At 44.4% G+C, this 71564-nt stretch overlaps 1 protein-coding gene and 1 long non-coding RNA gene across 2 annotated transcripts; one reads left to right on the forward strand and one right to left on the reverse strand.

The window, feature by feature from the left end:
* Positions 1-1498: 1498 nt before the first annotated feature.
* On the reverse strand, positions 1499-2746 carry LOC142032560 (P2Y purinoceptor 3-like). The gene has a single exon (XM_075031303.1). The coding sequence runs from the start codon at positions 2519-2521 to the stop codon at positions 1499-1501; it is 1023 nt and encodes a 340-aa protein (XP_074887404.1). The 5' UTR covers positions 2522-2746.
* Positions 2747-17952: 15206 nt separating this feature from the next.
* On the forward strand, positions 17953-32653 carry LOC142032561 (uncharacterized). Its single transcript, XR_012650890.1, has 3 exons — positions 17953-18407; positions 25362-29404; positions 32296-32653. It is a non-coding gene; the product is annotated as an uncharacterized LOC142032561 (long non-coding RNA).
* The last annotated feature ends 38911 nt before the right edge of the window (positions 32654-71564 follow it).

Genomic DNA, 71564 nt, shown 5'->3' on the forward strand with positions numbered 1-71564 from the left:
TTTTTTCCTAATTTTGGGTTCTTTTTTGCCAAGTTCCTTAAAGTTGAGTATTACGAAAAGGTTATGAACAAACAGGACCCAGTTTCTTGGCTTTTCCTAAGCTTGCTTTCTGCTACCATGTCTCTGCTGCTTCTTGGGCATATACTGTGAGTGCTTTTCTGCTGTTTTTTGATTCTGATGGTTGTGTGGTTGTGGTCAGGCAGTGTCCCAGCTCGATCATTTGTTGTCAGCCTCTGAGACAATTCCTCTTACTCTTGTAATGTTTTCTAGGTCTCTTATGGCTGGCAGCTCCTGTTGTCTTACCTTGCTTCCTCTCTGAAAAATTGCTGCTCCCAGCTGGCTTGAACGAAGGGGTGCGACTCAAATATTGTGGGCAGCAACGGGTCTACAGTTGCCTGTAGCTCAAATACGGGTTTGGAAGCAATTAGCAATTTCTAAGAACAGCAACTCAAATTATATTTCTGTTACGGTACTTGCTGAGGTCCTTATCAGGTTCTTGCACGTTAAGTTTTGTACAGATAGTCAAAGCTCGCTCCTATCTCGTTGTGCCCATGGCATTTAAACAACATGTAATGGGGTTTGACATTGTGGGAGGGAAGAAATCAGAAGTTCCCCATTCGTCCGAGCACCGGCTTGGCTGTTTTATTGAGCTGCCTTTGCAGAGAGAACAGGTTTCCGAGCCAGACCGTTAGTGCAGTGACAGCAAATGTGCCGTAGATGTGACCATAGGAACAGCGCATTCACATTTCTAATTGCCTTATGTTAGGTAAACCCCCGCTTCTTGGCTAGTGAACCCCCCAAAACCTTTGGCTCCTGCTGGCGTTATGATCTGCAGGACACCTAAGCATCATCTGAGGATGCTGTGGAGAATAATTCTGTTACCTTTTCTGAAATGCACTATATGTAAGGTAAAAGCCTCTCTTCATAGTGCATTTATTCACACAATAAATTCACGCTATTCGCACAATAGTCTTGGCAAGTAACAGAAGGGGTTGCTACCCTTTAGCGAAGGTGCTGATGTGATGGACCCTGTCAAGGAAATAGTAGCGAGGCGGTAATCATCCTTGAAGTAGCTTTTTGAAATAATGCTCATAGCATTTTAAAAATTTGTTACCTAACTAATGGCTGGAGATGACTGCTTACCTCTGCTCTGGTGTCTTCCTCAGTTATTCACTATCATTTTTCTTTACAGCCCTCTTTACAACTAGAAGCAGTAGATGTGCCTTTTGGAAAGGGTGTTTTTCAGCTTTATTTAGTCACAGCTGGCCCAGGTAACGATGACAACTTGCCTCTTGGTCCTTTATAAAAATACCTCCTGTGTCCTTCACCCAAATTTGACCTCACTACAGTTTGCCCTCACTCTGGGGGAATCATAATTATACTTTTTTTAAATTTTTATTGTGCAGGTGAGTTTTATGGCTCTTCTCCAAGCCTCACACCCAGCGAAGTGGAACAAATCCAATGGATGCTACGCGAGGGCAGCAAGGGATGTGCTTCCTCAGCAAGGGGCAAGTCTTGTTGGGGCGTCTGTCCCCTCTGCGTTCGTGGCAGACCTGGCAAGAGGACCTGCCGTGGGCAGTCTCAGCTCCAAAGCCAGCCTGGCTCTGTTAGATTGACCAGAAAGAAAGTAGAGGAGGGGGTTGATGCAGCTGTTGAGGCTCACCAGTGGCCTCCAGATCTTGTAAAGCAAACTCCAGCGCTGTAGGAGTTGGCAGTCGGCTACCCGGTACACGCGGACGAAGAGGTAGATGCTGCGGGTGATGTGGAACGGCAGTAGACAGACCGCAAAAAGCCCGCAGACGAGGAGAATGGTTTGGATCGACTTGGCTCGGGCAGTGCTGCCGGCGGGGTTGGCGTCTCCGGCGTGTCGCGCGAGGCTTCTGATGGTCAGGCAATAGCAGGCTAAAATGACGAGGAAAGGAAAGAGGAAACCAGACGCGGTTAGAGCCATGCCGTAGGGGAAATAGCTGCTGAGGTTCTCGGGGCTCGTCATGTCGTAGCAGACGGTGTGGTTGTTGATAACGCCGGTGCGAGCGTAGATCAAGGTGGGCAGGAGCTGCAGGAACACCAGCGCCCAGGACGTCGCTGTGCCGGCAGCGGCCAGGCGCCGGGTCCGGTAGGGTAGGGAGCGGATGGGATGGCAAATGCCTAGAAAACGATGGATGCTGATGCAAGTCAGCAGCAGGATGCTGCCGTACAGGTTGGCGTAAAACAGGAAACGTACCAGTTTGCAGAGCAGCTCTCCGAAAGGCCACGTGTCCTGCAGGAGGTAGTTGACGATGAGCAAGGGCAAAGAGAAGAGGTAGAGGAGGTCGGCCACGGCCAGGTTCACCAGGTAGATGGTGGTGCAGGTCCAGTTGGCGCGGCAGCAGCTGAGCCGCAGCATGGCTCCGTTGAGGAGCAGCCCCAGCACAAAGACGGAGCTGTAAGTAAGGGGTAACAAGATGTATTTGTAGCTTTCCACGAGAGGGCACAGAGCCTTCCCGGAGGTGCTGTTCTCCGTTCCCTTCGGCCCCTCCATCACTGGGTGCAGCTTTAGGCACCACGCACCGCTCTTCTGTTGCTTTAAAGCTCTCCCCACCAGGAATAGAAACACAAACACCCGACAGTCATTTGTTACTCTCGGCCCTTGGCTCTCGCCACCTCAAAGAAACGCGTAAAATCCTAATTAAAGCACGCGCAATCCTCTGAAGAGGCGAAACCGCGATGGAAATGGTGCGTCACTGTTACCGCTTGAATTCCACCAAAGCAGCGACGGCTGCAAACGCTTGCTGGTATGCCCTTGGGCGCCGTCACCGTATTGCAAGGGCACTTAAATGAAGTTTATTGCAAATGTGGGCTCTGCCACGGGCTGAAATTCCTCTGAGCTTCAGTTACTTCAGGGGGGCAGTTGAGGGAAGGGCTGAAGCGAGCACATGTTTTGCAAGAGGCAGTGCCTGGAACTGCGGCTAGTTTGGCATTGCCCGCAGGTTGGTTGGGAAGAGGTGAATTTACAGCTTGTCCATAGCAGCAACAAGAGAAACAAACTTGATGGATAGCCGCAGGCGGCCTCGCTCGCTGGGGTGGAGGCAGAGCCAGGCTGGGGAGGGGTTTGCTCAAAATTTGTGTTCGCTGCAATCCGAGAAAATATGGATGTCATTTCTCTTTTCCCAAAGGAGTGGAGAAGAGATGTTTTTCTGCTTTCTGGTGTCCTCTTGGGTCCATTTAGAAAATATTAATATAAATTGTATAGACTAAATATTTTTTTTAAGTTTGTACCCAATATATTTTCCGAATCTTGCAGAAAAGCAAGGGAACCAGGAGGGGTTCATTAGCAGGCATCCTGTTCTAAAGCGGGCAAGGATCAAACTAAACTGAGAAATGACTGAATGCCTTTTTGTTCTTCATTTAGGGGAAAGCTTGGTAACTTCTGCGTGTGGTCACCTCAGCCAGAACTGTTGAAGAGTTTTCTCCTGGCAGGAATGATGACGTGCATGTTCTGGTGAGTCTCCCTGATTTTTATCTACCTGGGATGCTCGTTTCGCACTCTTGCACCAGGCCCTATTTGGGTTTGTCTCCTGTTGTAAATCCACAACGTGACCCCCTCAGAGCATCTCTGTCTGAGCTGCAGGCTCCTGGTCCTTACGTTGCTCCCAAGACCTTCCCTTGCCATGGTCCTGCGGTGGATTGGGCGGTGGAGGGTCCTGGCTCTTCTCTGCCCGGCTTCTGCCTGGTCGTCGTCCTTACTGCAAAACCCCGCCAGGCACGTGCTGGCCCCTGAGTATGGAAAAGGGTTTTAACCCACACTAGGTAGCGATGCAAATAACTTACTTAACTTAAATATCTTAAAATCAGTACCTTACTGCTTGGCTTTTGAATTATTGTACCAATTTCTTCATAATCTGCTTTATGCAGCTTGAGCAGCAAACCTTCACTCCAGTGTGTCTTTAATATTTTGATCCTTTGAAAAACTGTTTTGTGTGATAAGTATGTGATGTTGGCGGTATTACCTGGGAATGAGTGCCCGGGGTGTCTGGGGGAAGGTGGGGGACATGGGTCTGGGCTGGTGGAGGAGGTCAGGAGGGAAGAGGTGAGAAGTAAGGTTAATCCCAAGAAATGCTCCCTGTTTTCTGGGTTATCTGTCACTAGAGGTCAGCACTGCAACGTTAATAGACAAGAAATGTTTTCTGTATTAGGATGAGAAGTCTTATTTCAAGGCTGCAACTGCTGTCATTCATTTCTGTCACTTATTTACTTGACTTTGGAGGTTGGTTTCCAAAGACAAATATTAATACCAACAGTCTTCAGCAGGAAGAGGTCGCTTTTATTACTTCTCATGCAATTAACCGAAGCCGTTGCCGTCCCACCTGGTAGGAACGTAGCGATGGCTGCGGCTGCTGTCTCGGCTTTTTGGTGGACGTGCAGCAAACCGCGGCCCCTGGGTCACGGGACGGGTCCCACCGCAGCCCCCTCCCCAAACCGGAGCTGTCGACTGGCAGCGTTGGCATCCTCAGCAAAAATCTTTTTTGACCCCCAATCGGATGTGTTTTTGTGAAGCCTGAAGTTGCATAAAATGATGGAGGTTTAAATGCTAGCTGGAGTGATCCCTGTTGTCATCCATTATGTATACGAAGCGAAGGTATTTAAAACAACCCTCAGAAAAAAATCCAACCCTCTGGATTGGATGGAGAAGGAAGGATGGCTCAAAAATTCCTTGAATTTTGCAGTCTGAGACCTAAATTGTGTCCTCCATAGAGAAGTATTATGTGTGCTCAGTGGTCCCTTATATAGCTGTGTGCGTGTTCAGGCACAGGGTGTGCTGCTGGCCCCTTTCACAATCAGGCCTTGGTGTTCCCATCACAAAACCCTCTTGTTTTCTGTAACTTCGCTTCTGTCAAGAGCTCATTCTGTTAGTACCATTTTGGAGGGTTGCAGCAGGACAGAGAAGCTTCTGCTGCATGGAGTCTTGGTCCAACCAGGTAGTTACGTCCCCCCAAACCCCTCAGTTCTCTTAAATTGAATTTGTTTTCAAGCTGGGTGAATTCTTGGTCTTCTCCATTTCCTTGGGAGTGATTCAGTCCATGTCGCGCAGGCTGCTGGCCTGGGAATAGTTTGTGTTGGAGACCGGCCCGTTCTTCAGTGCGTTACTGAGCGGTTTTGTCTGATCTGGGTAGAAAGGTGCCACTGGAGAGGTTTTGGCTGGGTCCTGTAGCTGGACCTGACCTTTGGAGGAAAACCTACGTATCTGTGGGTTTAGGGCTGAAACCTCTTTGTTCTGCAAGCAAAAGGTGGGGCCTTCCATCAAACAGAAGGGAGGAAATAGTTCCTGTTCTGTTTCCTCTGAACAAGCAATTTCTGCTTTTTCTGGTATTTTTATATAGCATCTGCGGATCTGTGAACATCAGGCTGTTCCTCAAATTATTAAAATCTGTGTTACTATAGTATCTTAATTGACTTGTTTACAAAGCTCTGTCTGTAGATATAAAACAGCTGTTAATGTCAGTAATTCAGAAATAGTGGAGTTGGTGTCCTGAATTTCTCTTGTCAGCTGCAATGATGATTGAACATAACCGGCCACTTCAAATTAAGGTAAGTGAAGTAACTGCCTTATAGCAGCTGGGATGAAATGGCTCACTTATGGCTGTTGCAAATGGACGAAAAAATCTCAGATGTCACTTATGGGAAATTGGTTAACCTACTTAATACTAAAGACTTTAGGACTTTTTTAAAAATTCTACTTTATTCACAGAGCCAGTGAATGTCTACAGGTGATAATTACATTTTTTTAAAAATATAATTTTATAGTTTTAGATACGTATATTTTGGTGTTTATTTTATAGCATAGCAGGGAACAAATCAGCTTAGATCTGTTGGTCAAGATGAGGTCTGTTGGGGAAGTGTCTCTTAAAATGCCTTCCCGGTGTTTCCCCACTGGCATCTTCCACGCTGGATGGTTTTGCATGGGTGTTGGGCAGTCTCTTACAGTCAGTATTTCTGGGTAAATCAACCTGCTAACCCGCGTTTAAAACCATCTTGTTTGGCTTTGCCATTGCTTTAATGTGAGCAGGCTGACTTGGGGTGACCCTCGTTTACTGTCCTGCATTTCAGACCTACCTTGAATATGAGGTTAAGTGTAAAACTTCACTTGTGACGCTTAGGCTATCAGAAACTATATTGCTAATAAGAAGAGCTCCCAAAAGCAGATTTTTCCAGTCTTTGTGTATAAAATTCACTTAAAATAGTTTTTAGTGAGACTAGAGGTGATATCCCAGTGTATGAAATCTGTCAGAAATGATTGATACACATATGAGGAGCTGAGTGAAAATTGAAGGGAAGACGTGGCATTGCCAGGCTTCATTTAAATACAAGAGCTATGCATTTAGATTGATTTATTTTTATGCCAATAGATTCTGACATAAATATAGTGATATATAATGTATTGACTATAATGTCAACATTATTTTAAAGCTGACTCGAGGAAAAATATCTCATTGTTAGTGCTGAAATATAATGCTTTGTTCTGCTGAAGGGGAAAGCCTACGATCAAATAACCTCTTTCTTAAGACCTCTTTTTGTAATGGCTTTTAAAATGAGTGAGTAACAGCAGAGGTGACCTGTCTCAGGGCGCTCTGTGTCCTGAAATTGTTTTGGGACTTTCAGGGCAATAGCAGACTGAGCAGGAGAAGCACGTCCTATGGTGCTGAGGCTGTGGCTGTGCCTTTGCACGCTGTTTTGAAGTATCCTAAACTTGCATCCACACTGCACAGTAGGCTGGCCCTTAGGCTGGCCCTTAGGCTGGCCCTTAGGCTGGCCCTTAGTTTTTAATGATAATCACAGTTTTATAGCATGCACTCTGCCTGTTGTACTATATTAAACTAATGGGTTACAAGTCTGTTGGCAATGTGCTATTGCCCTGAGCCCATGCTAAGATGTCAAATGACCTTATCTGAATTTTGCTTTGAGGTCTTTTAATTTTTTTTTTGACTTGTTTTGGAGCTAACCTTGCTAGAGGTGGAGGAACTACTAGATGTTTGACAGTGAAAGGGTAGCTATTCATTGACTGAACAGTCCAGTGCAAATGGGATTCACTCTTTTTCTTTACTGCCTCTTCTCTTTACCTTCTGTTCTGAATTTTCCAGGTCAAATCTCTGGATGTTCAGTGAAACAGCAGGACCAGGTTAACTGGTGTAGGCTGTAGCCTTTGGAAGTCAGTGGAAACTGCAGGCCCAGGAGGAATCTTCCAGCCTGCTTCTGACTTGGATCCACTTCTTCTGAATCCTTCTGTATTTGCTTTATTCGCTTTGTTTAAAGAAAAACCCAACCAATACAAAACAAACCAAAACAAACCCACAAGCAAAACCCCCCCCCCCAAAACCCAAGAAAACCAAAACAAACCCCAACCCTGAAAAGTTTCTTTTCCATTAAAAACATTTTGCAGCATTCAGCTGATGGATGCTTTTGCGTTCACTCTGTGTAGGTTTGAGAGCTTGGCTGTGCGAATAGTGGCGATGCTGGCCCAAGGGTGGCTGCTGCACGCTGGGCTTGTGGTGTGGTCCTGCTGTAGCCCATGAACCGTAATGGCAGAGATTGGGTTGACTGAAGGCTTTTCTTCTATTGAGTATATTGTACCTGCAGGGTACCTAAATACATATATTTTGGTGTTTATTTTATAGCGTAGGTGCCTTAGGTGCCCGGTGGGTGCAGATGTGCCGAGCACTTGCAGCTCAAGGAGGGGTCGGTAGAAGCTCCACCTGATTATCACCTCTGCAATCACCGCTGGGTAACTTCATCCCAGCCCCCACGACTCACGTCTTGGTTTTAGGTCGGTCACTTCCATAATGCGGTACCTACACGTTTAGGTGCATCAGGTACTGTGACATTTCTATTCACATACGAATGATTTTAAAAGTGTCAGATGGAGAGTGCTATACATAGGTGCAAGTTTTTCCTTTTGCATGAAATTATTTTTTTTCTTTCTTATTTTCTCCTTCAGTTTTTACTTCTGCTTTGTACAGGCTGCTGATATAAAGGGTTTATTCATGAGGTTAACCTAATTACTGTCTTCAGAAACAAAGCCTGTTTCTACAGTGAATATCCTTTTGATATCCATCATCTGAATATTGCCTAATAAAGTTAGCAAATGGCCTCCAAATGAACCAAAATGATTCAGTATCTCATCTAGCAAAGAATGTATTATGGTTTTACCGATACTGACAGAAATGTTTAAAATTCTCAATGCATTGCTCTGCTGGTGGATTAATATGCATTTTTCTGTCTTGAGATGAAAAACACCGTCTGGATTTAATGCAACACTTACAAAATTGCTGATGTGAGTCTCTGTTAAAGCTATTTTATATACACACTGGAGAGTTTACCGGAGACAACTGGAAAGTTCACTTTGAGTAGCTCCCATACTTGTAATCAGTAACTAAAATGTATTCATGGAGTTGCAAGACTAAAAGGCATGAATTTAAGTGCCTTCATGTATTTTCCTTGCTTGGAACAAAGGTGATACATTTTTCATGTAAGCAAAGCTCCTTGGAGTTGAATATGCTCTGGGGAGGTAATTAAGAAAGATCAATATGTACTGATTGATTGAGTTTTGACCTGAGCATATGCTCGCTGTCCGTGTATGGTGATGGGCAGGCTTTAGAGTGTGCGGCTGGTGGCTGGGTCCCTGGGCTGGCTTAGCTGCTGCTAAGATCTCAACGTTGGGAGGACGTGGGGAATGGTTAGTGTTTGGTCAGACTTTTCTGGCTTTCTTGTGAGTGTTGGTTTAAGAACCTGACATAAAAGGCGGTTTCAGCCCTTTCTGGTACTTGTCTCAAGACAAATATTGCTTGGTCTCCACTTTCATTTGTCTTTTTTGGGGGTGGGGGGAGAAACAGAAGTGGTAAGTGAAGACAAAAATGACTATTTTCCCCCCTAAAGATCATCATTCTATTAAGTGAATTCCTGGACAACAAAATTTAGATTTATCTTCCCTTCTCTGAAGCAGAAACCCAGCTAATCCTGTTAAAAAGAGTGTAACCAGCAGATTTCAATGTTCTTGCTGCTGCCTACCTGCTTAATTCTTGCAGGTATTCGTGAAGAAGACTGAAGCAGTCTTTATGTTCTTAATTTTCCGTCTTTACTTGGACTGCAACTTTTATAAATAATTGAACTTAATGGTAATATATCTTTATTGGAAAGTATTAATTTACAGGGGAACATTTCAGAAAGCATGCTGATGAACTGCCTTGTTCCACTGAGTGCAAAAAATCCAGCATTAAGCGATGATGATGTTCAATGCGTCCAAAGGAAAAATCATTATTTCAGTTACTTCTTAAATAGCTCTCTGGATTGGAAAGAGTATCTGAATTAATGGTAGTTTGGCATCATTATATATTAATGGGCTCCATCTGATTTATTTTTTCTGGCAGTTATCCACTTGCACGATGTATTACGCCTGACCGTTCCATTTCCCCTGCTATTGAGTGGTAGATGGTGGATTAGTACTTCGAGCCTACGAGAGAGGCTGCATGGGAACATAATGGGATCTCGCATCATTTTTAATGGTGAGTTATGGACTGTCACGCAGAATATCTGGACACACTTAATAACTTTCTGATGACAACTGTAACAGACATAACGGTACGTGTTGTCACTGAGCTGCTAGAGAGGCAGGCTCCTGCTCGCCAGATGCTGTTACGCTGTACTGAGTTGCCTTTGTAGATATTTTTGTAATTACAAACTTTTTCCTAGCTCCAGTAGTGCTTAAATAAAAAATTGATCCCATGGAATTATATTGCTGAATATTAAAGTCGGTATTTATTTGCAAAAGTCACTTTGGGGTGCCTAATTTGTCCGCAAGAGCAAGGTTTTCTGCTCAGGCTGCAAAATGGTGCAATAAAAATCAGTGATTGATGTTTATTATCAGATTAAATGGTTTAGCTGTGGGGATCAAAGTTATAAATTACAGCCCTCCCCAAGCTGTGATTGGCCACCAGAGATCTTTCTAAGTGCCAGCGTTTTTTAATGAGATCGTATATTTTCAAGCCTCTAACAGTATCAACTTTTGTAGGTTATTGAAACTGTGCTTAAAATAACAGCTTACCGGGTGTCAGAAATATTGGATATGTTTTGTATTTGCTTGGTCAAACATCCCAGAGGGAAAAAGCATGCGTTAAAAGCAGAGATTTTGATTCCCAAGCGAAGTCTGAGGACTTAAGGAGCGTGAGGGATGCCATCCTCTGGCTCTACACTGATGTAATTTTTGTTGCTTCTGTATTTTGGTCATTTCACTATAAACATGGGGCCCCAACATGCAGCAAAGGCAAATGCTCTTGGGCTCTCCCTCGGGCTGCCTCCCTGGCACGCTGCAAAGAGGAACCATAACCTGGTTAGTCATGAAAATTAAATGTTTCCATTCCCCGGTGTCACGGAGCAACTACAACGTTAGCGTAGTATTGGTTGGATCAAAGTTTAATGGTCAGCTTTTCCCCAGTGGGAGACTGGCCCTGGTGACACCAGCATTTCCCCCCACTGCTCATCAAAGCAGAGGAAATGGAGATTTCTGTAAATGGCAGAAAAATGCAAATACCCTCATATTATTTGCTTATAGCTGACAGGGCATGCCCTAAATATCAAATGTGTAATATTCAAATAATAGACATTTGATGAAAGGAATACTGAAATAATTTTGTTAGATTGCTCTTAAGCTCTGTGTCTGTAAACTAGCTAAAATTTAGTCTGCCATTAGAGAAGACTAAATTATATTTTGTTACTTGCTATGGGAGATTTGTAATTGGGGTAAAATCTTAACTGTGAAAGCATTAATCTCAAGTACAGTATTGTAGCATCAAATGCACGACATTGTCTTCCTGTCCCCAGGACATTCTTTGTTAGAAAACCATTTGTTTTACTCAAAGGAGGTCTTTTTTCTTTTTACATTAAAAAGTTGGGTCTTTTTTTTCCTTGTGGCTGTGTTTACTCTCCGGAGATTCTGATTAAGCAGCTCAGTTCAAAAGAGTTTGCACTGTACAGTCATTTTTTTTTGGGGGGGGGGGGAGGAATCATTAGGCGTGCTGTGGGTATTGCAGCCGCTCAGCTGGGGGGGAGTTTCAAAGCAGGCTCTCTTCTTCCATTCCTCCTGCATCAGCACAGCGGATGCTCTTCCCTGGGCGCCAGGATAAACGAGGGCCTTTTTCAAAGGTGAGAAAATGCTACTTCAAGTGATGTACAAGTATCGCTTGATTTGCAGCTGGTCGTGCAGGTGTGATTTCCCTCATTTCCCTGACGTGGGAAGGATTTGCCCAAAGCCCACCTCAGGCGCGGGGGAACCCCGTTTCTGCACCCTGCTTGGTGTACGCTCGCTTTAGCATCACTGCAAGGACATCGCAGAATGAAGTAACGCTCGCTTTAATTACGACAGGTTCATACGTGGCGTGCTTTGGTCCGGTGTCGAGTCAAATTGGCCTGGTTTGTATTTTTCATTATTTTTTTTAAAGGCTGAAATGAGCAAAAGCAATCTGTGACTACTACAGCAGAGGCAAAGCCCGACGCGTAGCAGAGATCCGCGCTCAGCGCTGGCGCGGGGCTGTGGAGGAAGCTGGCCCTCCCTTGGTGCAAGTGGCAGCCCTTGCTGCTGTAATTGCACCTTTACCTTGCAAGCCCTGGTGGAAAATAATTAAATTTCATAAAAGCCTGTCTCGTTTTGAGCCCCTGAGGGTATCAATTAAATGTAATGATGGTAGCTGCAGCTTTTAAGCAAATATGTAGGGGGTTTTTTTAAAGAAATGAGGTGAAGTCTTTTGCACAGCGTGGAGCTGAAGACTTTATTTTCGTGTTCCCACCCCCTCGCTGTAAGTACCACTCCTGTAACGTCTCAGGAGGAGCTGTTCATGCCTGAGAAACACAGGCAGGAGGATATTGAGGGGGTTTTTTTGGTGGCCAAAGGCAGGTCCTGGAGGTACCAAGCAGTGCCTGTTGTTTTACATTGCTTAGCCGGGATATGCCGTACGCGGTCACCTTACGCTGCCCGAGCCAGCTATTGCAAATTCATCATCAAGCATCTTTAGGAGTAAGCCACCATAGATTTTTTTTTCCTAGTGTCTTGCCACAAATGAATGCACCCCCCACCCCGTGCTCAGACGTGATGCAAGGATCTCTATACCTTGGGATATATCCGCTTTAAAAATAAATTAGCGTGGACTACACGCCCGATCTGGAGGTTGGCCCCTTCGGAGAAGGGGATGCTTGTCACTGGGCTGCGGCTCCGTTGGCAGCAGCACGAGCTGCTTTATGGGAGCATTCGAGAAGCAGCATACACCTTCTGCAAGGTTGCATCAGAGGGAAATAAACCACCGAAATTATCCTAATAAATTATAATAATTGTGCCTGGCAGCATGCGGTAATTTAAAATAGATTAATCTAACAAGCCTTAAATATGAATAAATAATAAACATCTTCATGCATTGGGAATCTTATTCTGCTTAATTCTGAATGAATATTAATTACTCCTCATAAACTCAATGCAAAAATCGATCCATGTGGAGAAGGCATGAGGTATTAAGTATACCAAATTGGACAGAGCCCAGATGAATGTTCTCATCGTCAATTAAAGTCCGATTACACTGCTGCTCCACTCCGTCACCGGCTGCCTGGTGATGCAAAGCAGGCTTTACAACGGGATCTGTCCTGTCGCGGCTTATATTTGATTTTGTACCCCTCGTTTCCTGGCAGGGTCGGGTGGCTGGCTGACCGCTGAGCGGGATGGGTCAGGAATTATCTAGTGTCCCCGTGAGAAAGAAGGAGACCTCAGGTGATGCTTGGCCACGGTGGCTGGTGCCGGCAGCCGGCGTTGCAAATCCGTGGAGCTGAGAATCGGGATTCTCATCTCCTGACTTCTGCAGGGATAATACCGCAGAAAAACTTTCTCGCCTGCCAAAATGACCCCTCGGGCCACGGTGACCCACTGGGTCGGGCGAGCCGTGGTCGCAGGCGGCGGTGGGATGCTCTGGTGCCTGTTGCGCCGCACCTCGCGTGTGCAGAGAGCGGGGATTTCAACCGGAGCGAAGCCTGAAGACCCTCTCGGTGTTGAGTGGGAACATATGGAAGATGGATGAGAGGGAACATCTGCACCATCTGCTGTAGGGGAGCTCGATCCTTCATCCTCGCACCTCGCCGCCTTGCCGTTGTGTTTGGATGATATCCTTCGTTCCCTCCCGTTATTGCCGTTCTCCTAAGGCAAAGTGTTTCCTCGGTAAAATGCTTTGCTTAGCAGTGGACTGCGTTGGGAGCTCCGAAATGGAAATTTCCTCTGCCGCCTTTATCTGTGCGTGGCTTGGGCAAATATATTTTGCCCATACACTTTGCCTGTGCGAGCGGGCATCGGGATCTTGTTTTTTGGCGAACGTATGCTGCGTGCCAGAGTGTAAAATGAGCTGGAAAGGATAATCGGGGGGTTTGGAGATGCAACGTCACGCTGGGGCTGAGGTGGGGAGCTGGCGGGGAATGCTGGCTGCGGCACGGGGCTTGGTACGGCAGGAGTGATGCTGCTGCGGGGAATTACTGGGTAAAACTGGGTTTGTGTGCGGGAGGGGAGAGCCCAAGGCAGGCACGTCGCGGCCAGCGTGCTCCTGGGGATGCAGGGGACGGTGTTTTGCATCTTGGTTTAAATCGTAAAGCCTGGCAGAGTTAAATGAAGGTCACCAGCTGTAAAAAGTGACGGGGGCGTTTTAAGATGTATTGTAAAATAAGCTGTAGCCTAGAAAAAGCTTACAATGGTATCTGCTGTGGGCTTTGGCCTCCATTTTAAAGCTGCCTTGATCTTTTAACATGGAAGCGTATTTGCTGCTGTTGTACCACGCCTGAGATCTGCAGATACTGTACTTAAAAGTGTTTGGAGGCTGCTGGTATCCTCGGGGTTTAAAGATAAGGGGGAAGGGGAAAGGAGAAAAATATCCTTGTGTCCTCCTGAAGCAGTCCAGGGGCTTTTTTCAGGTGTAGGTTGAGCAGCCGCTCGTGGACCGAAGCGTGCAAGTAAAGGGCATCCAGGAGGGAACGCAGATAGGGAACGGATGGCGTTCGCCTCCCTGGGGTCTATTCCTCTGTGGGTTTTTTCTGGGACCTGGGAGTCCAGAATACCGCTGGTTCGGTCCAATACCCAAAATTGCATGGCTGTCCGATGCTGCGGGGAGAGGGAGCGACACCGCGTAGGTGTGTGGTGGTGTTCAGGATAAAAACGTATTGGCTGGGAATTGCACAGAAATCTTTATGCTTTTCCTCTGCCCGTGTTGTCACTCTTCGGTAAGTAGAAAGGTCTTCGCCATGTACTGCACATAAGAAGTGTTATGAGCTAATTAAAAAAGCCGATCAGCCCCCAAATCTAAATAGTTCCCATTTCCCCAGAAACCAGCAATTAGCAGATGTCTGTCTTGCTTTCACCTACAGCTTAAATACCAAAGAAATATCTTCCCTACTTGCAGCAAAATTCAAGAAGGGTTAGCAATCAGCTTTCCATGCTGCCTTGAATGTTAGAAATGGATGGACAAATACAGCAATATTTTCTCTAGATTATGAACCAGATCTGCGCATGCATCTTTTCTGAATACTTAATAAAAGTTTTCAGAAACTCTTTACATGAGAAAAGAATTTTTAAATGGAGATGTGAGACCTGAACTTCAGCATGAAGTGAGAACCACCATGGTATCAGCAGGCCGGGAATTAGACTTGAAATAAGATTAGAATAACAGATATTTTGAAGAACTTGAAAATATAGTGATTGCTTTAATGTTTGCATGAATTTGATGGCTTTTTGTATTTCTACTTATGGACATTTTCTGAATTTCCTGGCAGGTCTTACCGAGATGACAGATTCTTTGGGTTAGTGCCTGTTGTGAGGGCTGTGAAGAGCCTAGGAAAATATCCTTTTGGTACCCAAATGGGCTTGCTAAGTAAAAGCACTGCATTAAAAGACGACAAAAGGAGCAGATGATCTATGGGCCAGTTTTCCTTCTGCTTAGAGCATGCAATGGCTTTGTTTACCATTCATCAGCCTAAGGACAAATTCTAGCAGTGACAGGTACACATTTTTGCCAAACCTGACTTTTTTCCATTTCATTTAATACATTTCCCCAACCGGCAGATATTGCATTTGCAGGGAAGGAGGAAAAAAAATCAGTTGCCACATCTGCGGAGTCCAGGCACGGACAAAGGTTCATTGAGCTTTGGACTGAGACCAGCAGATGCTGCCTCTGCAGATCTTCTCCCCAGGGGAAGGTTTCCCAGCCCCTGCCCTGGGAAGCGGATAGATAGGGATTCGGGAGAGGAGCGGGCGATGGCTTACAGAGCATCCTGAAAGGCACTCGCCTGGGATAGTTAATCGATATCTAATATCGCCATGGCATTTCCTTGGCGAACCCAAGTACGCTTTAACATCCAGAACACCTGTGGGCAGTGGAATTGCCAGCTGGTTGCTGCTTTCCAGCTGGTTCATTTCTGTTGCTCTGGTTGCAATGTTTTGTGCGTCTTTTTTGAAGCACCCGTGACACAGGAGGCAACGATGGTGCCAGCCCTCGCACCCTTGCAGAAACTCTGCAGCAACCGTGTGCTCCCAAAAGCCGCCGTTGATGATAGCCGGCGATGAAAAAACAAGGAAGAAGTGGGGAGAGTACGCAAAAAGGGGGTTGTAAGACTGGAAGCTTATAGGTTTACAAGCGTCTTTAGAGGATGCTTTGTTGTAGCTTAAAGCATTAATTAAACGTTGGTTTTTTTTTTAAGATGGGGAGTGCTGGAGCGAGGACTGAGTTGCAGCAGCTCGTGTGGACATCACAGCATCTGCACTGCTTGGGGACGTGAAGCAAACCAGCCGAAGCATGTACAAAACACAGTGGATTTTAAACATAATCATAGCGTAGCTTGTTTTCATCCAGGGTTTTCTGGAAACACCTTAAATCTGACAGGTCCAATTAAAAAAAAAAAAAAAAAATTTCTTGTCCTCCATGCTAACATGGAGACCACTGGCCCTTTTTTATGGTGCAGGGACATGGCTTGATGTCACAGGGACAGAAAGCACTAGTGTTTTTTTTTGTTGTTGTTGTTGGTTTTGTTTGTTTGGTTTGGTTTGGGTTTTTTTCCACCCAGTGCCTGGTGGTGTGAGTGACGGCTGCCCGCTGCCTCGGCCCCTGCGTGAGTCGAACCGCCGCGGCTGAGCCGCGCTTGCTGCAGTGCGATGGGCTGAGCTCCTGGGCTTTTTCCTGGGAGAAAGCTGTCGAGCACAGTCTGCGGCGGGTGAACCTGGCATTTACAGGGCATCGGCCTGAAAGCTGCGTGTAACCTGTGCTGTGGTGCCAGGAAGAATTTAAGTAGCAGCAATATGGTCTAGCTGGGGACTTTTAAAAGCATTTTTGTATAGATCCATTACCAAGGACTTCAAAGAGATTGCGCTTCAGTCTTTGCTGCAAAGGGAACAAAGTGTTATGAGTTTGACCTGTCTGGAGAAGCTGTTCCTTTGCCTTGCTGCTGGGCAAGATTTAAATCCTGCTGCCGTCTTGCATTGATCCCGAATAATTGCTTTAATAGCAGTCCCAGTGTAAACAGTGAGTAGGTTTCTGTCACTCACATAATGAAATTACATATATTTTTGCTGTGAAAGAATTTATCCCGCAGCTCGGTGTTGTTTCCTCAGGATGAGGAAGCTTCTTGCTCTGAGCCTGGGCAGTACGAACCCGCATCCCCCAGGAAAAATGAATTAGGGGGAAAGATGGGGAGAGGGCAGAGGTTTGGGGAAATAAATTCTTTAAGGTATCAGAGCAGTTACTTCCGTTAGACAAGAAAATAACAGGTTATTGCTTGTATTGTAGACTGTAATTCCAACAAAATGTCTCATGGTTTCTCTTTGTCTAGGCTCCTTTAGTAACACCCAGCGTGATTTCCCCTTTTACCGAGTAGCTGTTCTCCAGCTTAGGGTGATGCTCTTTAGCTGATCCTATGTAAATTGTATGGGTTTTGCTTAGAAAAAGTCAGCAGCATCTTTCTCTTCCCTGCCCATCCCAGTCTATTTTGTGACCAAATACAGACCACTTCTTGCTCCTCCCGTGGCAATCTTCTGTTTATTTACATTGGTTTACATTTCTCAATTTCCAGCAGTGGGTGAGAAGCTAACGGAATTTGTGAGGTGGGAAAAGAACAGTTTATGAACCAAATGTCCGAGTTCAAGAATAACCAGCACATCATCCCAGCTCTGCAATGTGAGCCTTTGCTCTACCAGAGCCTTGGGACCTTAGTTTCATTTTTCTTTCTTTATATTTTTAAATACACACAAAGCACTTGAACTGCCTGGCACACAGCCGGGCTTCAGCCCTGGCTTTGTGCAAGTGTGTCGCTCCCGGTGAGAAACAAATTTGTGACACCTGCAAGTTTGTCCGAGAGTTTTGTGGAGATATTTACCATTTGGCAGGAAGCAAGTGAAGAAGATTCTAGCACAAAAGTAAGGCTCATAAACAGCCCAAAAGGGAAACCATTACAAAACCACAGCAGTCACAGTGTCTCCGCATGTAAGGAATGCCTTTTACTTGAAAGAGTGATTTGCAATATAGCATTAACTGGCAAAATGTGTACACTTGGGTCATAAATTCTCAGTAATGTGGAGCTCTAAACAGTTAGCAAAATTCACCACATCTTTATAAAGTGTGGAAAGTATACTTAAAGTATATATATGTATTTTCTACAGCGCAGTCATTTCGTATGGTTCGATCTACTTGCATACAGGCAATTTGCATGTGATTTAGTGCAATATTTATGCCAGGCATTTCATGTTGGTCTAAGTAGATGAAGTAGTGCTGGCAATCCTTTTCATTATTAATACCGCTAGAAGTAATGATTTTGTATACCAAGTTGCAGGTTTTCAGCGTGCAGATCCTTAGTTAATGTAATGTATTTGACCTTCATGCTTAGCAGGGTGAGCTCTGATAGTCTATCTGTTGTGTAATTGCCTTTTGATTATTATTCACCAACCCCAGTATTGTTTAATGGGCAGATTAGTATCTTGCTTGTGAGCTTTGGTTCATAACCATGGCTCTACTAAACATTGTGCTATTTTGTCCTTAGTGAAATCACCATAGTAACATTGCAGGGAAAATAGTGTGCCTTATATTTTTATCCTATGCTGAAATATCAGGGCTGGCTAATTTTTTTTTCTTTTTTTTCCACTTTTGCCTGTCTCTCATCTTTAACACTTGTGGAGGCCAGAGGAAGTTGTACCTTTGGCTTCAAGATGATTGCAGTTTCTCCCATGGATGTGGATACAGCTGGTCTGTGCAAGACCCCGTGATGCTCGTGGACCACGGGAGCCTGTCGTGCAGCCGCTCCCTATACCACGCCGCTCTTGATCCCTGGGGCTGTCTGCTACAAGCAAGATGAAAGATAGTCCTCGCTTCAAACAACTGGTAATCAAATGGCACAAACCCAAACCCTGTTTTGTACACAGGCAATTGAGAAACTTAAGAGTAAAGTTATTTCAGGGCATAGCGTAGAGCACTGGGGTTGTGTTGCACCGTCCTGGGGGTTTGCTTCCTGCAGAAGGTCTCTGGTCTTCGGGTCCTGTGTCTTTCTCGTTAATTAATCTCCGTGTTCGAGAAGCGCTTGTCTGTTTAGATGGGTGTCGTTGAAGGTAAACTTACCTTCCCCCATTCTTTCAAGAAGACAGAGGGATTTAGTTCCCCAGCAGATCTGTGCATTTTGGGGGGAATATGACCATGATTTTGTTGGCAACGGTTGGGTTTCCCTGCTCATTAAAGCACACTCCGCCGTGTTGTGTGAAATGAGAGAAAGCTTTTGTTCAATAATACATTGATAAGTTAAACTCTGTGATTCTGAAGATAATAATTGGGTTGCCAGTATGTGTTTAAACAAGGGATAAATTATATGTGGTTTTTGGCATGCAATTTCACCCCTACTGGTCCAGAAACTCATTACAAAGGTAGGAGTGATTGCTAGCTAAGATTTCCAGCTTCCATTCTCTTTTCAATAAGACTTTATACTATTGCATTATAATCTTTGGCTGATATCAGCATGTATCATGCCCTAACTGCCACGGGTGATAAAACGTTTGACGGTTTTCCGCATCCCCGTTAAATAAAACCCAGTAATGGTAAATCATCCGGAGCAGCGTCCCTTGGCGGAGTACAGAGCACATTGTTTTTCAGCCTGAACCTCTCCGAGATGCGAGAGGTGATAATGTGTGTTTCCCAGCCCCGTGCAGCATTGCCCCCTTCATCAGAAACAGCGGGGATCGTTTTGGAAGCTCTTATGGTTGCTGTTACGGCTCCTAACCGAGGGGGATCCTCCTGCAGTGATTTTTCCAGGGAAGTCCCGCTGTGTGGGCAACCAGCCCAGTGTGACCAAGCTGCGGTGGGAGGCTCCTCCGCAAACCTTAACTCCTTCCCTACCCCCTCTGCAAATAGAAATCATCTGCTCTACTTGAGTTATTTTGCTTTGATATGGAGAAGAATACATCAAATGTGTTCCTTGGACTATGGCTGAATAGTGGGTCAAAAACGTAATGGTATTTTTGTTTCTGATCTGAAAAAAAAGAATTACTCTCTGGGGTGTATGCTGAGAGGTCTCATACATACGGCTTCCACAAACAGAGCAGAGCTTTGGCAGGGGTTAGAAATCCCTTTTTGGCGTGATGATTTGTGACCGTGTTGCTGTGTTATTGGGTTGTCAACTTGAAAGAAGAAATACCCCTCTGCTTTCATTTATTATGCTTGGAAAAAGGGCCCCCGTTGCTCTCCTTGCTCTTGTCTTGATTCATCATGGTGTGTAACCCCGAAGCACATGGGGAAGGCTGGCTGCACACTGGGTTCTCTGCTCCCCTCCTAAATACTTCCGTAAGTTGTGGTTATGCTTACAGCAAAATGGAAGGCGAAACCCGGCCTCTTCCAGCTGCTGGCGTGCCATTTTTGAGATATTTATGGGAGAAAATGGAACCTGTATCTTTGAGGAAGAAGGCTAGGATATTGGCTGGGGTATTCCTTGTAGAAATTCAGAGAGGGGAAAAAACCCGGGCCACTCTGGGCTACCTTTGGCTTGAATTTTTCCTGTCCTGTGCAGAAAAACGCTACTGGAAGACATGGGCCCAAAATCATTAACAAAACCATCTGCAGACCGTACGTTGGCACAGATGGGCGTCTTGCTTCAGTTCTTGATTAATCGAAGACAAAAATATGTGTTTCCTTGCTCATTATGAAGAGAAACTGTTCTGTGGAGAGCAGTAAAGCTTGTTTTGCTGCTTGAAAGAAGACTTCTCCTCCTGGGGCAGCTTGCTTGGTGGCGTGACCAAGGTCAAGACCGCAAGCGTGGGACGGGGATGGGGCAGGGCTGGATGCCACAACCTGGGGAAACAGGGGAGACGCAGGTCCTGTCAGAGCAAATATCTGTGCGAGGAGTTTGTAGTTTGGGTTGAAATAGTTTGATACATAGATAAATAATAGAAAAGCACTCAATTCATAATTGCTTAACATCAGGATGTTTATGCATCTTTGCTGTTCCAAAAATACTATCACGTATTACTCCTTCTTATTGCCTTTCTTTCACTTACTATTCTTATTATTGCCTTTAGGTGTTTTGGGTTTTGGGAAATGCATTTGTAATAGGCTGCTTCAGCAAACAGGTGTCAATTTACAAAAGCTCCATTATATGCCTATATATAGTATAGTAAAATATATATAGTAAAGTATACATACTTTTCACTAGTTCCTCTTTTAAGTCCTTTGGATTGCTTGCACAACTCGACATTAGTGAAATCTATCCAGGCAGCGCGCTGAAAGAGATTCCCTTAGCATAATGTATTCAAAATGGGGTTTAAACATCCTGCAGAAAAAAATGTACCGTGTGCGATTTCATTCCCAGGTCACGTTAAGTGCAATTACATTTATGTGGCTCTGAATCAGTTCCTTTAAATATCTGGGCTATATATTTAACTTCCCAATGAAATGGCTTATGCTGTAAATACTGAGGCCATCCAGGGTGATTAAATATTAAAAATGACATTTAAAGAAAGCCCCAGTTGCTGTGTGAGCTGAGCCTTCCCGGCTTTTGGCAAAGTGCAAGCTGACAGCCAAGCTTTGTGTCTGGCCACTGATGCTTGTTTCTGTGGAAAAAGTGGGAAATGCCTTAGGAAATCCCACCCGGGCGTTATGGGTGGGTGTCAGAGCCCTCCGGGTCCCCAGGCAACAGGTCCTGAGCTTTAATGTCTTCTTGTTTCTCCCTTGCTCAGCCAGTACCTGGCCAAAAACTTCCAGCATCACAGAGAAGGAATAAAAAAAAAATCCCAGGTCTTGAGGACAGTCCTGGTGATGGGAATGGCTTTGGGGAGCTCCAAGAGGGGGAGAATGACCCTATTTTTATGGTCAACTTGCAAGGGTTTTCTCCTGCCCGTGAGCCTTGACATGGGCATGCCATCAGGCAGTAGATGTCCTGTGTGAGTTTCCAAACAGCAAACCAGAGCCAAACCGCCCCAAACCCTTTCCCCTGACACGTGTCCCAGCTCCTCGGAGGCGAAGGTGTCTGGCTGTCCCAAACCTCCTCTATCAAAAGGTTATCGCATCGCGGAGGGCACCGGTGGAGGCACTGCTCTAGCGTGAGAGTTGCTGTAACAAGTCAGGCAGTGGGATCGCTATGTTATAAAGCACTTGGTAAATTCGGTCTTATTTCGCATAGCATCTCTCCGACAACTGGCATGAAAGTCCTGAAGAAAATATATATAGAACAATTACAAGGGTCGGTTCAAACGCTGCAGAAAATGAAGCAGATTTAAGGAGAATCCTTAAAACAGCCTACTTGCTTCAGGTATCACAAGGTAATTCATTCCCCTACAAGGAGCATAGTAATAAAGACTAAAGCTCTCCTGCCCAGGGTTTGACTTCTAGAGGTCAGGACTTTCCCGAGGAGAGAAGTTGCAGAGTAATAACTCAGGGAGAAGGCACCTTACCCGAATACAAAGTCTTTCTGTACGTAATAAAAATCCAGTACGTGTGCAGCCCTTGGCTCCGTTGTAATCAGAATTAAATAGCCTGACAGATACTGTTGATTTTTCAAAATTACATTTGTACCGTACTATTAAACTCCACCGGCGACCTAAATGTGAAGAGGAGGATGAGGAGGGAGCGTGGGTCTGTGCGCAGGGTGGTACCCGGACGAGGGGGTCTCGTGCAGGGGCAGCTGCAGGTGGTGGCGAGGGAGAGGTTTATGGTCCAGCTCAGCTTCATCTCTGACGCGGCCGTACGGTTACATCCCAAATCCAGCCTGGGCTTCCTTGGAGATCCGTGCCTGGCAGAGATGTGGGCAGAGGCACCAACCAGGAAAGCACTTTTCTGCACCGTCTGGTGACACCATAACTTTCTTAATTACCCTCTCTGACAAGGCTTGCTGTTTGTCAGTCTTGAAATAAAGTAGGATTAAAAGTCAGAAATTTACAGGATCTGCGTGCCTGTGGGAAGGCTGTAATTTCAGGCCAGTGATTTAAAGGGATATAAATCAGGAGGGAAAAATAAATAGAGTAGCTGTCAACTTTAAGATTGCAGGTGACGTGCGTTTTACTTGGTTGGGGTTTTTTTTTTTGAAGAGCGTATAGCCATCGTTTGCTTTAAGTGGAAATGATACAAATGGGTTGCACACTGATCTCTGTCCGAGTGGGAATGAGCTCCTGACCACATCTCATTCGTTATCCTGCAAAACCCAAAGGGTGTCTGGGAGGCTCGTCAGTCTGAAGATAAGTTGCTGCCTCTGCCGTCTCTCATGACTCCGAGGTACTTGTAGTTCACTTTGTTCAGCAAGATAAACCTGTTGTAAGTGAAGCGAAGGAGGCAGTGCATAAAAAGACCCAGGGTATCTTTGCACACTGGTCCTGTAACTGTTGTGTTCACCAAAGCAGAGTGTGTGGAGAGGACAGAGAAATCTGTGACTTCCAACCCCCCCCAACTCCATCTAAAAAACCCCCAAACATACAAAAGACAGCCTTCACGCTATCACAGAAGCCATGTACCAAATCTGAAAATACCCAACACAGCTAAAATGCTGAAATAAATTTTACAAACCATGGGAGAGAATAAAAATGTTGATTTCCTTCCAAGTAGGTGGTGAAATTCAATACAACTGTGCTGATATTGGTGACTTCAGTGACATACGGTGAATGCATGCTAATTTTAACTTTCCATCTGGAAACATCACTAGTTAAATGGTGAAGTGTCCTCCTCATACTTTATTTCAATAGGAAGGTACTTGAGGCTTTTGGAAACTTCGGATTTGAAAAGGCATTTGCAGACTGACTGAAAAACCATTTACTAAACCGGTATTAATGTGCACATTAGACTTATGGGTTTACCTCTGGAGCTGGAGGTCTGCAAAGCCAGGTGTGGAGGAACGCTCCTCTGCATGTCTGCTGCACCACTTGGATTATTTGTGACAACCTGGTATGTCCCCAGAGGTCAAGAAACACGAGTGCGTGTCCCCTTCGATGGATTCCCATCAAGGACGGTCATGAAGGACTTTTGTCAAGTCAACAAATGTTTTTTTCAAAACCCCTGACATGTTTTCTCTCAGCAGGTGAGTTGCTGCTGAACTTTATCCACCAATGGTCTTGGGAGAGACTTTTGTAATAAAAGTCAGCATCTCAGATTAGTGAGAGGTTTTGTTTAGGTTCCTGTTGGGTGCTGGATTGCTTTCCAGCTGAGAGCAGATATTCAGTTTTGGCCTGGATCTTGCACTAGAATATAGGGCTGCCTACAGCTCCTGGTGTTTTCTTTCATTTATTTTTTTTCCCCCAGTATTTTTGTAAATTCATTTAGCCACTCATGAATACTGTGAACAAAATTTTTCATATGTTTTTATGCCAAATGATCTTTAGATCTGCAAGAGAACTGTGGGCTTTTTATGTTATTGCCGAGGTTGCACTGAACCCTACTCAATTTGCATCTCCACTAACGCTTCCAGGAGCCGGAGATAATATTTCAAAAGCCTGCTCCGAAGTTAACCCTTTCCTTTGGTTGCTCTAGCAGATCAGCCAGGTCTGCATACAACCCCAAGCTGGGAACCATGGTAATGCAAGATAAATAAAAGATGATTAACCACTTCCCTGCTTCCCAGGGTGAAGGGCAAGTTGGGACACCACAGCTATCTAATTGGTCCCAGGGTATATAGGAAATTTGTAATATAGTAGGTACTTGAACCCACGTACAAGGCAAGCGTCCTGTAATTGTCTCTTTGGCAGGCTGAGGATAAATTTATTGCTCAGCCATCAATGGGATAACGGACTTGCTTGTTCCCTGCCCTCCTCAGAGAGCAGGAGTCAATGTGTGTGTTACTATGACCACAAAAGCAGTGGAAATAGTCATTCTTCTTGCCTCCCTCCATTGCACCTATGATGGTTTGAAGGTGGAAGCAGTCTACTGCACGTCCTCCAAACTGGTAATAACGTGCAGTAGAGCTGATGGACTGACGGGGTGTGGGAAGCCCTGGTGCATAACCTGCTTTTAACGAGAAAGCATCAGCAGAAGAATCATTAATTTGCCGGTATCGAGAGGCTCTGCCGTGTCTGTTGGCAGCAGCAATGTGGTGCATGTGGTTCCCCCAGTGCAAGGACTGGAAGTTGATGTAGGCTCGTCATATCTGTGCTTTTAGGAAGACTGCAATGGAAAAGGGAACAGATGTTGTGACTAACTGTATTTTTTTGTTCATTTAAGCTTCTCATCTCAAATGTCAAAGTATTAAAGTCTCAGTCCAGGAAGTTACAGTAAGAGAATTGAGCTTGTAAGCAAAATTTTTGCCTTGGCTGCTGCTACGTGTATTTCTCCGCAACTGATTTTTCTTTCTTACGGAACTTAAATTCTACTTCTGAACTCTGCTAGAAGAATATCCAAATATAACACATCCTTGAACTAACAGGCACCGTCATGTCCCCCCAAAGCACCTAAGTAGATTACAATGTACTGCAAGCTTGCAGCAGGGGGGTCGGGGTCAGATGAGGGCCTTACTTTTGAGTTTTCCTGAGCAACTAATGAGCTGAGTGCCCTTGTGTGTAAATCTCCACCCCCCCCCCCCCCCCCCCAAAGATCCCCTCTGCACCACATCCACACAGCTCATCAAACAGATTCTGAGCCTGTTTACTGAGCTGCTGGGTCCTTTCTGCAGCTGGCTGGAGACATCGGTTTGCAGTTTGTCCCAGAGACGCAGGAGGGATGGTCCCAACCCGCTTCTCTTGCACCCACTGCTCCATTTTCCCCATCACTGTTAGAGAGGGGACAGCCGACTGCCACTTTTTTGGGATAACTTTCTTCTATTTGCACATGTTGATTTGAAAACTTGGTAAAAAGTTATGCTAACAAGTTTGAACTTTCTAGGATTGCAGTACAAGGAAAACCTGTTGTTTACGAATACGTAGGGAAGGAACGTGAACCATTCAAGGTGAATTCCACAAGAAGCCCCGGAAACCTTGGAGCTTGGGAACATGGTGGAGCCCGTGAGTCCTCCCCTCCCGATTTGAAAGCACCTGCAAGCTGTTTTTTATTTATTTGCCCTTTCTTTCTGAGGTACATGTGGTTTTCTGCTCTCTTTGGCCCCGCGCTCCCCTCTGAAGCAGCCCATAAGTGCCACACGTGAGCCAGCCTCGTGCCCGGCTCTGCTGGCTGCAAAGGGCGCTGACGTGTCTCATTGCAAACTACTGGTGTGGGCTAATTAGCCACAACCTAATAAAGCGAGATTTTGACACGCCGGGAAGCAAGCATCGTTTTTGTGCGGTGAGAAATGTTTATAATAGAAAACCCATTCTTTTGCTCGGTCTGCACGCTTGGTAGAAGTAAATCTGATTGTCAGTTTTAACAGGGTCTTACTTAATGGCAGACTTTCTTCTGCTATTCACTCCCCTTCCACTCCTTGGTACCATTAAAGAAGAGGCTAAATAACATCCACCTCTCCCCAAATCTGTGGATATCGCCTCTGCCCCAATGCCACCCACCCTGTCAGCCTGCCTGGCTCCTGCCTGTCTCTTGCCTGTAGGCAAGGGCTGTTGATTAACTTGCTGCCGTTAACTAAGGACATGCAGGATGGAAACTGCTAGCTTTATTTTAATAAATGCATTTGAGTAAGTGCTTTTGGTAACACTAAGATTTTTTTTTTATTATTTTTCTTATAAGGGTCTGTGATACTGCAGAATCTCCTGGGGTTGTTAACACAGTTAAAAAACAAAACTGAGCTCGGTAATAGTATTTAAAATAATCCAAACACTGCTATTTTACATGGGAAGTTGCCTCTGGCTTTGTTCCGGTATAAATCTACCTGGCTATTAAATCTGCCATGACTGATGCGGTCCTTATTTTTCAAGGATGCATTAAGGGAACTGTGATTGAAAGATGACATAAAAATTATGTGGTGTTACTGCTGAGATATCTCTGATTATAGCTGCCTTTTACATCTTCTGTAAATTCCTATGTTTGCTGTGTTATTTCCCTGCAAGGGTTTGTAAGTATTAAATTAATTTGGCGGCATGAGGTTCTAAGAAACAGAAGATATTCCTGTGCCAAGACAAACTGTAAACACAACCTTATCTGAACTTCATCTCTTCCTCAGAAGCCTTGTTCCTGCGGTGGGTGAGTAGCTCAAGGATAGGACCTAATTGAGGATGCAGTTGTGGGACTGTTGACTGATTGCAAGAGCAGGTGCTACAGCAGGAATGGATTTGCTTTAGTTAAAGTTAATTTTTCCTTCCGTGGTTTCCCTGAAAATCTAGGGTTTATCCATAGGGTGTTGCAGAATATATGCCTATGTGCGTGTATATGCATGCGTGCCGTGTTTGTTGGCTCCTTCTATGGGGTCTGTCTTTCCTCTGATGGTTAGGACATGAAACAGCACCGGGAGGATTTTAGTTTCTTTAAGATGCAAATGGTGATGGTCACTCAGGTGTTTACAAATGGCTTTCTGACTAACTCCAGGACTGTTTCAGAAGGGCGACGTCGAGGAAGAAGTGAAGGTCAGAACTGTGTAATTGATAAATAAAGTGAACACAGCATCTGGTTTGCTTTCTGCTGCAGCATGAGACTTCACCTCTACCTTGCTAAATAGCTCTTAAGAGAGATTATCATTAAAATCTGGCAGTGACTCAACTGGAGTACATCTGTGCGGTGTGAAATCAAATCTTTATTTGAGTGCGGAACACTTCGATCACCTGACTGCTTGGTTCCTGAGTTCAAAAAAAGGAGAAAAAAAAAAAAGGAGATCTATAGAAACAATATTAAATAAGCCCCATTTTCAGTGTAAAGCTGAAATGATGGTCCCTGCAGCAATTCCTCCTTTGGTGAATGACCAGAAAAAAGCAGCGGCTGCGTCCCCAGCGCTGTGTCCTGCCACGGCTCCTGTTTGCCCTCTCACTCCTGGGAACCAGCTCAGGAAGGGCAGAGTTGTTGTAATCCAGTTTTTCCCATTGCTAGTGCATGTAGAAATACACCCCTGCCCTAGAAAGCCCTTCCCAGGGCTGGATGCCCGCAGCCACGAGAGCGGGGCTCTGGCTGGAGCGGGATGACCGAACCCCAACGATTAACAAATGGATACAGCAAACAGGATACTTTTAATGAGATATAGGACATAGAAACAATGGATTATTAACTAGTCTGTGTTTGAATAACGTGCATTTTATTGCCTTTGTGTGTTTTACTTAGCAGAAATTCTTCTTACAATTAGGAAATTAACTGATGTATTGACTGTGACTATGAATTCTTGCATTGCTGGATCCAGCATCCGTACTTAAAACAATTCAATGAATTATTATTTTGAATGAAAAATTATTGTCTGATGAAGAAGATAAGTGATTTTTTTTTTTGCTCATCATAATGCCAGAATTTGGATATTTTTACTGGATATGCATTCCTTTTAAAATGTCAAAGCTGCCAGCTTCTGAATTGTGTGCGTACAGGAATAGGAATGTCCTTGGTGTCAAAGGCTTCGTAGAGCGATGCTTGGTATAGTTGTACCTCGTAGAGTTAGACACCAAAATCACACTTTGGGGTTATTCTGGCCTATCAGAGCTAATCGGCAAGTGCAAATGGAAAACAGCGACTGCTGGCAAAGAGCTATCCATTATAATCCGTGCGGTGATCTCTTCTTGGGGTCTATCCCGTGTCATTGCCTTTCTCCTATTCTTCACATTCAGTGATAAAATGGAGGAAAAGAAGGAAAAGCAGTAAAAGGTTGAACAGAAAACAGTGGAATACAACTTTTCTGTATACACATTCACTAAATATTTAAATGAAAAAAATCCTCTTTTTAGATACTGCAGATTTTATTTCTGTAATATTTTTTCCAGTCATCTCAATTCAAGTATATTAAATACAGTCCAAGTAGTTACAGTTCTTCTGCATAATAACAGTCTGAAGAAGCTAACATGCATGCAACTATTTTTTCCAGCAGAAATAAACCTGAATTTTGTGGATACTGAAAGTTATGAACTTGATGCGTGCAATGAGGCAGAATGCTATCTTTTTTTAGGTACTTACTCATTTAGTAGTTGAAAACAAGAAATGACGGATGAACAGTACTGTTTTTGAATAAATTATTCCATTTCCCTCACTAATTCTTGACCTACTGCAAAATTTCTTGTTACAAAGATTAGGTCATTAATTATATTAAAAAAAAAAAAAAAATCCCATTACATGTCCTGTCTTTAAAGAAGCAACTTGTGGAAACGTAGAAGCTTGGAAGTAATGGTTTTAATTTTCAGCACAGCTTTAATGCTTCACAAAAGGCTTGCTTTTTGTCACCTTAAGGCAGACTGTGCCCTTTGCTTTAGCGGAGTGCCGCCAACTGTGGCCTCTAGTTAAAGTTAGGAGTTGCTGCTGTTAAACAGCTTTTTTAATGTGGTCCCTGCTTTGCACAGATGTGTTACTGATATCTTCTTTATCCTGTTGGTTAGGAAAGATGCAGGCGCCTGGGTTGGCGAGAGGTATGACCGCGGTTTCTGCGGGTTGTGCCAGGGGTGCTGGGCTCCTGGGACGTCACTCGAAAAGCCGGTGGTTCATCCAAAGCATCGGCGTCAGCAAGACCGTGCACATGGGAAAGGCTCGTGGGTGCGCAAGGGCTGATCCGGTACGTGGTGGAAGCGCGCCGGCTGTGCTCTTCGCACCAAGCAATGCCCCTCCGTGTGCTCAGCCCCGTCTCCGAACCCAACGCTCGTTGAGGTGAGAAGCAGACCACGGTTCGCCTGCCATCAATAGTGAAAAAAGACACGTTTGAAGAGGCGTCTCGGTGCAGCGAAGCCATAAATGTCACACGGGCTGCGGCGCTGGTTGACGTGATGCTCTTCTGAAGAACTGTGCGTGTATTTTGGAGTCGGTTTCAGGAGTTCTGTCGCTCTGCAAACACAGTCTCTGGCATTTTCTCCTTCGCTAGTAAGGACGTAAGTTTCCTTTTGAGGCTCCCTAGGACTCCGAAAGCTTTAACGTGCATTAAAAATGCACGCTTTTTAGATTCCTGCTTCATCACCTTGTCAGCTGCTATTGAGCTGCCCTGGGGAAGGGGAGGGATGGTTTTGCCGCGTGTCAAGCAGTCGGCTAAAAATGCCTCGGCTCTACGGGGGGTGCTCTGAATGAAGGCTTTGCAGTGCAGCGCTAATCGCTTCGGGGGAAAGATTGAATACTCTTCAGCTGGGAGGGAAAATTATAAATACAGATATCAGAGCAAACACATTTTTGATGACAGAGGCTTTAAGACCCCTGAGAGGCGGGAGATCCAAGTCATGATAGGTGCACCTCATCTCTAAAATTAATTGAAGGGCAAATGAGAGGGAAGGCTAATGTCTGTGGAGTCCTTGGCGTGACATATTGTTGCTGAATTCCTAGGAAACTTGTAACACTGTCTTAATAGCGAGCTTCCAAAAAAGCCGAAAGGATTATATTCGGGGAGAAAGAAGAGATAAGAATGATTAGGTGGCTGTGAAGCCCGGTGGAGGGGTAATTGCTCACTATAGTTGATGAGGAAGATCAAAAGAACTTGACATGAATGCTTGACTTAAAACAGTGGGAGGAATTATGAAGAGACTTCAGAAAAAGTAATTAATAAAGGAAAAAATTCTGTCTGTTTTGTAGCTGGAAGAAGTCGCTTAGACATTTAGCTGCTCCAAAGACCTTCTGCTCTTTATCCTATAGAAAGGTCATTCATCATCCCTCCAGTTATACGTGAGAATTTGGTGTAGCACGCTCTGGCTGCTTGCTCTTTGGCAGAGGAGCAAGCCACGCTTCATGGTGCATCAGCTTACGGAAGACCATATCAAACTACCTGTAAACTACTAAATTATTGTTTATACCCTAATACTTAATGGACCAAAATTGTAGAATTGGGTAGTTTTGAAGGTTGAAAAACAGTGGTATAAAAAGGATGGGGGAGAGAAAGTTCAGGAAGAGACGTACAGGGGAATAAAACCTCTCATTGACATTTTCAAGCTGTGGAACTGCCCCATGAGAATAGCACTTGCTAAATTAAAGGCTAGAGGCTGACATGCTTGCTTATGCTGAGTAAGCACTTTGATCCTGTTAATTTTAGTGTACTGATGCATGCTCATGGTATTTTACTCCTTGAGGTACTTAAAATCCCTGGTTTCAGTGAATCATTTGAGGAGTAATCCTGCTTAACATGAGGAGAGGTATCAGAAAACAGTAAGGCTGTTTATGTAAATTCAGGTGGTCTCAAAGTATTGGGTTTCTGTCCTTTATCAGCGACTTCAGCATTACTTACAACTCTGAAGAGGTTTAAGCATTCATTTTCACTTGGGCAAAATTTATCATTGACTCCCTTATAAGAAAAATGGATGTTGGTTCAGAAGCTCGCAAGGTAACGGTTTCACGCTAGCTGTCCAAACGTTGTAAAAGCCCTGCGACTGGTACGGAGTGTGTGACAGGCAGGAAGATTTAAGGATTTTCCTTATGACCAGAGGGACGCAGACCTGATCCGAAATAAAGGCTGCGTGTAAAGGACTTTTAGAAAGCACACAAGGCAATTGAAAAACAAAGACGAGTGATGATTTGTGTGACGTCCCTTGTGCAGGTATGATTTAGTTGCATCCAGAGGTGCACTGAGGTGGGAAATGATGCCGTCCTTCCCTTTCAAGTCTGGAGCCAAACTAGCAGGAGGGTCCCGCGAGCTCCCTTCCAGCACATCACAGAGCAAGTGTGCTGCTCCACAGGGACGGGAAGGTTTTGCCAGAAAGGAAAAAACATGCCATCACCAAGGATAATGAAAACGTTGATTCAGTTGTCATACAGGTTAGCCCAGGCACCTTCCTTCAGCATGCCTGCAGCTGTTGAAGTCTTAATTTATGTTACAAGTCCCAAATAGCTAAGATCGGCGCATGGGCAGGAATGCAAAGATGTTCTCATTAGCAGCATTGTTTAACAACCTCATTTATAAGATACCTTGAGATGGTCCAGTGGGATAGCCCATGTGCATGTACCTGAGGACAGGCAGCCCCAGCTGCCCCCCAAAACTCAGCAAGACTGTTCCACAACGCTCCCCTGCCCCAAACAAACACAGTCCCTCCCAATAACTGTGTTTTATTTGGATGTTGCCAAGGAATTGGCCAAAAAAATCCAAGTGTTGTTGAGAGACTCTGATAATTGTGGGTGGCTAAATATGTTAAAAGTGCATTTAGCTACTGCCCTGTGTCAGAGCTATTCCTTTTCCTTTACTGGGTGCTGCATTGTAACTCGGGAGGACTCTGATCATGTCATGACTTGTGTGTGAAGAGTTCCTAGTCTCAGGGGGACTCTCCACAAGGAAATATTTCTTATTAAGGGGGAGATTGAAAGTCTTTTTTGGATATTACACATTGAACATTCAATGTGTAATGCACATTACACTCGCCAATCCAAAGACTATTTGTAATTTTTCAAAAAGAAAATTGTAGTCTCTTTGCTGCTTCTCTGCTTGGGTATTTCCTAATTTTATTCATTTTCTGGATTGTCAGTTCAGCGTTTGAGAGTTTTACAACCTCTAAAAGTCTCCTGCAGAGCAGGGGTGCAGCATTTAATCACTGTAGCACTCCCCTTTCCCCAAAAAGTGTTCAGATCCTGCCACCAAAGCATTACTTGGGAGCTTCCCTGGGTGCCATCAGCTTTTCCCCCAAATGAAGCCAATTACGAAGATCTTCCAGTGCTCGTCGTCTTTTTCTGGGAAGGTCTTGTTTGAAGGTAGATCTCTTTAGGCATTTCTCCTCTGCGATGCAGAACTTGCTGCCTTTGAACTCTTTGTGTTCGCCGTGCCTTCCTGACCGATGGCACATCTGCACCCCCGCAGGTTTGGACCACCGTGGACTGCACTGGTATTTCTGTGTGCTGAGGAGCAGATGTGGCACCAGAGCAGCACCCAGCCTTCTCCCATCGTCTCCTCCCAGCTCTGAACAGAGGGTTTCCTAAACAGTTCTCTAACAGCAACGAGTGAGAAAGTCAGTGAGATGTGCCCTGCATCCCATATATGTGTATGCATGTCTATACACACAAGAATCAAGATAAAGACCTTGTACGTATGCATATGTGTGTATATGCCTATATATGTCTCTATATACACAAATATAAAACAGAAGTCATCCTAGAAAATGACTTGTGTTCCCTCTTGGCAGAGATTCTGTTCCCTCTTTTTCTCTGTTCAATCTTTTTTTCCGCAGCAGCCACCACGCTGTAAGTGCTTTCAAAGATGAGCGTTGCGCTTCGGGCTGGATGGGAGGGTAATGAGGGACTTGTGTAGGACTCCTTCTGGAGGTGAAAATCAAAGGAATATGCAGCTTTTTATTTCTCCAGGAAAGAATTTATGCACATTGTTCGGAAGACAAAGGCAGATCAGTAGATTGGCTACGATGGTGGTATTTGAGATCATAGCTTGACTTTGGGTGCTTATTTTCTTTTTTTTTTTTTTTTTTTAATGTTATAACAGAAGCACTCTTGTCTGCAGTGCTGATGCAGAGAGGGGGTCATGGCTACATCTGCATCCGCTCCCTTCTCCTGCAGATAAAGCACAAGATAACTAATAAAAAGCTGTATCACCCACTTTTCGGAGCGCCAGCACACACCTTCTCAAAGAGTCTGTAAAGCTTAATAATTTATTGCATGTTTTTACACATCTCACCTGCATTTCCTCTGCTGCGGCAGAATGGACAAGCTGGTGCTCAACCCCCGAGCGATGGGGGGGCTTTGGGCACCCAACAGCGGCCACTTCCCAAACTGCCGTCCCAAGACTTGGAGGGGAGACGGCGCTTTGGGCGAAGAGCTGCCGTAGCTGTCCTGGCACACCTCAACGTGCGCAGGGCACTGTGCGACCCTGCCTTCCCCCGTCCCTTTGGATTTAATTCCCGCACAGCAGCAAGACCCAGGGCTGCATTTAAAATGGAGAAAAATTTTGTCACGTGCATATGTATTTTTAACGGGGCTACGAGTTCATTTTGGGGGGTCAAAATGGGTTTCCTACCCAATGTTTCAGCGCTGTGCTTGACTCAGGCTGGCCTGGGAGCCCCAACTGGCACTTGCAGTTACAGCATCCTCAGCTGACAGCAGGAGACCATTTGCATGTTTTGCTCTCATTCCTTGTATCTTCGTGTCTGGAAAGCAGATCATTTTCTGGGAAATGGTAAGTGGCACTAAGAACGGAATAAGGAGGCTGGGGGCAGGTCGTCTCTGTTCGCAGGAAAAAGTTAATAAATGATGTGACAGGATGGAGTAGTATGAACATAAGTCTCTTTTGATCTTCACTGCTGGCTTACAAATCATATGAATTTAAACAAATTTGATTACACCTCAATCTATCAGCGATACATGCTGTCGTTACAGGTCTTTTGCACTTCTGTTTATAAAGCCCTATTTAACATACAACAGTCAAACTGTCATCAGTCAGCCAGAGATTTATTGTTCAAACCACAGTTCATCACGTATCTTATTTTTTCCTAGACACTTCTAGGTTCGTATATGAATCTTTATCGTTCACTAATGAGAGTTGTGGGGATTTGCAAAAGTGAGATCTAGTTCACCTTGGTATTGATGAAATGTCAGTAGCAATAAATACAGCACTTGCTTTGCAGTGGAGGAGAGGTCATTTCCTTAATGAGTTAAGATATAAAGGTAATAAAGAAGCTATCACAATTTTCTTTGATACATGAATTAACTTGTTATTTAATATTGCTTCTGTACGTTGTCATCCGTGGTAATTTCTGTTCGGAAGCATCCACAAGCATTTTAATGCACCCCGATCCCCAACTACCTCTTTCTACAGAATGAAGTGTCTATTTTTAAAATAGTCTTTCATTTAAATTGTATCAATATCTGGTATAACTACAGATTGTCCCTTATTTGGTATATAATCTTCAGTCTGTTGTCTGTGGTGCTTGAATCATGTAGTAAATTTTGAAAACAATTAAGTACTGCTATAGCTGTTAGACGATGTTGGTCTTCTGTGCTTGACTTTGGAGAGACTTTGTCGCGTTGTCTGTGGCTCTCATCCAAACCCTTACAACAGATGATTTCATCTATAATTTTGTGAGGGACTGTTCAACAACACAGGCACAGCAGGCTAGTCTGATGGTGAAATGATAAAACAGTCCTCAGAATGAAAATAATAATAATAAAAAAATACTCCAGGACTCTATAAAGAAGAAGTGGTTGTACAGAGAAAGGGCAGATACTTCACTGTAAATATTGGAGCTGGTAGAAAGCCGAGAATATAGTGGATAATATGCCAATTGTTGATTTTAACCAGGGCTTTAACTACTTGGCGCGCCGTGCTGGTTGCTGCTCGGTGCCCGTGGGGGGTGGAGGTTGAAGGAGATGCTGAGGAGCGCGGCTGGGAGCAGGTCCACGGCACGCCAGGGGCAGGGGGCCAAGCCAGACAGCCCCGGAGGTTCCCATCTGCTCAGAAATTAACTTTCGGGGTAGTCACAGGGGAGCGTGAAGTCACAAGTTAGCGTTTTAGAATGAGCTCGTAGTTTGGAAGCCGAGCTGGCTGCACAGTCCGTGCCGTGCCGCAGTAATGTGCGATGTCTGCAGCAGAGCCACGCTCGTGTTTTGGACTACTGCCGTTAAGTGCTGATAGACATCTATTACCATTTAAAATAGCAACAGGATGAATTAAGAGTTTATCTGGGGGTTCGTTATTATACGCTACCATGGATGGAGAAGTACCTTGGTGCAGTGCCGCAGCAGGACTGCACAACAGCTTTTGTCCCAGGACGTTTCACGGGACGTTATGAGGCACAACCCAGCGGTCCTGGTTTTGGCTGGAGTAAAGTCAATTTTCTTCCTAGTAGCTGGTATAGTGCTGTGGTTTGGATTTAGGATGAGCATAATGTTGATAACACACTGATGTTTTAGTTGCTGCTAAGCAGTGTTCAGACTAAGTCAAGGGCTTTTCAGCTTCTTGCACTGCCCTGCCAGCGGAGGCTGGGGGTGCACAAGAGACTGGGAGGGGACACAGCCGGGACAGCTGACCCAGACGAGTATTCCATCCCATAGTACGTCATGCCCAGTATATAAATGGGGGGGAGCTGGCCGGAGCACACCATGGCTCAGGCATTAGCTGGGCATCAGTCAGCGGGTGGTAAGCAATTGTATTGTGCATCACTTGTTTTGTATATTCTATTATTATTATTAATCTATTTATTATTATTATTTTTTTCCTTCCTTTTCTGTCCTATTAAACTGTCTTTATCTCAACGCACTAGTTTTACTGTTGTTTTTTTTTTTTTTTCCTCTGGTTCTCTTCCCCCATCCCACTGCAGGGGGGAGTGAGCGAGCGGCTGTGTGGTGCTTAAGTGTTGGCTAGAGTTAAACCACGACACCAACACATGTCCTCCCCAGGGTGTGACTTACTGAAATTCATTTGACAAAGGGAGAAAAGGAGCAATTTCAGTTAAGGTGGACAGGAAAGACAAGTAGAGAGACTGGATCTGAACTCCCAGTAATTTGCAGGTGTGTATTAATTTCTACGTTTAGTGCTGCGGCGTATCTTAATTCATTTTCCCCATCGCGCCAAGGAGCAAGTGTTGAGCGCGATTCTCTGCCTGCCCAATGCCGGGCAGCGAAGGCACCGTGTCTCAGCCTAGGGGGTACGAGGGCAGCAGCATTAAGCCTTTCCCGGGAATTTTCTTGCTGGGAGACCCTTGGCACGGCCACCGGTCGTACTGCGTGCAGGGCCAGCGTCCAGCCGACCTCTGTCGAGGTGGTACGTCTTCATAAAACGCGGTGGGTTTCAGCAGCGCGGCATCGGACCGCGCAGGAGCGCGTGCGTTTTGCAGCCCGACGCTCTGCTTGGTGGAAGCTGCTTAGCGGCAGGTTGCAACTTGGGATTTGAATTTTAATTCAAGAACTCGAAAGAGGCTCGGGGGGATGTCCTAATGTGAGATTATTACATGTTGTTGAACATCGAGCGAGACTTGAGTTAGAAAAGATGTTACAACAGCTCAAAAAATGGTTTATCAGTATTTTTCTAAATTAGAGAAGAAATCGCAAATTTTCCCCAGGTGACATTTAATTTACATACGAAATAATAAATTCAAAGTTTACTCATCTATTATTCCATAAACCAAGGTGCAACGCGTTGCTCAGGTTTGGCTATGCTCTAATTGTATTAACGAACTTGTTGCCAGTGTAATGTAAACACATCCATGGGCGGCCAGAAACCTTCCTGCCCCACATGGAGCTGCAGCCCTGGGGCAGGAGACTTTGCTTGGAAGGGGAATTCAAAGTGAGACATTTGTGGCTGAAAGATTGAACCCCTATATAGAGGTGCTATGTTATCTATAGGTTTATATGTAAATCAAAATACCCTATTTTCACCCAGCTGAAATGATGATTTTTTTTTTTTTTTTTTTTTTAGTCCTTCGTGTAGTAGCAGATTGCCTCTAGGAAAAACTATCAGTGTTGTGATGTGGAAGCAGTCTCTCGCATTAATCCAGACTGATCTATATGGATTAATGTATTGATTTTAGTCCTAGATAACGGGAGAGTTTCTTGCAGAGGTGATGAGTATGAAGAGACATACAGAAGCTGGTGATGCAGAGGTCTTATGTTCAGTTTGTTAAAACTCATTATGGTCTTTCTTGCATAATCTGCTATTACGCAATTTCATTAAAAAGAAAAGTTGAGTATATTTAAGGGTGGTTCCTATAATTACCGAATTTCTTTGAAAACTCAATTAAGAAGCCATCTGGCCTAGGAATTTTATTGACCTGTCACTGGCTAATTATGTTGAAAATTTAATCTTTTATGATTATCATTACTAACTGCCCAGTGCTTTGAAAAAACCTTTTTGTCTCCAAGTGTTGCCGTCTTTAAATTTCAGAAAGTAATGAGGGGAATGTTTTTATAGCACTAGAGGAAATGTTCTCTTAAGAGTGAAATCCAATATATTATAAATACAATTGAAATGCACAGCAGTCAGGAAATGTGAAAGCTTGTTTTTAGAGCCCTAATTCAGAAAACACATGGAAGGGCTTGTATATGCATGTCCTTTCCCATAAAAATATCTTGAGATCACAGGATTTGGGTTTGGGACTTTCTGTGCTCAGGCAGACGGGGATGTCCCGTGTCCTTCCGTGTGCTTGACCTCTTGGTGTCCCTTCTTCACACAGAGCGGGTCCAAGGTTGTGCAGGTGTCTGCAGGCTGGAAATGAAGGCAAACCTGCAGACCGGTATTTTGGGGAAGAATACTGTTGGACTGTGGTTGTCATCTTGGTTTTGTTTCATGCCTGCACGCTGCTGGTGCTTCTCCATAGCTGCCAGCCCCCGGCCCGCTGAGCGGCACCGGCTACATAAGCATTGGCAGGTCAGCTTGAAGAAGCCTTGCTTGGGAATAATGAATCTACATGCGAAGTATGAATGGAAATTCACGGTATTCTGAATTTTAGGTGGTGGCTAGGAGATGCCCAGCCTCCCTGTTCTGCCGGAGCCGCAGCTGGGGATGCTGGGGGGACGTGCCACCACCCTTCTCCCACTCCCTCATCTGGGTTATGTCTGTGTGAGCTTCCAACACCCCTTTGGGTTGTAGCCCAAACGTGTATGAAATCCTGCCCAAGGGGGGGGAAACCCCACTCGTGTCCCAGAGCTGGAGAACCCAGGTGTGAACGTCCCTGCCCACCCCACGCATGCCACCTAGGCAGCATTGCTGGGCCAGTACAGAGGATTTTGGCTTCAGGCAGGCTGAGTCACGAGGAGATGGCGTTTCCTTGCTGGGACACCCTCCGGAAAGCTCCATTCTCCCTTTGGCTCCTTTGGCTCTGATGATTTTCCATCCTGCCCTTGCATCCTGCAAAGAGTTCCTCCGTCATCTTGCTTTTAATTATGGATAGTATGCCAATGGTCTTGAGTGTAAACCAATTAAAATAAATTACATTCCAGTGGGCATTAGGGCATATCACTTTCGTTTCCCTGAAGCATCTCACAACACTTGCCAGCGGGCGACAGCTCCTTCCTCCCCGAGGATTTTCTCTGCCTGTCTTGCACAGAGGGCTTCCCATGGCATCGTTTTAAATGGGATATTTCCACTATTGGTTATTTCTTAGCACACGCCTTCTGCCTGCTGCCATCGTTTTGGAGGCATATCGATATGAGGCAGCTGATAACCATCACTGCAGACCCCGGGACGAGCTGGGCGAAGGGGAGGGTTTTACATCAGGTCCTCCACAAACAGGTGGATTGCAGCAAATTATTATGTACTGTAAGGATTCGAGGAAAAAACTTTTCCATCCCGCTTACCCTTATCAGGACAGACGCTTCTTCTGTATAAGCAATAATCTGTCAAAGGAATGTACTGTGCTAATCTAGTGTCATTTGGTAAACCCGTGTTGCTTTATGTCCTATTTTCCGGCCTTTCTTGCTTTTTAAAATCTCTTTTGAAGTCTCACGTATGTTTGAGATCAGACTAACAGGTCCCAGTTTCTTTCCCTTCATGGCTTAGATATAAATGATGCATTTGGAATTCTTTAATGAAATGTGTAAAACCTCAGTTTACCAGATAACAGTATGAAGTGCTGAGTTCTGGGCTTGTTTTAGGATATACTGGATTAAAAAAATGTTTACCTAGTAATGACTTATTATCCACTGGAGTCCTTTAATATGAATTGCTATTACCAAAGAAGTACTATTTTATCTGGGTTTACAGTTAGCCTTCCTCCATTGGCTCCTTAGTGCAGCTAATTTAGCAAAATTGCATTTAAATGAGTCCCTGATGAGAGACCCAGAGTTCACGTTTTTCTTTTAATAGACATGTTAGTCTTCCTGCATGCTAAAATTCCATAAATGGCTCTTTACTCTTCACATGTGAGACAGCTATTATATATCAGCCGGTGCATTATATTCCCAGCCTCACCTTGGGGAATTACCGAGTAGTCATGGCGCTTCTTTGAGCTGAAAGACAGGCTTTTTAAATTAGATAATTTATATTTATATAGTGGTTGGTGCCCTTTATCAGAGAAGTCATGGAAAAAAGCTGCCTTCAACAAAGTTAATTTCAAAAAATAAATTCATTCAATACAAATAAGATTACGTTTTTCTTCAGGCTGAAGCCTTTGAAAGTTAAATTGTTTTAATTTTGGGCTTGCTGTTGGCAGCCTGCTACATAGTCCTGTGAAATCCCCCAGTTGATGTGTGAAATGCTTTAGCTGGTGAAAATATTGGGACGATGCAGCGATTCTCTCCTCCTCAACCTCAGTTTGACTTCTGCAAAAGTACCTTTCTGGCTAGAGATGAAAAAACACGTGAGCGTAGTGCGCGAACGTGTCCTTTCTCTTTGGGCAGGGTAGCTGTAGGTAGAAAAGCCAGCTAGAATAAAAGGAATGAAGCCACAAAATCCTCTGTAGGGTTTTGCACCATTTTGTGTGGAAGAGGAGCATCAGCTCTGCAGGCGTGCTGGGCTGCGGCAGCTCCGCTGCTCGTTTAGTACCAAAAGTTGTAAGTCCAATGGAATTATTCCTCTTATTCCTGCCTGGCCGGTGGGAATCTGCAGCTGCTTTTTGGTGCTGGGAGGAAAAAACCCTGCTTTTCTCTACCCATGGCAGTTTCAGCTGGATTCTGTGCTTTGCAGGGTGCAATATTTTCTGTGAGTTTAGTGCAATGGTCACAGCGTGAACCCAAAGTCGGTCCCTGAAGCAGACCCACGTGTGCTGCAAGAACCAGCCTTTACTGCAATATTCTGAACTCTCTGCTCTTAGGATGAGCGAGGAGAACACGTTTTGGTCCTAATTACTCAGGTGCAGGCCCTGCGCTGTACTCAGGTGCAGCTGTCTACAGAAACGTGTGGAGGAATTTGTCTTTTATACATGAAGAAAAAAATAATAGGGCAGTTGCCATCCTGTTTGTAAGAGAAGAGGGGCTTTGCATCCTCACAGGACTTGCTTTTTTCAGATGGTCCTTGGCAGAGACAAAATGATCTAAAAGTGGCAGATTTTTTTTTTTTTAAATTTTCTATCTGAAGTAGATTACATTGAATTTAGTAAAAAAAAATAAAATTCATGTTAATGAAGTGTCATTTTCTTACTTGTGGCTACAACATCTGTGCTATTGATTTTGCAAGCCTGTCTGCAAAGTTCTTGTTTAAAGCAAGGCTCTCTCTATTCTATAACATTTGCAACTTGAGGGGTTTTTCTCGCCCCCGAAGCTGTTTCTGATGCACGTGAGAAGGGTCACTAGGGGTGGATGGAGGAGAGATGCTGGTAAGTAATGGTGTTGTGGGATGCTTGGGGCTGGGCATGAGACAAGCCTGTCCCTCTTCCTCACACCACGGACATGCTTCCCACAAAATCCGAGCCTTGGAATGGGAGTCTCGCATCAGTGCATCAGTTGTGGGAAGCGGCGCCCGAGTCGTCCATTATTTGAAAAATGCATGTGAAGGCACAGTGTGGGTACAAATGGTACGTTTCTCTTTAAATTAATTTTATTCCTGACATGAATGCTGTATTTCATATAGGTCAGTAGTGTCAGGTCCCCCTGTACCTCAGTGTCACCTGAGCAATCTCCCAAGGAGAAAATGGTTAAATTGTCCATGTAACGTCAAAACCTGTCGGGTAGCTGGTAGAACTGCAGCAAATGTTTTGGCTGCTGTTCCTTGGCCAGAAGAAAGGGAGGTGTGGATCAAGGGAAGTATTTTATGAATTCCTAGGAATTTTGGTTAAATGCTTCTGGTTGGGAAAAATTCTATGCAGAAAGTTTCATTTTGATATTTCAAAGGAAAACATGGGTTCATTTTATTTTTCCTATTCCAAATTGTTTTATTTCTAGTGTAACCATCCTGTATGTTAAGTGCTGGTATTGATCACAGAGTTCTTGTGAACCGTGTTAAATTGGCTTTGGCAGATGCTGATGTCTATATCAAAAAAAAAAAAAAAAAAAAAAATACAGCAACATCCTGCTGCAAAGAGGGACGTTGCTGGCGTTGCCTTTCCTGCCCAGTGGATTTCGGTGACAGCCTCCGGTGGCCCTTTATGGTTTAGTTACACGTTGCCACCAGGACAATTTGCAAAGCTGGTGCCTGCTGCTACGCCGGCGTTGAGATCTTTGCTGGACCGCGGAGCTGCCGCCGATTCCCGCAGCGCACAGGGGCCCGTTTGCAGGGGACGAGCTCTGCTACTTGCCATGTGCTCCAGGGAATGCAGATAAATCTCCCCTCGCTCCTTATTTTTGGGGAGTTTCCTATGTGTCTTGAATGCCATGCCGGCAGCGGAGCTCCTTGTTGTGGTGCACGTTTTGGAGGAGGCTCCCCGTCGATGCCATCCGGGCTCCTGCAGCAACGCATCAGTCGGGTCCAGGCGCAATTAGTGATAATCCAAGGTTTTACTTTGTTTAGACTGATGCAATCTTTTAAATTTTATAAATCAGAAGAGACCATTTATCTTATTCCCCAGGCACCACTAATGACTAATTAAAAACCGTAATTAACTGGAGCAAAACCATGAGAAATTGCAAGGCAGCAGAAAAGCAGCTCCCGGCCCCCTGGAAGAGCATCTCCCCCCGCACTTGCACCCTCAGGGCTGGCCTGAGAAGGGGGCTGACATAGGCAACGTAATGACTTTTTTTACTGTTTGCTCTCCAACAGAGAGGTTTAGTATTTAAATGAGATGATTAATTTTTCTAGGTGAATTTTGGCTCAAAATTCAGAACGGATGATGGACTTTGGTTGGTATTACTAAAGCAATAAAGCCAATGAGCAGACCTGCCCTAAACAGCAATGGACACCTACATATGTGTACAGTGATGTATATACTCAGTTATTCCAGGGCTTTGACTCTCAACAGCAGCCAAACCCCCAAAGCTTTTTATTAATGCAACGCTAGCATTTACCCACACATAAGATGTCATGGTCCCTTGCAAAGCTTTGGTGTTTCAGCTGGCTGTAATCCCAGTACTCCTGAAGGTATAGGCTGGAAGGGGCGTTTTAAAGAACTGAAATCCTGTCGGTAGGAAACAGGACGGTATTTTGAATTTTTCCCATTCATTCCTACTGCAGACTGACATGCGATGTCTGGATTTCATCTAAGCTCTATGGGAGTCAGTCGGGATTGCACTTTCAACGAGCAAGGGCATCTCGCCGAGCAGCCTATGGAAAGACAAATGTCATTCTTTCCAAGTGCTTCCACTTGGCTTGCGCAGTGCAAGGACATTCAAAATAAACATTTTTGAGATAAATGAGTTTCTAAAATATATCATTCACTCAAAGTACTGTTGATCGTTGCTCTGGGAAGCCTCTTGAATGAAAAAAATATGCACTGTGAAGCTTTAAATAGAGCAGCATTCACAATAAAATCAGAAAGGGGAAGTATAGCTGAAATAGGTCTTGGGCAGGCTAGTTAATTACAAATGACAGCTAATAAAAGGGATAGGAATGACAGCACGGAGTTTAAGGAGAAATTAATGTGAATCTGCATTATTTCTGCTTTTTTCCTAGGCAGGCTGGGCTTTGCACCATACGGCTCCGCTCTGGGATTGTGCTTCAAATTTGTTGGTTTTAGAACGGAGAAGTTGAAAATGTACCATTATTTCAAAAAATGTGGAGGCTATAGTTGGACCAATAAATACATAGCAGACAGAACCAGGAACAGTATCGGGGGAAATGACTTCTAAATTAGCCATGTTATTAGAAGAATAATTAAGCAGTATTTACTTACAATTATATCCAATAACTTTTTTATGCTGTGATTAATTAAATTCTAAGATTTCCTCATAGTGTCTGCATATATTAAACATGGAAATTAATTTTCTCCAACAACTCATTAAGGTCCTGAAATGCTGTGGATTCCACTTTAATCAGTTATTCTTTATTTTGCATTGTAAATCTTTACATGCACATCAATCAGCCTGAGCTCCCAAACAGAGCCAGTGGGGAGCTGCAAATTATGGCTGAAGCCACTTACCTCTGCTTTTACAGTAAATTCTAGCTCTGTGTCTTTGGAGAAAATAAAACCAGTTCCCACTTAAGCGGTTAATTTTTTTTTTTTAACATTGGGTTTTAGTAATCTACCAGGTAGGACTGAAGGGGGAATTTCACACCACCAAAATGCAGACACTGAAGTTACCTCCTGATGTAGATGGGAGCAGGCAAAGCCATCTCCAGGTGCTTTCACGTCTAAATCCAGTATTTGCTGGGCATTTCTATATGGAATGGTTTTATTTTAAAGTAATTGTTTAATCATAAAATCTTATTCAGATACACAAATGCTTCCATCTCATGCATGAAATAGGTAAATTCTCTGTTTCATCCAGACAGGGACACCTGAAGCAAGATCTAAGGTCTGAAAGTGGTGACTCCTGGGGCAGCTGGGGTTGGGGCTCTGCAGCCGGGGCACATCGCATCCTATCAGAAAAGGAGAGTTTTTGTATGTACCGCTCGGTCCCCGCCATCCCCTTCCCCTGGCAAAATGGGAGATGATACCGGCCTCTTCGTGGATGCTAGGAAATTGCATTTTCCAGGCTTAAAATGAAACCAGCCTTTTTGAAAGGAGTTAGAGATTCGTACAGATACCCCGTGTGATAACGCCGCAGCGAACAGCATCCAGGATTTGTTTTCTGTTGGATAAATATGTCTGGAAGCGACTGAGTGCGGGCAGGATGAGACAACTTCTGCTTAGTACAATATTTGAATTAGACAGTTCAATAATTGCATTCTTAAATATATTAAAGTCTGTTTCTTGAAATTTGGCAAAGGCTGCTAGAGCCGTCCAGTAGCTTTTGTTTGGCTGTAGTATCTAAGAGGCGAAATCCCAAACAGATACAGTACTAAGAGATTGCTGAAAATTTCCAGCAAGTGTTTCCACGCTAATTAGCTCCCCAGAGGTATGAGATTTGAGCAGAGGGAGCCAGCTTTGCTCTTCTTTTCCATTGGCATTCAGGGAGTGTAGAGCTTAAAATCTCAAGCCATAGCTGATTGCCATAAATGATTAATATGCTATTTATAGGATACAATTTCTTCAGTATACAGTAAGCGCATTTTAGCCAGCCTTTCAAGGCTCTTAAAACCAGATTACAGTGAAAGACTGCTTCTTAGGTCCAGTGCTGGTCAAAAGCCTAAAACAATTCAACACATAACCTCACGGGCTTGTGAAGATGTATTGACGCAGCATATATGGCACGCGTCCTGTCTGATGATGTCAAGGACAGACCTTACAAATCCTTTTTCTACGATAGGTGACAGATTGCCCCGGCCGTGGCTCAGGAGGAATTGCCTGTACTGCAGATACACCCTGGAGAAGCGGTGTGAGATGTGCCTGGATCTTGCCCCCAGAGCTGGGGATGTCGAGGAGCATCCTGCTCCAGCCGGACCACCCTGCTCCAGCCCTGCCCCGGCAGCGAGGGCCAAAGCACCACGGCTTGTAAAACGCAGCACAAATGCAGTTCACTTCAGCAGATGGGGACTGCTTCTTTGGAAAAAGCTGGTTAAACCATATTGTCCCCAGTTAAATTATGTGTATCTACATGTACGGCTGGATATATATTTAGCGCTAGCTCTCTAGACCACATTGCGTATCTCTTATCCGACTAATTAGTTGGGTGAGAAAAATACTCCTTTAGCTTTGTTGATTTAATTCCTGGGTTTAAGGCTATTTACAAGAGGGTTCACAGGCAGTTTTGGGTGAGACACAGGAATGCAGGAGCTCCTGGGCTTTGGCTGACTGGCTGCCTTAAAATCTGCTAGCTGGGCAGAGAGCCCTCATTATTTAAAGAAGCAAATAGGAATTAAGCAGATTGGATACCAGCAACTCGCACAGACCCTCGCTTTCACAGCTATAGCTGTTTGCATCCTTCCTGCTCTACCAGGCACCGAGCGGGAACCAGCTCTTCTCCCTTTCCATCTGCTGTCCCAAGGCCATCCATCAAATTCTTGCGGTGGTCGTGCTGCTGGGCCGTCAGCTCTTGGGAGCGTGGGAAAGGGCAACCGTGGCTCCCGGGAGAGCAGAGAGGGTTTTCCTGCGTGGAGAGGTGAGGAAGAGGAGCTGAAGCACAGGAGACCAAGTAACTTCATGGACAACTGGGTTTTGGAGGCCTGAAGAAGGACCAAGGGTTGATTTTTCTCCTCTTGGCACCAGACTTGGGAATGAACCGAGGAATGTGCTGCCCAATGCAGGAACCGTCAATCTTTCCAGCTTTATTTTGTGCTCGAAAATCAGGGTTTCTGGCTGAGAGCAGACACGCGTGTACCTTTTGTGTGGTGTGGTGGGAGGCAATCGTGCAGCCTGCTGGGGAGTCTTTCACGGTGCCTTGCTGTGGCTTGCAAACTTTCTTGAAAAAGACTTAGAGAGGTAATGTTTGAGCTGGATTTTCTCTTTTTTTTTTTTTTTTTTTTTTTTTTTTTTTACTCGGAGTATGATGTGGCAAGCTTAAGTCTTGCAAAGCATCATCTGCAGCATCCGGACAATGTCTTACCCCCATGGTGACTGCAGGGCAGAGAAAATCCATCACCTTTCTCGGTGATTCTGTTCATTCCTCCTTTAAACAACCCGGGTGTTAAAAAAAAAAAATCATCATCTTTGCAGCGGCTGTCAAACAGCAGTGCTCAGGCTTCGTTTGCAGGAATAGGTGAATGTTTATTTCCTAATTCACGCAGTTGATTGTGAAATCAAAAATGCTCTTAAAACCTAGATTTGCTGTAGATAGAAAGGAGAACTATTGCTGCCCTGCATGGACGGTGGTCCCCTTACCTGCGAGGGGCTCAGAGTGTGCAAAAGCCCCTGGGACCCCCAGGCAGGGCTGGAGGGAGGGCACAGGGAGGGGCGGCAGTTCGTCCTGCATCTGATATGTTCCTAGAAGATAGATCCTCCTTGCCTGAGCTATAATTAGCCGACTTTGAATTATATTAAACCGCAGTTAATTTTAATTTCTGATAAAAATTGGATAATAAAAATCGGATCTTTTTCTAATGGTGCCTTATTATCTTACAGATAGAGTGATTCAGCTTATTAATTATTCCAAGATAGCCAGGGCTTCCTTTCTTTAAGTAGAAAATCCACGTTTCTTTTCTTCCATAATCTTGTCTAGGACAGATTAGTAAAAGTTGCCATCATAGGTCTTGTGTAACTGTATTTTGCTGCAAAGTCTGATTGGGGATCCCTCTCTCTGATCTTGCGGCCGTGGGGTGTGCAGGGTCTGCCAGGAGGATGTGGGTGCTGCAGTGGGGTCCTGAGGACGGGGGACCCATCGGTCCCCAACCCGGGGACAGGGAGGACCCATCAGTCCCACTGGTCCCAGCCTCAGGCAGCTGCCAATGCACCTACTTCTGGTCCTACATCTGGAGGAAGAAGCAACAAGCATCATCAGCTGCATAAAATTTTGGGGCTGATGTCCAGGCAAAAAACTGGCTTCCACGGCGAGCCACCCAGTTTTATCACAGTGGAGCAGAGGAAAGTCCTTTTCCCTCTCCGCACGTGGATTTGTGCACGACCTGGCTCATCTGCGGTAGGCAGATGGTTGCAAGATTGCTGTTTACTTTGCTATTTCTTTCTTCTTCTGAGTTGTTTTTATTTTACTATGTGAAAAAGTGATTATGAACAAAATCTGGTTAAACCCAAACCCTTCTAACGGAGTGTGTAAAACCGAGCTGACTGTAGTGTGGCAGGCATGGGGGCAAGGGCGGGTGGGTCAGGGCAGCTGCAGCTCTGCCAAAAACCTTGTTTCTCTCTTTTCTGCATAGGCAAATGATAGAAATGACATCTGGGATCTTGATAAAGCACTTGGCTCAAAGAGCAGCTTTCTAGTGATCTTGTTATTTGAGTGAAAAATTAAATTTTTCTCTAACCAATATTATCCAGATTAGATAAGCACCTTCTTATGGACGTAACTTGTGTTTTTATAAAAAATGAGCATGCCTGGAAATCAAAATGTAAACCAAAGACTGAATTTGGAAATGCAGTCACTGGTGCTAAGGAAGCTGGGGTGGCGGGGGGGCTGTACAACGTCCCCGGGGTGTCCTGGGGAAAGGGTCCGGTGCTCCCCTCCACAGCATTCCCCCGAACCCCTGGTACCAGCCAGCTGTAACTTTTTGGCCCTGGAACTGGGTTTTGACAGCATGGGAGAAGTGCAAATGACTCATTTTCTGTTGTTATTTATATAAATTCTGCTATATAAATGTATATAAATGATATTGCTCTCTGCAAAACTGCTCAAAGAAGGGAGAGAGGTTTTCAGTCAATCATCTGTTATTATAAATTGAAAGGAACTTTGTGAAGCCTCTAAAGGCAGAAATCCAACGCTCTGAGAAAAAGACCTTGGGCGCACAGAAAAGATGTGTAACAGAGACCTGAAAGCTGTTTCAGGCCAAGGTGTTTTGAGTTCTGTCTTTGCTGTGAGAAAAATAATTGTGTGTCAAGCTAAATGAAGAAGTGTTGGAGCTGGAAGTTATGGCTGTGCTGGTGTGGTTGTTGGGAGACACTGGTTAGGAGAAGTGATGTGCACAGCAGGCTGTCAGACAGCAAATAGAAAAACAGCGAAAAAAACCCCAACCTCAAATGACATTAGCTCCGAGCAAAACATGCTTCATCAGCTCGGCAACTTTCATTACTTATTGGTAATGATCTCTCTTCAGTCACAGGGAGACAGAGGACAAATTAAAAAAAAAAAATCTACTGAGCATGTTATACATTTCAGACTTTGGGTGCAATATGTAATTTAGACAGAATCCAGCTCAGGAAAATCCGTTGTATAGCTAATATTCACATGCTGGCTCTCTGCTACCACTCTTCCCTCTGCCCAGCCCCTCAGAGCCCATAACTCTAACAGGTTACGACAGCTTCAGCATCTTCCCAGTCAAAAAAGCGCGTGTTTCTTTTCATATGCCAAAATATTTGACAGAAATGGGTATTCTAAATGCACAAATGTAGCAATAGGGAATGTTGCTGAGGACAGGATACTTTCCAAGTGTTTACTCGTGTTCATCGCCCCGCGATGCTGGGTCTTCACGGCTGGATCTTGGATGTCAGGGACCGCACATGGAAAAGTCTTGTGGTGCAAAGCAGTAACTTTGTGAGTTAGTTTTGCAAAATCCAGAGCTGTTTGCGCTGGGACAGCTTTTGTCCCTGGCTCTCCCCCAGGTGTGGAGCTGTCGTTTCAGGGGGGATGCTTTCAAATTGATGGACTCTTGCACAAAGCCTGGGAATATTTTCCCATGGTGTAATTACTCCACAGGTTAGATCCTGCAAGCGGCAGGAGTTTCTTTTTAATCTCAGTCCTTAGAAAGGACCATTGATCATCTGGTCTGACCTTTTCTTCATCACAGCCGTTAAGCCTCACCCAGGGGTTCTGTATTGAGCCCACAGACACGAGTTAGACCAAAGTGTTACAATCCTTGAAAAACCCACTGTGCCACAGGAGCATGAGGCGCCGGTAGAGGCAGGGAACTGGTGGAATAAGATACATGATCCTACCTTTCCCGGGTCTCCCAGGTTTCACTTCCTCCATGCAATCACAGAGTTCATCCCTTTTTATAGCCGTGATACGTTTTCTTAATTTTTGGCGAGGTTGCTTGCTAGATGGTGAAACTGGCTGCTTCAGTCTTTAGGTCCTTTCCTCCCGTGGCAGCAAGAAGGGTTGGGGGGAGCTGCTGGTGCTACATGGGGAAAATCAGGGAGAGTCTGAGTGAGCAAGTGCAGCTCTTGCTTATGGTTAGGGTGGGAAAATTAAAATAAGATGTGGGAAGTGTGATGCAAGTCAATGCTGCCAGTGAAAATACTTCTCAGGTGATTCTAAATGAAAATGCATGGAAAAGCAAACTCACCACAAAAAAATATTCCAGCAAAAGATGGGTTAAATTCAGGGAATCCCAAACTGAAAAAAAGAATCTGGGGAGAAATTTGGGGAAACGTGGAGAAGAAAGTGGGTGTAAATGAGAGCACAGAGGAATTGTTAGAAGGTCAGCATGGATTCATGGTAAAAAACACAAACCCAAGCAGGTGTGAAAAGCCAGACGCTCTCCCCCGCCTGCCCGGCCATCCCCATCTCAGGGGCCTGTTCCCAGGTTGGGTGCTTGCCGGTACCTTTCTCTTTGTTATTGATTTATTAATAAATATGGGAGCGGGGCTTTGCGTGCAAGTCAAAGCAGGCTTGCTCTGAATTCAAGCGCTGCAAGCTCAGTCTGGCCTTGGAAATTCAAACTTTGTTCTGCTTCCTACTTGCTGCCAGCAAGAAGATCCCCAGCCGAAAAGCTGGCGGGTGCCTGTGCTGGTGGAGGAGGCAGGCGAGGAGACCGCTCGCCCCGCTACAGCATCCCGGGCTCTGCCCCGAACCCATCCGACCTGGAGATGAAGCGCGGTTTTGAGCCGGGTTTCAGCCGCCCCAACGATGCTCCGTCTGCCTCCGCAGCGATCTTCAGTTTCCTCCGTGGCGTGTTGTCAGCCCGCGGTTTGCTTGGTAATTTCAGTCCAACTTGGAGGGAGAAGAAGCCGTCAGCCCCGTGATCAAAGTGGAGTTTGCCAACAGGTTTAGACAAAGCGTCCAGTATCAACCTGAACACGATGGTACACGCAGTCTCTAAATCACTGCTTTTGCCTTCAACACTAATAGTGCCTGGGCCAATTTCTTCATGTCCTGAAATGCCTGACCTTCCCTACTTTGTTAGAGATACCCCCTTTATCTTGTACTAATAGTGCTGTTCAAAGACAGGATGTCTACCAGGATAAATGCCCGTATTCCCTGGTAAGAAATGCAAATCTGCAATGCAAACCAGAGAGTACATTTTGGCCAGAGTTTTCAGCTTATATTTTGGGAGTTGTGTCGCGGTGGGTTGGTCGCTCAGCCACCACCAGGAAACCTCCTCCTTCCGAACCCACCCGTGGCATCGGCTTGCCTTCGCAGTCTGTGTGTCCGTGGGGAAGAAATGATCTGAGATCCAGAGCAAAAGACCCAGCCAGCCCCGGGATCTGCAGCTCCCCCAGCCAGGAAGGCATTTACTCGGAGCTCCCATCCAGCTGCAGCGTGCCACCGTCTTTGGAGGCAAAGGGAAGCGCGTACGAGAGAAGAGCATTGGGATGATTTGAAAAACGCCTTTGTGCTTATCCGGACGGCAGATGGACGTGGCCGGTGATTACCAAAGGCAGGCGCGTTCCCAGCGCGGGGGCGGTGGGGACAGCCCGGGCTCCGGTGGCCATACGGTGCCTTGCTGCAGTTGACACCGACACAGCTGGGCACAGCTGGCGCCTCTTGGCTGCTCCATCTGCAGGGCTGGAGCTGAAAACTGGAGATAAACCAAATGTTGTAGCGTCGCTGACGTTAAGGATGGTTCTGCTTCTATATATCCAAAAATAGGCGGCAAATATTTTGCTCTTTGTCATGGAGCTCCTCTGCCTTCCTTGGCATCGCCTTCTGTGTCACTAATGAATTCTTGTTTGTTTGTTACTGTTTGATTTTCTTCCCACAGAGGACTGATTTATTAATAGGAAGAAAACAAGCAATAAAGAATCCCTCCAGTTATTTAGCTTAGCTTGACTTCTTACTCTTCTTTGTTAGCTAAATTAAAAGCAATCCAAATCTACAGGAACCTTACTTCTAATTTGGAGAGCTGTAATTATTAGGAGCTATATTTACCAAGACACTGTCTGAACTTGTAACCAGATTTTAAATGAGTGCATTATCAGGGTAGGGAATAAAAGAAGCTGAATTCAGTTACGCAGTGTAACCCACACTGTGTGGAGCCTCTTTTTCCCTTTTCATGCCAAGAAAGTGTTTATTTACAAATTTTTCATGAGTTGACATTCACTTTGCATAGACGGCTGCAAAATATCTAAACACAGCAGACTGCACATCCCTGAGATGTGCTGGAGCCAGGGTTCAGCACAAAACACCCAAATTAACCATATTGACTATTAGCATTTAAAACCACCAATTTTTGCATTTTACACAAATTCAGATTTAAACGCTTTCTTAGTGATCATGGTTGCTTATGCCTTATGGACTCTTTTGACCTATGAAATATTTGCAGCTAGCAATATTTCTTGCTTATTATTTCAACTACGGACTTGTTTATTTTCCTTCCGTTGGCTGAAAAGGCATAAATGTTTGGACAAGTTTAGTCTCAGTGTGCTGACACTTTTGCCACATGCTTGAAAACATCTGAATTATCTCTGTAAAATGTATTTTAGCTTCCTGGCAATACTAGAAGAAACCTAAACAAATTTGTTTATGTGCCTAAAGAGCATTATAAAAGCCTGTGAATCCACTTTGATACATAACAGGAATTTGAGTTGCCACTGTACCCCTGTGCTGGGTTTAATAAAATTCACAGCAAATAGCTGATGGAATGAGCCATCGAAGTTTGTGCTGGCACCTTGGCTTATATATATGTATGTATGTTTGTGCATCTGTATATATACCTACCATGCTATTTAATTTTTGATCCGGCATTGTTTCTAGTTGAGCCTTGTAAAATGAGCTGAGCTGCACCCTGCACATCTTTGCAGAACGATTAGAGCAGGATCCAAATCTGCCTGTATATTCAAGTTTCCCTTCATTTCCATCGCTATACGTCTCTGAATGACAGCAAATTCATTCCTGCGCTGGAGACTTGCCAGAAGTTTCTCATCTTGCTGTCTGTGGGCTGCTCGCTCCCGCTCTGGCTCTTTTTTTTTTTTTTTTTCTTTGAGGTTTTTCTGATGCCTATAGAGTGAGCTCAACTCAAAGGTTTGCAGCTTCGCTCTCGTCTGCTATTCTGTAGGAGCCAGCCTGGGCGCCGGTACAGTCAGGAGTAGTGTGTGAACGTCGGATTTCTGCCTTGTTTCCCTGCAGGTGACTCAGAAACTTCACAATGCGGCTGGTAATGTATTTCATTTTCTAAATACATACTTAAGCGTTCCTCTTGTGCAGCTTTGTCAGCTTTTGGATAGACTGGCTTTCTTAGAACTAATTAAATGAAGACGTGTCGGGGGGGGTGGCGGATGCCTACTGGGACATGGATGCTGTTTGTTTTACTCGCCAGCCAGAGATGTACAAGCAGATTTCCTCAAGGAATCTTAAATCAAGCAGCACTTTTTCCTTTAGATAAGGAGGCTTGAACAAATACAGATTAGCAGATGCGATTCCTAACATCCACAGACAGAGCTGCAGTAAGTTTATTAGGGAAACCAAAATTTAAGGCTGTGTTACATTGTAGGTTCAGAAAGGAGAGAATCGCCTTCGTGTGCTAACAATTTAAAACAGTGTTTGCTAAAGATGCCTGAGGATTCGGAGGGCTCTGCTGAGCAGTGGTCATGCTGCTGTGGCAGAATTTCTCTAGGTTTAACTGCCCTTTTCTTTTTGCTCTGCAATTATTGGAAAAAAATGTGGCTACGGTTCATGGGGTAACCCTACGGGGCTTTTCAGCTTCGGTATTCAGCAGGCATTTCAGCTCCTCTAAATACAAGCCCTTGAATAGTAAGCAGATCAATGTAGGGCTCCCGTAGCCAAGAGTTCAGCTGTTTGTCAACATGTAAAATCTCACAGCTTTTGTCGGGTGCAGTACAGGCAGCTTGCTAGATTCCTATGAAGTCATCCAGGAAACGCTGCGGGGACCAATCCTGGCTCTGACAATGGTCGGAGGACTGAAGTAGTTATTCTCAGATGGATTTTTTTTTTTTTTTTTTTTTTTTTGCGTTCCTAACATAGTAGTTGTAATAGGCAGAGATTTAGTTTGGAGGGGCTAGTTGCATGTATTTAGCATCAAAGCTCTTTTAAGAGCAAATTCTGTCTGTCTTCCTTTAGCGATACTTCCCTCAAGACTGGCTTACACAGTGTGTTATCTTTACACCTGATGCTAAACTGTACATCAGCTCAGTACAGGGCAGAGATAGCCCATGAGGCTTTTTCATTTTCTTCTGCTTACAAACAGACCGCTTAAATGTTGTATGCATCGTTACAAAGCTATCCATCAGAAGGCAATGCACTGAAATGCCTATATGTAAACACCACGGGGTAAAAAATAAAACTGGGTGCTATTAACTGTGAAGAGAGAGAGCAGACTAACATGCTTCTGAGACAACACATGGGAGTTAAAGGTAATTGTGAGTGGTAGCTCAGGCATTTCCCGGTCAGGTTTCTGACGCAGCAGGTGAGGATCCATCCTGCACAGGCAATTCCTCACCGCGTGGCATCCGCTGCTTCTCTTAATTCAGTGGGAAAGGAGGAGGAGGTTTAACATGTTGGTATTGATATTTCTGACATGGCATAGAAGATATGGCTCTTCATTCTAGTGTGGGTGGATGTAAATAAGCAAATATTGAATTATCATTTCTCCAAAGCTAAAATTAATCTGAGCTTTTACGTTTTCCAGGACAACTTGTCAGACAATGTAAACTAATTTGCTAAATTGCACGGGAAAAAAGAATGCATTAGGAATATCTAATTTACATAGAGCTGAATATATTTTGATTCCCTTTATTGCCTGTTTCAAGTTTTTCAGCTTTCCAATAGGCTAGATAAGCTCTATAGGTAGTCTTATAAATAAAAGAAATACATAAAGAATTTACCTTAGTAGTAGGATGCTGGGATTCACTTAATGTTCACAATGCAGCACTGTAAAGCTTCGTGCGTTATGTCAAATACTTTTCTCACCTGCTTGCACTACGCGTTTCCAAGTACAGATACTATAGGAGACCTTCACTTGCTTTAAATCTCTGGCCTCCTAAAACTCTAATTTTATGTTACACAAGGGTCCTGCAGGTTCATACTCTTGCAGGTTGTGGACTCATGTAATCTCAATAAAACCAAGGAGACTATTTATACGCCCAAGGGCTAGATCATCTGTTTTGCGTTTAAAAGCTTGTATAGACCTGAAATACAGAAATGAGATCAAATGCAAGTAAAATGTTTCTACTTACAGTAATTTCCTTGGATGCCAAAGAAAACGCAGTAATAAATGACATATTGTTTGTGAGTATGCTCTCTGAAGGTGAAGTCTTAGTGTTTCAGAATACCTGTAACTATTACACAGACTTATAGCTGTATGTAAGCTTCACAGTAAACCCAATATTTAACACTTTGTACATCTGAAAAACCTGCACTGTAGCACCCCGGAGCATTAGAAAGGCAGTAATTCAGGTGGATAGGAGAAGTGGAGCCTCCAGATGTTGTCCCAGTTGGCTCTGCTGTCTGCTGGGCAAGGTGGGCTGTTGCCTGAGTTCAAACACACTCCTCTACGACAGGTTGGATGAGTAAATACAGTGTGCAAAATCACCCGCAGCAACACTAGAGGTAACATGAAAATTTCTCATGAAACAATGATGTCGTCAGGAGTTTAATTGGAGTTTGGTCATGAGACAGATGAAGTCAGCTCTGCTCTCCCTGGATTCAGCAGAAGCTAGGTGTGGAGACGTTTTCATCTAGCAAGGTCAGATCCTTCAAAGAGTATGTAACGTGATTTTGAGAAAAAACAGTGCTTGGGAAAATATCTACTAGGCAAGAGCAATGATCAGGTCTCCTTCAACATCTCTACAAGAACAAGAAAGTCAACTGAACTTAGACAATACTTCATTTAAAGGTATGTCAAAAAAGTGAAGGCAGACGTAGCCTAAAATTGTCCTCAGGAGAACTGTGAACGATGATAAATGGGTGTTGGTAGAACCAGGCTAACATGGTTTGTACGTAGACACTGAAATGGGCGATTAAATTGGACTAAATGATTCAGCCTGAGCTGTTGGGAGACAAAGTGGAAAGAGTCTCCCAGCCCATACGACTGGGTGCATTTCCCAGGCAGTCTGCACGATGGATGTAGAAACTCCTTGAAGCGAGAGGCTTCAAAGCGGAGGCAGCTACCTTTGGAGACAGGATTTGACCCCAGCATCAGCTGTAACGATGTACCTCAGCTGCGGTCAGTCCTGCTGCCGGCCACGACGGCTCAGAGGAGCTGGTTCTTGGGAAGATGCTAGAAGTGAAATACATATAATTTGGCTAAATAGGAAAGGATCGGGAACATAAAGCACTCACCAGTCTGAAACTCTGCAGTTTTGAAGGAAGGGAATTGCAAGGAATTATTTATTGTGGTAGGAAGAGATGTAATGAATAAGATGATAAAGGCATAGTTATGCTGAAAATAGGAATATTTTCCTGTTGTAGGATCTTTTTTATAGTATGCAAAATAACCTCTGCAGGAAGCCAAATGAAATTTTACTACTTAAGCACTGAAAAAGAGCTGTGACAAGCTCCGTGCCCAAATGAATACAGCACATATTGGATCAGGCAACTGGATTCATTTTTTTAAAATCTCTATTACCATTCTGTGGCAAAAGAAATTTGTAGTAAAACTTGAAGTTATTTTCAGAATTCAATGAGCTGTTTAAATAGGACTATTAAATTATAAGTGTTTAAAACACCTATAAAATGTAGGTGTTCAACAGGACTATTAAATGCAAAGCACAGCTGAGGTGCATTTCAACATCAGCAAGGCCGTTCAACCTTTCTGGCAAGATATTAGAACAATAAAACCAGGAGAACATGGTAAACTTCTCTAGTAATTCTTGCCCAGGACTGAGAATATTGTATCTGATGCTCTGTGCCAGCCAGCTGGATGCGGAGATTGGTGCAATCAACTCACCATGCCCAATTTTAACTGACATATCTGAAAACAGCTAAGCTACTTCAATGCAAAGACATTTGCAGGAAAGTGCTCCCGAGCCCTTTGCCTCTCTGAGGGGTGGCAGCACGAATGCCAGTCACCTTATGGAATTACCCAAAAGTACTTGTAAAAACACTTTGTAGCATTGGTACAATTCGCAGCGGCACAAATCTACCGCTCCCACCAGCAACAGATTTTGCTGAACTTTCTCTGCCCAAAGCTCCCCTTTGCACCCAGGCAAACAGCACAGGAGGAAGAAGAAATTAAACGTGGTGGTGGTCCCCAGACACATTTTCCTCCCGGGAGGTTTAGTTTTTGCAGCGATTCAGAGGTTTTATGAAACACTCTCATCTTAGTGCATCAAGCTAAAACCCAGAGAGGCTTCTGCTGCAGGGGTTTCTGTTGTAATTACTCTTATTGCTGCACCTGAAATACCTGTAATTAGCCCCAGCCTGGCTGGCTGAGGGTGTAGGAAGCTGATTAGTGAGGTGCCAGCATCTCCACCCCAGTGGGGTGGGAGCCAGCACTGCTCCCTTCCCTGCCTGGTCCCTCGGGGAAGGGCCAGTGCCTCCTGGAGCAGGGAGAGGACAGGTTTGCCTATCCATTGCCAGATGTTAGAGCCGTCCTTTGCCTTCTGTTTTGCTGTCGTACTGGAGTGGTGGTGGAGAAAAACAGGTAAGGGTGTTATTCGTCTTCGCTTCTTGGAAGGGCTGGGCATGCGAGTGCTGCAACTGCTTGCAGCAAGGGGCTCTCCTGTGTTTATTTATTTTTCATGTTTGCACCTCAAAAGAAGAAATCTTAAAGCATGTCATGGGGCAAAAATGTGTAACTTGTCTTATAGAAATATCCTGCAAACTCTGGAAAGAGTTGGCTGCTTTTCTCAGGCGCTTCTTGCCTGCGTGAGTCCCAGATGGGTCTGGCGTGCTACTGTGTCCATCCTGGGGCTCTCTGGAAAGCAGGATTTCTCCCCAGACTGTGGTGAGGTGGGAATGGGAAAGTCTGTTGTGATGCTGTTGGGCAGAACCTGCTTTTCTGAGCAATTAGGTTACAACCATGTTTGTCTAGGCAAAGCTTTTGTGAGTCCCTGCACTGGATTTTGTGACTGTGACCTAAAGCTGAATTACCTCCGCAGACCTTATAGCTAGTGCATATTCTCTGATTAGGTGTCTGTAGGATGTACCTGACCTGGCCTCGGTTGTGTTACTGCTTCCAAATTTAATGACTGCGTTTGATCAAATTTTTATACGAGGGAACGGACAGTACCTTGTAATGTTTGCGTGGTATGGTTGTCTGCCTGAAGAACACAATGTAATATTTTCTTTGGGGATAGATATTTGCTAAACTCCAGATTTGAGAGGAAGCAGCCTCCCCTGATCACAAACTGGAAAAAAAAAGTTAATAATAAAAAAGATGCCCTTTGCTCTTAACTGTACCAAATGCACAGAAGCTATTCCGTTAGTGTGTGCTAATGCTAGGAATGCTGCTCTGGTCCGTGCTCTCCATCCGCTATGGCCTCCCAAAGGGACACTGCCAGGGCCTCCCGGGCATAGATGGGACCGAGCAAGGTCCCACCACAGGTCCTCCCTGGGGGAGCAAGACCCACCAGGGATGGGCTGTGATCAGATCTGGAAGGGACCAGTGGTTTAGTGAGGGAAGGGGTAGAAAGCTCCTGCTGCTTTTTCTAGAAACTGCATAGCATTTTGGTAGCTGGAGACATCACGATACCTGTTGGGTACTGTTATAGCAAAAGATCCATGGCACTGCTGTTGCCAAACAGTGGGTGAAGTCAGAAATCTGATATCTTTACAGAATGCAGTGTTACAGATGGGTGAGATAGGGTGCGGGTATGAACCATCATCTATAATCCTGACAAATCTTTTCGTGTGGGCAGGGCTGGGGCTAGAAAGTTCGTGGCGGTGAAGGGTGGCCGTACCCATGCACGGGTAGGTTTTGGCTGCACCGGACCCTCCTGCCGAGGGACTCGGGTGGTGGCAGCATCGCGGTGTCCTTCGTGTCCTCGTTATGCCAACTAGCGGGGTTCTGCTCCAAGCCGTGGTCATCCCGCTTTGCATATCTAGCGTGCCAGCGGTGTCTCTCATCTTATGGCTCGTGGTGTTGTCTGCTGTTTGCTTTCTCAGTGCCAAAGATGGCTCCTGAGTCTGGGAGCTTGGCTAGTGTTTCCAGCAGCATCAGCTGGTGTAATGAAAGATATTAGCTCTGCCCACAAACCTGCTCTCTCCTACAAGAGGGAAAACAAACAAACTGGGACGTTGAAACAGGTGATTTTTGTTCCCTCTGCAGTTTCAGGGCAAAATACTTTTCATTTCCCATACTAAAGATACATTGGGCAGCGCTGTGCCTTGTGGAAGAGTTGCAGGGGTTACCTGCAGCCAATTTAATTGCAGAGAAATGAACACTGTTTACAAGTTGCTCCACAGTAACATTTAAGTGAGATGTGTTATGGTATGGCGTTGTAAAGCTTGATAGTAATTTTTAATAATCTTTGGATACCCTTTGGAGGGATGCCCGCCATAGAATATTAGTTCCTGCCCTTCAAAGCTCCAGCTTTCCTGCTGGATAAATTGTACGGTAGCAAATATCTATTTCCAGGGGCTCACAATCAGCTTCTTGTTTGAAAGTAAGTGGCAGTGTGTCTCCTGTCCAGAGGCATGTCTGGTTGCAACTGCTCAGGACAGAAGCTTTTTATTATAGAAAATATAAGTTGTTCCTAGTCTGATAGGAGTCTTTTGAGAAGCTCCTAAGGAAAAGGTAAATCCATTTCCAAAACTGAAAGAGACCTTCCCCCTCCCCCTCCAAAGAAAACCATACAGACTGCTTTGTAGGGTTTTCTTTACTAGCTTGTTTTAAGGAACAGAAACATCTTTACGCAATGCTAGAATACATCAGAAAACACGGTTTCCTACACTTTACAACTCTACTCACTCTGAGAATGATCAGAAATGAGGAAAATCCTTTTGGAGTGACTTTTTCGCCCCCTTCCACAAGTTCCACCACACCTTCATCCATGTTAGTGAGTCCTAACTCTGGTGTGTTCATTTAGTGCATCTTGCTTATTCTTGATAAGCATGAAACAAATTAGGGCATGTTAACATCTACTGCAGTCCTGCCTCAGATTGCCTCTTGGCAGATATCCTCGCATCAATTTCTGCAGCACCGGAGGTAGCGGAGCTCGATCTTTCTTTTGCCATCCTGGGCGTAATCCCAGAAACATTAGGTTTGGAAATCTTTCAGCAGAAATGGCTGGTGATTATGCTAGCTGCCTGCCAACGTGTCCCTCGCCAGGAAGCGGCAGGAATAACGGCCACACCTCAACAAATGGCCTAACGAGCTGAATTCACATCCATTTGGAAACAGGTTATTCATGAGTGCAAAGCAAACCCAACAGCTCTCGTGTTTCCCTTTAGACCCTTCTTAATATTCTGTTTTCTTGCTCTTGGTAGACCAGTTTTAAATAAGCAACTACTTCTGTGTTGATACTTGAGTACCAGTCAGACACTGGTGTTGCAGGAGGAGCTCAAGGGCTGAGGACGGCTGGCCTTTGCTAGTTCCCCAGCTGACCCATCTCGGCCAACAGCCCATTTGCATAATGTAAGATATTGCAGGCTTTCGTATTTCAACCAGGAAATAAATGACTTATGAAAGCCCAAGGAAAAAAAATATCTTGAATGCAAACTCAAGGGATATGGAGATTAACAGGGCATCACAACCTGAAGTAGAATGGTGAAAGGCAACCAAGGACGTTCTTGGTAGGCTGTTCCCATCACTGACCTGCTGGTACCCACTGCTGACAAGAGTGGGGCACGGTGGACGTGCCCCTGTTACCAGCTGTAGGACTTTTCCTTTTTGTTTTCACATCCTTCTCCAGGATGAAGCTGCAGCTGCAAAGGTCGCCAGACGTCAGATGCTGCAAGTCAGTGTTGTTATCCTTGGAAGAAAATTACATCACTTAAGCTAATTACCAAATGGCATTTCTCCTCTGAAAAATTACATACCTGGGCTCTCTAGGAACACAGAGTGCACAGCTTTGAAAGCAAAGTCATTCCTAAGCCTTTTTGAGAGATGTGATTTAGTTAACCTACTTTCTAAAGCACAATTAAGTGCAGCTGAATAATGGCTGTAGAGGAGTGACCTTTCCTCAAAAAAAAAAAAAAAATCTAGTCATTGTGCATTCAGTATTTTGCCAAGAAGGTTTGCACACCAGCTAGCATGCAGTTAGTGCTCGAAGAATTACCAAAGTCATTCCCTGGGAGGGTGAGCTCCTCTCCTCTCCTGATTTCATCTTGGCTGCAGAAGGGTTAGCAGGCATGAGCTGCTGGCCAAAGCATCCTCCCTTCAATTTATCAGCTCCATGGGAAGCGATGGGATTAAAGCCTTTGGGGCACAGTCCAAAGCCGTGGGGAAGCAGAGGTGTTTGGGAGCATTGCCTGGTCTGTAGGGACCTGTCGGAGGGGTGACAGGCAGAGCAGCTTCTAGGTTTTGTGGGTTGTGTTTATTCTGTCACTTTTTTTTTTTTCCTCCTGTAAGAGGACGGGTGAATGGATCAATCCCCTTCCCTATGTTCCCAGCAGTTCGTATCTTACTCTGGATAAATTCTGGCATAAGCCTGGATATTAACAGCAGTGGTACAACCCAGCAAAGTTTTGGCAGTGTTTCTGAGTACTTTCAGGATATTTTAAAGCCGGATGCAAAATTCTTAATTTCTACCTTTCTTTCCTGTGGCACTTCCTGTTAGAACATTCTTTAGTAATAAAAATAAAACTCTCATCAGCACAAGTGAAAAAGTTTGGAAATGTTGTAGTCAAAAATGGGGCCTCAGCTCTTATTTCTCAAGCCAGCAGGTTGTCTCTGAGTCTCTGGTGTGAATCCCAAAAGGCAGGTTTTAGTGTAGCTTTATGCCATCAAAAAAAGTACAGAAAGAGCAAAACCTGAAGAAGGAAGATTGGCTAAAATTGCACTGTGCAGATTCGCAGAGCTTTTTGCATCAGCTCTTCTGGCAGGGTTGGATGAGATATTGTTGATGCATCAGTATTAAGAAGAGCTTGCTGTTTGTTTTCCAGCTCCACATTTTGCAGAAATATTCTTGCTTCACATTTTTAATGAAAAAATATATTTCTGGCCTTCTGTGTTTGCTGAGGATAGCTTACAAATGTGAAGCTCAAAGGCTCAAAACCCCAAAGGCATATAAAGCACCAATATTTACAGCTCTTTAGAGTAACTCTTTTTTTAATTGAGTTTCATGACATTTGGTGGTTTGGTTTATGGATTTTGAATGATAATATACTGGTTTTGAAGTATCTTTTGAAGTAATTACTAACACTGTATCAGATTTCATAAGTTAATTACAAATGGTATAAACTGCCATGTGAAAAACATTATTTTTAAAAAAATATAGCATTCTATTTTATGAATCCTGTTTTGAAAGATTTCCTCCCATCTCATAAATTACTTGGAAATTATTTAAGGAAAGAAGAAATAGAAAGTTAAATTGAAGCGTTTGATGTTAGTTTTTTCTATTTTTATCTTTCTCCTCACTTTTTATCTCCTCCCCATTCCAAGTCTTCCATGCAGTGACTGAGGACAGCATTCCTTGTCCTGTGTATAAAATGTAATAGACGGTGGGCTTATTTTTAACTGTTGCTATGTTGTCTAACCATCTAGATTTAACAGCTGTTATGTGCGTTATACTGGCAACGTGCAGTCTCAAGGAGGGCAAACCCCCCCCCAAACTTTCTGTTCTTATTTTCCTATTGTTATTTTTTTAAAAAACCCTGTCTTTTGCCAAAGTGCCCCACTGCAGCGGTGGGGGCAGGAGCCTGGATCCTGAGAGGTGCTGGCTGGGGCAGTTGACATCTTCTTAAGTTAAATCATCTGCTTCACATATTCTAGAGGTTTAGGTGGGCTTATGTCCTTCTGTGGTAACCTGTCCATCGTGGTATCCTTTCTCCCTGTATGTCTAGACCTGTCTTGCCCCTGGCGTACTGCTGAGCTGTAGCTTCTCCTGACAAGGAGCTCTTAAACTCAGGGCCCCTTGTGTAAAAGCATTTCTTCTGGTCGTATTTGCATCTGCTCCTCATTTTCCAACGAATGCCGATGTCCAGTCCTGAAAGTTACTGAGCTCCAGTCCATGTAATGTGCTGGAGGGCTTATGGGGACGGCTCCTGTCCATCCCCTTTCTGGTGGGAGAAGCTCCAAGGCTTGCTTTGGGGATGAGAAGCTTTCTCCATAGCCTGGCCAATCTAGTGACTTGTCTACAGGCTGTTCTTTCTCAGTGAAGGAACCTGGGTTTAATATCCCAGCTGCAGAAATGTTGCCATTAGGTCTGCATGTAAATCTAATTATATCCTCCAGTATCCGTTGCATTTCACTTGTTAATGGTAAGTTTAATCTGCCCTGAAGTTCACCGAACTTCAGCATTCTTTATGGTCTTTGTTAGGTTTGACTGAATGCTAGTATCATCTGCAATCGTGCACCCTTACTGCTCATCTTTTTTTCTGTATCAATAATAAAAGTAATGCTTTGGAGCTCTGTGAAGCTCTTTTCAAGCTGTGAAAGTTTTGCTTGTGTTATTCCTGAATGCTGCCCATAGAAATCCTGATACTCAAGCAGGGAATTCATTTACAAGCTAGATATAGCTCAGCTACCCCTCAACTACTGCCTTTTTGACCCTCTTTCAGAATATTATTTACATTTATTAAAAAACAATTAAAGAGTATTTGTTTAAGTTTATTTTAAAAAAACAATGTAAACCAGATGCTTTCAGAAATACATAGATGCTTCGGATGAGTTCCCTATTAATATTTTGAACAGCTTCAATTAACCTGGTTTTAAAGTATTTAAAGTGTTTTATGTGCTCATAACTGAAAAAATGAGCAGTTCTTTAAGCAAGCTTTTGTTTAAGACAATATCTGCAGCTTGTGCATTTCCTGTAGAAATACATGGTTGCAGGGCGAGAGTAGTTTCTAGGTGATTCTGCGTTTGTTCTCCATGGCAAATAGTCTTGATTCTGGTAAAAGGTTACTGGATTTTAGGTATATCTTAAAAAATTTATTTTCCTTTAGCAAAAGCTTGTTGCAGAAAGGTAATTTGGTACCAGCAGTGCTGCTAGGTGGGCAACTTTTGATTTATATGGAAATAAAAGTGGCAGAGCAATACTATTTCCTACCTTAGGAAGCATCTCCCCTGCCGTTCTGTCATTCTGAACGAGGCCACTCTTGCTGGTTCTCACAGCGTAAACTGAAATGCTCAAACCCCTTAATGTTGCTGGCCCTATGGTATCTGCATCTGTACGGAACTTAAATGCCTCGCTTGCTAGAGCTGATGCGGGGGTTTGCTTCACGTGGGAAACACGTGCTGTCCTTGCTGCCTGACCCGTACATTGCTTATCTGAATTTCATGTACGTGCATGTGAAACACAATGTATGTAGAATATCACCATCTTTTCACTGTGCGAGAGGGAGCAGGGAGAAAAATAATCCTCAAAACTCAAATGAGCAATAGAAACCCAAAGGCTGGTTCTCTCTATTCTCATTGGAAGTAAAGTTCTCATGAACAGTAATGCTGATTTTTCTGTTAACCTTACCAGGAACAGGCTGAGGTAAATGCTGAGAGCATTTAAAATTCCCTTCTGTATATTTAAAATAATACTAAGAATGATCTTAGCATCACAAAAAGTGTGTATTTTTTGGTCTTCGGATTTCAGATTTACTATGCAAATTGTAACAAATCACACAGCAGCTGAGTTGTCTTCTCACTTTCGAAGAGACATATATCAACACTAGGCCAGCCTGGCATATCCTACCTGTTTTCATCCCACCAAGAAGAGGTAGAAGGTGCTTTGTATAGCTAGGCTTGTCTCTCAAATACCAAAGTTTTACTGGTTTTGTAGACTGGGCGGGATTTTGCCCTTTAAGTCCTGCAGGTGATTTTTCAAATGTAATCCAAATATGCAGTTTAAAAGAATCACCTTCTGTGTTACTTTGCGTGCTAGCCTGGTGGGGTTTTGTAACTTCCCTTGGTGCGACGGACAGGAAAACCTGGCTGGGTGAGCCATGGGTCTTCCTTGTGGCTCATCCCTCTGGAGTCAGTGGGCACTTTTCAGAGCCCTCCCTCGGGATGGGGAAGGCTTTCAGGCAGCCCGTCGTGTGTCCATCACTTCTGCTGTCTGCCCACCTCGTTCACCGCTTTGGCTTGGGAGAGAGCAACGTGACTTTCTTCCAGTCATTTTGTCTGTTTATTTTTGTTCTATTGACTTGGATGAAAATTGCTGGTCAGGGCAAATACTGTCTTCAAGGCTCTGTTTCGATGATGCAGTGCGGGTGGCTGCCTTTTGGGTGCTACTGTAGAGATTGCTTTTTTGTGTTTGTTTTTGGTTTTGTTTTTTTTCTTTTCAATGTTTGATTTTAAATCCACATCAAAAGATCCTGGAGGCTGTAACTTCCTATTTACTAGGAACCTAGAGAGTGTAGCATTCAGGTTTTCAAAGTTAGTACTTAGCTAGGTGCCTAGATTTACGGGTAATATTTAAACAGTCTACCTTCTTGTTTTTCTCCCTCCCCAAAACAACCCAAGCTACTAGCCCTTCTCTCTCCTCCTTTCTATGGGAAATACAGCAGGCAACCCGATGAAGCCAGCAGTGACTGATGGGGCATATTCCATCGAACAGCAATGCTGTTGTGGTGGGTATTGATCTGAAACGTGGGCAGCAGCGTGATCGCTTCCAAATCGTGATGGAAAATGTCCACTCGCAAAGGAACAGAGGCAAAAGCTGGCTGGAAACCCCAGTGGGTTTTAGGCTCAGCAGAGAGCCATGGAGTGTACGTGTGTGTGTAAGCCCCTCTTTCTTTCTTTCTTTCTTTTTTTTTTTTAAATGCATTTCAGCAACTTGTTAGATTTGTGTTGAACTCCTCATCCTGCTGGTCTCACAAAAATGGGATCTGCTTAAACAAAAACCCAAACTGGGTACAATTAAACCAGAGCATTGAAACTGGAATGTATGTCCCAGACAAAATGATTGGTCTTAAATTACCCATTTAAAAACATCACTGCTAATTGAAAATGATTCTCAGTGGAGGCCTTGGTTAAATGCGGTATCACAAGAAGCTTGTGGACACAAAAGGCAACTAATTTTAAAGCGATTGTGACTTTGGGCAAACTTACCTTTTCCTGAAGTCTGAAAGCAAGGTAACATCATCTCTTCCTTAGTACAAAGAGCACCAGCAAATTAATGTCACTGAAGCAGAGAATTTAATGTCTGTTCTGCAAATTAAAAGCTACTTTCTCCTCAGGTTTATGATTTGAAGTAACGTTCCCGAGTGAAGTGTTGTAATTAAAAGTAAAACAGAGGCCTGAGGATGATAGATGTGACCCGCGGCGTTCACATGCTGAGAAGTCTTTGTAATTTTTTCCCAGCAGAAGGTAGATGGGAGATTCATCATCAGGACAACAAACATATTCAAGCAGGGGTGGGGGAAGCAATTGCACAGAGACCTGTCACTACGAGAAGCCTATGAATATTCTTGCACAAATTTTAATTTAAAATATTGGTTTAATTGTCTGTTGGGGAACTTGATGTTCACTTCATGAGCAAAGCAATGAGTTCGGTGATGGATGTGCCCCATCAGACTGGGAGGTGTTCTCTGCATGAAGATGAAGTGGCCTAAGACACTGAGTACTAGTGGTGCCTGTCACAACCCTAAAAATAACAGCATTAAGTAATTTAGCATCTTACATTTACAATTGAGTACGACTTATCCACTGATCTCTGACAGTGTAAATTGTATCGTGCTAGGGGAGCTCAAACCAGGGGACAAGATTAATGGTCATATAATGGGAAGAGAAGTCTGAAAACACTTTCTTCATACAGAAATTAAGAGGCATTAATTTAGGCATAAAAGGCATAAATATTTGAAGACATTGGCTTGCTAGGAGTGATAACATGTATAATAACAGCACTTTTCAAGTTTATTACTGTTTTCAGTATCACAGATGGCTGCAAATTGTAGGGCTCTCTTCTATTGTGTCTTTCCCCTCTGCCAAATTAACAAAAGAATGTTAAATCTTGGCTAGCCTTAATACGGTGCATATGTTAACGATGGAAATTGCTTCATTGTGCTGCTAAATTGATGGAAGTAAGACAAGATGTGGGGGAATGTGTGTGTTGTAGTTGGTACTGGGTATTATTTTGGGATTCAGACTTATGTTCTGCACATAGTGGGGCTCTCTGGAAGATGAACACATTTGCATTTCACGATTGCCAGCACACTTCTGTTTTGAGTGCTTTCATCTTTCAGTTGCTACTGGGTATATTTCGGGACAGAAACTTATGTTCGATATAAACTGGAGATCTCTAGAAGGTGAATAGCTTCACGTTTGGCAGTAGGTTTCTGTTTTGAGTGATTGCATCCCAACTGGCCACGCAGACACACGTTTCTGATCAATGTGTTGCTTTGAATTATAAAGAGGTGATTGCCCTCATCTCAGCCTGGCTTCTGGTGACTGGAGAGGAAGACTATGAACAACTCCTGAAGATAAAGCAGGGCTATAGCCTGCAAGAAGTTATAGCTGGCCGAGCCCTATGTCACTTGTTGCAGATTTTGGGAAGTATGTAGGCGAGACGAGGGGCTGCAGATAGGTGAAGAGCATTATCCTAGCTAGTGGATTTGAATGATACGGGAAGATCTTGTCCTCTGAGCTTGTCTCAATGACAGCATTTGTGTGGGGGGTCACTCTTATGGGTTTGTATGGTGTGGGGTTTTTTTGGCAGCCGGGAAGGGTGCGCAGGGCCGGCTCCTGTCAGAAGCTGCTCGAAGCTGCCCCGGCTCCAGGCCGGACCCGCCGCTGGCGCAGGGACGGCGGTCACACCTGCGGGAGAACAGACCGAAGAAGGACGGGAACGGGAATGGAACCCATTCCTCTGCAGGGACCCGGGTCAGTAAGGAAGGAGGGGATGTCCCCGTGGCCCCCCAGGCTGTCCCCTCCCAGCCCATGGAGGCTGTTTTCTTTTAAATATTAAAGAATTGAACACATATTTTGTGTAGAGATGGTAAGGAAGAAGAAAATCACTGAGACTGTATTCATTTCAGCCTGCTTGGAACACAACCTATTTTGTATTTTTCCTTGTGAGAAAATCCAAACATGTAACCAGAGGCTCTCCTTGACCTCCTGGCACCGGAGTAGCCGTCCAGCTAAGTCTGCTAATGGAGTTCGCTTTAATGCAGTGATGTTGCTGTTTGGAGCACATTCAGTTATGAGTTACGGCTGTGAAGAAATCTTTTTCTGATTCAGCTCTTCCACCTGCGGAGCTGCCCTGTGCAATCGCTGAGCCTGCAGCCCAGCGTGGCTCTCCGGGGCCACCCGCGATCCATCACCGACGGGCACCGCCGAGACCTCGGTGTGAGCAGCGTAGGGAGCTGAAAGAAAAAACCCGTGGTGTGTTGTGATATAATTTATGCTAGTAAGCAGATTTAAATTATGTAAATTACTGTCTGCACTGAATCTGCCATCTGGAAAAAGTTATGCATACAAAAATCCACTGGGGCAATGTGAGGGACAGAGTATCATTGAAAAGGGAGAAGAGTTGATGGAATAAAACCAACCTGCTCTGGGAAAATTTATTCACCTGCTACAGTCCAGTGGTAAAGCTATTCTTCTGTAATAGTCAGTTTAATTTAGGAGGACTGAAACAATTGTTTAAAGCTCCTTTGGAGTTTGAAGACTTCCTTGTTATCAGGACCAGTTAAAATGCAGGTTGGGATGCAGAGAAGGAGCAGGAGGGAAAGCTGGTATATCCAGAGCCACAGGTGTGCAGGGGCCAGTCCGCAATGTAAGGGTAAGTGCAGAGGAGATGAGATCTGGCTTGAAAATTTGGGGGCAGAGGATAGGTTCTGCAGCCATCTGACATGTAATGTTTCTTGCAGTAAATGAGAATTAGAGGGGTAAAAGGCTACAGCATTTACTGCCTCTCTGGCATGTTAGCTATCCTGGTGTCTCTTGGATCAGACCAGACTTCTTCAGTTTCTTCTCCCCGAAAGCAAGAGCTCCCGGGAGCTGGAGGAGCGTGCATCTTGGAGTTGCATCACCTAATGATGTACGTTTTTCTGGGCAATACGTCTCTTTATGAGCACGTGTTGCCTTACCTTCTGCTCTCAAGAGGTCCCGGGGTAAGGCTTCTGCAGAGCAGGTTACAGAAATCAGTGTTGACAGGGGGATAAGGACTTGGACTGCCTAGAAAGGCAGTTTTGTTCTTCACCTGCTCACAAATAGTAAAGCCTCTTGGCTTTTCAACAAACCCACTTATGTGTTTCAACTCAACTACTTTTGTGTGCCTTCAGTTTAAGGAAGCAGCAGGCTCTCAGTGACGTGTCATTCATTACAAGAGCAGCACAGTACGTGTATTAGTAATATTCTGTAAAGCAGAGCAGTAATTACAGAATGCTTTGTCAAATTTTATTATCTGTTACTACAAAGTATTGTGTGCAGTATTACAGGAACTTATAGAGAAACCTTACTGACTGCACGCCTATTAACTCGGTAGGCACGGCGTTTAATTTAAAAAAATAACAGTTGGAGACTGTCAATGATGCTCCCATAAAAAGTACACCAGCTTCTGCTGCAATGCAGAAGGGAAACAAATGGTTCCCATTTAGACTTGGCATACTGTAACCCTACAGAGCTGACTTACCATGATAAACTACTGTCATTGAGTTGTATTGCCACAAGCCATTACTATAGCCTATTTAAAAAGCGTAACACGATCTCATGTATTTCTAATTATTTGTGAGATGAAGGGATAAACGCTTCACAGTGCTATTTTTTGCTTACCATTCTCATAACTTGCAAAGCAGCTCTGAGTGCCTTGCCTCTTTCCATTACTGTTTATTAAACCGCTCTTTAATGAAATGGGTCAGCAATATTGTGAGACACTGAGCTTCTACCTTGGACTGAAAAGTCTGCATTAACAGCTTTAGAGAGGGGGTTGCTGGACAGTGGAGGAGCAGCATTGTTTTCTGAGACGATAATGCTGGTTAAATTGAAGATTACAGAGCTCTGAAGAGGAGAGCCTCTGCAGCTCCGTGTTTTTGCAGGCTTGTTTTTCCCAGCATACACTCACTTCTTTGAGGATTAGGTTGTGCATTGTTGAGCTAATGGACTGGCAAAGTTGGTCTTTCTTTCGAGACGAGCTATGTGTGGCAAGCTTTGAAGAGAATATCAGGAAAGTCTGTTGTGGCAGGGATAATGAGGGAGGAAACACATCACCCCCGTGCTGCATGCTGCGAGTCACTCCCACCCTCTCAAAGAGCCTGGGCAAAGCGTGGCTGGTCAGTGGGAGTCATGCAGGAAAGAGCTAAAGGGCTAAATCGGTGCTTGCGGTGGAGTCCAAAGTCTGTGCAGTAGTTCAAGCTTAGATTCCCCAGTTCATCACCTTTGATCCTTTAAAAAGACCAGCAGCAGTGCACTCCGCTGCTAATTAGTTACCACCATAGCTCATGTTCTTACAGTGTGGTGGTTCCTACTGGATCCTGACGCAGGGCTGCTCTTCTCAACCAGGGCTCTTGCATGCGGCACAGGGCATGCATGTTCTGTTTGCTACTTCCTCCACCATTATTGGGTTTTGTGTTTTGTTTTGTTTTTTTAAAAAAAAAAGCACCACCCAACTTTCTTTGCAGAGAATAATTTGTAGTCCTTGCAGACAGACAGTCCCAGAGGAAAGAGAACTATGCCTGTGCTTGATGCCACTAGGCTCCTTTAGGAAACTTCACCTGGGAAAAATTGCTGCGGCACATCCCCTTTGCAGGGTGCAGGAGCCCAGCTCGCCACCCTCTGCTTTCTGCACTGCCTCCCCACAGGGCACTGGGTCAGGCTCACCTGGGCAGCCCTTAGATCTTGGCTGCCAGAAAGAGATGAATGCAAGTGGAAAATGAGGCCAGAATAATGACAGCTGTAAGGATAAGCAGTGACCAGAGCCATTTGCCTAGGGGTGTGGTGGGTCCTCTCTTTCTTGAGGTCCCCCCATTAAGGTTTGGGGGTCTGGTTCCTGTCTTTGGGCAGCCAGGGGTTGTGTTCTTCAGTGCTGGAATGAATAGGGGAAATTCTGTGTGCTGTGTCAAACGGGACTAAGCATTCAGAACTGCTTTCTGTCCTTAAAAATCCATTATGTGAAATTGCTATGAGTGGATGGCTTGGTGCTTTGGTGAAAGAAAGAGCAGCCTGTTCTTCTAGCTGGGTCAGCCTCTAGGTTCTAGCCAGGCGATGGTCTCAAATGTGCTTTGAATACATTTTCAAACCTTATAGTATTTAAATAGAGGGATCTGGTGGGATAAGAGTAGAAAAGCTTGTTCTACCCATGAGAAGAATCAGGCCCAGAACAAAGCTCCTCCATCTGCAGTGTAGACAGGGCTGTCACTTCAAGGTGTCTCACAAAGCCCACGCTACTGATAGTCAGGTTTTGAAAATGTACAACAACCTAATGTGCGATGGCAAGAAAAGTAATGACTCTACAGTAGATACAATAAGTATTGATTAAATGTATTGTGCTGCTGCTCTGTCTGGTGAAATTAGAAAGGGAAAACATAAGATTTAAATAGAAATCCATTTACTTTCTCAATAGCTTTTACTGCCTCTGTGCTAAATTTAGTGATAATTAAGTTCTCTGTGCTTGTAACAATGTGCTTCCGTCTCCCAGTAGCTCTTTCCCAGTGGTCAATCTTTCTGCAGAAGCACAAGTGTTTCCCAGTATCAAGTAGCATTGTAATACGCAATAGTTCATCTTATCCTGTAGTGTGGGGACTAGTCTGAAACAAATGATCTGAGTTAAACCTTTCTCTTTGTTAGAGGGCTTGGGTTTCTTGAGTAGGCAAGAAAACCTCCTTGAAAGATATCTTCCTTTTCTTCTAGGCACTCAACAGGGAAAACTTCTGGGTATGGCATTTATAATAGAGATTCAAATGTTCGTATAGCTCCTCCCTTGTATTCTGTTATGAAAGCAATAAATTATAAAGAATCCATACCAATTTGGACAGGAACCTCGGCTGGTGAGAGCCAAGTTTCCTTTTGGTATTTTGCTCTTAAAACAGTATTTCAACACTAAGCAAATTTTAGAAAAATACTTTGTCCCAGTTGTGGTTGGCTTTTTTTTTTCGGTACAGAGATGAGCTTGGCTATGCTTGTAGAGGCGCACAGCAATTCTTATTCACCCCTTAAGAAACCACGAGTCCCTTTGTAAGGGAGCATCATAAGAGCACTTTGGCCTTTTGGTTGCTCCTGGCTGCTCGGGAGATGCTTCTGGGCTGGAGGCATCTCCCCAGTCCCTTCTCCAGCGGGTGAAGGTAGTAGTGAGGCTTGGGTCTCAGCTGAAGTTTCTTGGGTTGGGATGGCAGTGCTTTGGGCTCACGGTGCTTTTGCATTTTGTGTTGGCTTCCTCTGCCTATAAAAATGGACTGCCCAGCAAGGGAGTGCTCAGTGAACCAGAGAAAACCCTTGCCTATTAGACCCACTTGATACTTCTAGGCTTAAGT

The sequence above is a fragment of the Buteo buteo genome, chromosome 7 (assembly GCF_964188355.1).
Source record: "Buteo buteo chromosome 7, bButBut1.hap1.1, whole genome shotgun sequence".
Taxonomy (NCBI): Eukaryota; Metazoa; Chordata; class Aves; order Accipitriformes; family Accipitridae; genus Buteo; species Buteo buteo.

What these genes read in the sequence shown, in the direction of transcription:
- LOC142032560 (XM_075031303.1), bottom strand. Translation starts at nt 2,521, where the DNA reads ATGGAGGGGCCGAAGGGAACGGAGAACAGCACCTCCGGGAAGGCTCTG.